The following is a 72089-nucleotide window of genomic DNA, read 5'->3' on the forward strand; positions in this document are numbered from 1 at the left end:
GGGGTAGGCAAAATTCATGAAGATGCTGCATGTGCCCCAGGAAGAGGTTCTGAAAGATGTTCTAGACATTGAAGATGATTATTTGACATGGATATGTTCTGTGCAAGATCCGATATCTTTCACTGGCAATCATTTATGTCAATGGAAGATTTAGGTTTTTCCTAGAGGTTAAAAGGTCGAATTCACTTCATTATTGATCACCTTGCATTTAGAGCGATTCCAGAGTGATCAAAGGCATTTTAGAGAAATCAAATTTCTTCTTGAGTGATTTCACTAGTGTTTGGAAGAATTTGTTGAAGGTTTTCACCTAGAGTGATCAAAAGGTATTTATCTTTAAACATGGAAGCAAGATCATCATCTATTCCTATTTTGTTGCAAACTCGACCATAGTAGAGGTCAAGGACCGCCCCAAGCCAATTTCCAAGTGGTATCCACATGTGGCTACCCTAGAAGACTCGGTTGGAGATTTTTCCTGTGTTTCGAAGGGAGTTGTCTATGTTGAAGATGTTAGGGCATACATACACTATCACATAGAGTACTCGGGAACATCAGAAATTAAGGGCATGTATATGAGTGAGCTGATGGGAGAATCTAGAAAGATAAAACCGCCATACAAACACATTGAAGACTTAGGGTTTACCGACATTCTAGACATTCCAGAATTCAACGATGAGATAATCATTGTTAGCATTTGTGCTGAGTATGTTGACATGATGATATTATGTTGTCATTGATGTCAATATGATTGAAGAGTGAACTGACAATATGCTGAAATGTGAATCGGTACAATGTGGTGAACTGTTATATGTGCAAAGAAGTGAACAGGTATATTGAAGCTAAGCAGTTGGCAAAGTGAACCAGTATAATGATATAAACCGGTATATTGAGCAAAAGGTGAAGTGGTATGTTTCTCCAAGAGAACCGGTATGATGAAATGTGAACTCGCATATGGAATGTTCTCTATGAGGACTGAACATGATATGACTACCAATTGGTAGTCTTAGCTTAAGGGTTTCCAGTTGAAGTGTTCCAAGCCTGTGTAACTCAACTAATGACATTGTGTGATGAGTTAGCATTGTAATGAAGATCCGATCATGTTACCATGTCAGCTTGAGCACATGAAGGATCTTGCATGAAGGAGATTGATCCTATCTACCTCGGGAATATGCAAAGTCTCTGTAAACGGTGGAGAACGTGTGATGAGTTACAAGCCGCCATGAAAGTGGTGAAGAATGAATGATGGAGAATGTCTTGAGATATGTTCAAGACTTTTGTATTCAAATGCAAAGTGTTCAATGGACAAGATTGAACCATTCGAATTAATTAACCTAAATGTTTTAGGGTTTAGGGTTTATGCTACCAACCTATCTATTTCCTATAAGGTCGATGTTGTGTTTCATGCTGAGGTTGTTGGCAAATGGTGTGTGTGTATCTAAGTAAAGAGATACGTGATTCTTGCCAGACTAGATGAGATAAGAGGAATGATTCCTGCATAGTGTGTGTGCAGAAGGAAGGTACTTAAGTAGATTTGCATTAGGCATTGAGTGATATTATCAGATCATTGTAATACCTATTGATCTTTAACCACTTCAACAGTTGGAAAATCCCTTAATCGGGTAGCTTTAATCAGCTTGCTGTAAATCCTTTAACCGCATGACTCAAACTCATTTAGTTCTTGAAATCCTCTAACAAGGCAACCTCTAACAAGGTTTAACCCTTAACCGGGTATTTAGCCATCCCTTAACCGGGTGATCCCTAACAGGATCGGTTCCTAGCAGAACCTGTTGTAATAGTCTTTAACCGGACTAGGCTCCTAACAGAGTGGACTTCTAAAGAGTTCAAAAGCAGCTTGTGGGTATTCATCCCCACTGTGGTTTTTCCCAGTTGGGTTTCCACGTGAAAAATCTATGTGTCATGTGTAGTATTTTTCATGTGATGATTTAAGTGATTTGTGTCTGAAGGTAAATCATGCTGAGCTAGCCGTTATTATATTTCTGATGATAGATTACCTATTCATGTATAAGAGTGAAATGGAAGTGTAGTATTAGGTTGAGTGGAAAGCTAAGTGATCAACTGGTTAATGCTTGTCATAGTTGTTCTTAGCTTTACCAGTGTTACTGTCTGTTAGACATTTGTAGTGTTTGCAGTCAAACTAGTTAGATTGTTACGATATTGTGACTGTATTGATTCACCCCCCCCTCTCAGTACCAGTTTGGTACTTATTGTTCATCATTGAGTTATCAATTGGTATTAGAGCATCCTCTAGGTCCTCTGTGTTGTAAGCTTAACTGCTTGAGGGAAAGATCCTATTGTAATGATGAAGAGAGAAGGTCCAAAGTTTAACAGAGATAACTTCAAAATTTGGAAGGACAGAATGAAGATTTACATCAGAAGCATGGGTGCTCAACTTTTGAGCTATGTTGAGAATGTTTTTGTTATTCCTACTGGTACTCTCACCGATGATCAAAAGAGAGAAATATAGGAGAATGGGAAAGTCATGGAAACCCTAATCAACAACTTATCTGACATTGAGTTTATTGATGTTCAGGATAAAGATAATCCCAAAGAAGTATGGGACACACTTATGAATATCTATGGCGGTGATGAGCATGTAAAACAAGCTAAGGAAGAAAGCCTTAGAGGGAAGTTTGAAGACATGCAAATGGTTGAAGGTGAGACCATTCAATAGTATGGAATAAGAATCAAAACTGTTGTTGGAGATATCAAGAGTGCAGGTGGTAAAATGGAAGATTTCACTGTGGTACACAAAGTTCTGAGATCCTTATTACCGGTCTATGAAATAAGGGTTGCTGCTATTCAGGAGTTGAGATAAATAGACAAGACTAAGGTATCCCTAGACTCCATCATTGCAAAATTGATAGCCTATGAACTAAATAGTTTTGATGACAGTGTTCAAAAGACTGAATCAACTTTTAAAGCTTCTGCTGTACCATCCAGAAAAGGAAAAGAAGTGTGCACCAGTGGTGAACCAAGATAGAGTAGAGAAATGGATGATGAGGAGACCTTGATGGAATTTGAAGCTCTTCTTACTAGGAAACTTCCTAAAGGAACTGGTAAATATAGAGGTAAGCTCCCTTTGAAATGATTTTCTTGTAATCGAATAGGACATATTGCTATAAACTATCCTAATGGTGACAGCAAGGACAAACCAGAGAGGTTCAAGAAATTCAAAGGAGGAAATTGGAGAAACTGTTTTGTTGCAGTTGATGAAGGTGTCAGAGATGAGGAATCAAAAGATGAAGAGAATGAAGATATTGTGTTTGTTGTAGTAAAGGAAGATGTGTCAGACAAGAAGGCTCTTGTCTCCCACTTTGATAATTCCAATGAGTGGATTATTGAGAGTGGCTGTTCTCACCATATGACTGGTGACCAGAGCAAATTTCTATCTTTGGAAGAATATGATGGTGGTGTGGTTCATTTTGGTAATGATGCACCATGTATGGCTAAAGGAAGAGGGTCCATCTCTCTGAATGGAAAGAGCAATGCTGACAATGTGTATTGGGTGGAAGGTCTCAGACATAATCTATCGAGCGTTGCCCAGCTGAATGATAGTGGACTTATTCTGGAATTCAAAAATGGAGTGTGCAAAATGAAAGGAAAGGCTAGTGAATTGATGGCCACTGGTATGCAGACCAAAGGTAACTTATTTCAGCTGAATGCAAATGTAAGTACATGTCTTATGGCTAAATTTGATGATAGTTGGATATTGCATAGGAGACTTTGCCATGTAAACTTTCATAACATTGTGAAGGCCAATAAGACCAAGGCAGTTAGAGGATTGCCGGTGCTGAGCAAACCGAAAAATCCTTTGTGCAGAGAATGTCAACTGGGGAAAATGTCTTCCTCAACTTTCAAAGGTAAATCCTTCACAGCAGACAATTTACTTGATCTTGTGCATACTGATTTATGTGGTCCTATGAAAACTAGGAGTTTGTAGGGAGATAGGTATTTCATGATTCTGACTGATGATTGCTCAAGAATGATGTGGGTCACATTCTTGGAAGATAAGTCTGAAGCTTTTGGAAAATTCAAAGCTTTCAGAGCACTGGTAGAAAAGGAAAGCGGTAGAAGAATCAAATGCCTTAGAACTGATCAAGGAGGAGAGTTCACCTTAGGTAAATTCAACAAATATTGTGAAGAGAACGACATCAAGAGGCAACTGTCTACCTCCTGGACTCCACAATAGAATGGCTTAGTAGAGAGAAACAACCAGACTGTGGTTGAAGTAGCTAGAACCATGTTGATCCAAGGAAAAGTTGCTCCCACCTTTTGGAGAGAAGCGATGAGCAGTGCAGTATACACAATGAACCGGGTACTCATCAAGAAAGGAAAGGATAAGACTCCTTATGAGTATTGGACTGGTAAGACACCAGTGGTAAGCTACTTTAGAATGTTTGGTAGCAAATGTTATATGAAGAGGAGTGAACATCAGAGCAAGTTCGATGCAAAATGTGATGAAGGAATATTCCTAGGATATTCCACCAAGAGCAAAGCTCTCAAATTTTTCAATGATAGGACTCAGAGAATTGTTGAAAGCATCAATGTTAGAGTTGATGAAAACTCTGGAAAACCTGAGGAAATCAACAGTAAGAAAGTAAGAGATGAACCAGTAGTAACCTTCTGGGAACCGGTTGCTAATTAGCCAAGTACCAGTAACAGTGTTCCACACTGGTAGATGCTGATGCTAATGAAGATGAGGATGAAGAAGAAAAGTAGGAGGAATCAGTCAAGAGCATTCCTCGATATGTCAAACTGAATCATGATCCAAAGTAGATCGTAGGAGATAAGGATGCAGGAATCCTTACAAGAAGAAAGGTCAAAGAAAATTCTTGTATGATCTCTGAATTTGAACCTAAATCATTCAAAGAGGCACATAAAGATGAAGACTGGATCAAGGCAATGGAGGAGGAACTTGACCAGATAGAGAAGAATAGTACATGGTCTTTGGTACCCAGACCAGAGCATAAAAATGTCATTGGTACCAAATGGGTTTTCAGAAACAAGTTGAATGAGGATGGCACAATGGTAAGGAACAAAGCCAGACTAGTATGTAAAGGATATGCTCAAGAAGAAGGAGAAGACTATGGAGAAACCTTTGCCCCAATAGCTAGATTGGAAGGAGTTCGAATGCTTCTTGCATATGTAGCTTTTAAAGGATTCAAGGTATACCAAATGAATATAAAATTTACATTCCTAAATGGAATACTCGAAGAGGAGGTGTATATAGAGCAACCAGATGGGTTTGCCCTATCAGAAGACAGTGACATGGTGTGTAGGCTACATAAAGCCTTGTATGGATTGAAGCAGACACTTAGAGCATGGTATGAACGCTTGCACTCCCATCTTGTGAAGATTGGATTTGTAAGAACAAGTGAAGATAACAATATCTACTTGAAATCAGAAGGAGATCAGATTCTGTTTTGTGAAGTATTTGTTGATGACATCATCTTTAGAGGAGATGACAAGATGAGTCATGAGTTTGCTGATGAGATGAAAAAGGAATTTGAAATGTCACTCATAGGGGAGATTAAGTTCTTCATTGGACTACAAATTCAACAAATGAAAGATGGAATCTTTATTACTCAGTCCAAGTATGTCAAAGAGGTGTTGAAAACCTTTGGCATGGAAGATAGTAAACTGGTTGGTACACCAATGGTGACCGGTTGTAAGTTATCAAAAGAAGATGACTCAGTGGTGGTAAATGAGAAGGATTACCGATCAATGATTGGTAAGTTGCATTATGTAGTGCATAGAAGACCAGACATTGCACATGTAGTGGGTATTACTGCTCGGTTTCAACAAAGCCCTAGAGAATCCCATTTGGTAGCAGTCAAGCGGATTCTTAGATATCTGAAGGGAACTATTAACTATGGGTTATGGTATCCATACAATAATGATTTCAACCTGCAAGTGTTCACAGATGCTGATTGGGATGGTAATGTAGATGATCAAAAGAGCACAACCGGTGGTGCATTCTTTCTTGGTGGTAGACTGGTCTCATGGATGAGTAAAAAGAAGAGTTGTATCTCTCAGTCTACAACAAAAGTGGAGTATGTAGCAGCCTTTATGAACTGTACCCAGACTATTTGGATGAAGCATGTATTGAATAGCTTCAAAGTTCCTGTATTTGAACCGATAAGCATATTTTGTGATAATACAGTGCAATCAACATTTCCAAGAATCTGGTTTTGCATGCTAGAACCAAGCACTTTGAGCTCAAGTATCATTTCTTGAGGGAAAAGGTTCATAAAAAGGAAGTTGTACTGAAACATGTTTCCAGTAAGGAGTAGTTAGCTGATATATTCACCAAGCCTCTACCAAAGGCTTCATTTACCTATTTTAGAGGTGAAATAGGGGTGCTTCCCCTTCAAGAGGTAAACTAAAAGTATGTACTCCACATCAGTCAGGTATTGCAGTGTCTAAATTTTTTCGGATTGATGTGTTGAAGGATGCTACTCCTCAGGGGGAGCAACATAGTGGAACATGAAAACTTGTGCCTCCACTTTGGCATTGTTGTCAAAGGGGGAGAAGATGTGAAGTAGAGAAGTAAGATGTGAAGCGGAGAAGATATCCGCAACAATGGGGAGAAGATGTGATGCAGAAAGCGAGATCTTTGTATATTGCCATCAATGCCAAAGGGGAAGATTGTTGGCATTTGTGCTGAGTATGTTGACATGATGATATCATGTTGTCATTGATGTCAATATGATTGAAGAGTGAACCGGCAATATGATGAAATGTGAACCGGTACAATGTGGTGAACTGGTATATGTGCAAAGAAGTGATCAGGTATATTGAAGCTAAACTGTTGGCAAAGTGAACCGATATAATGATATAAACCGATATATTGAGCAATAGGTGAAGTGGTATGTTTGTCCAAGAGAACCGGTATGATGAAATGTGAACTGACATATGTAATGTTCTCTATGAGGACTGAACATGATATGACTACCGGTTGGTAGTCTTAGCTTAAGGGTTTCTGGTTGAAGTGTTCCAAGCCTGTGTAACTCAACCAATGATATTGTGTGATGAGTTAGCATTGTAATGAAGATCTGATCGTGTTGCCACGTCAGCTTGAGTGCATGAAGGATCTTTCATGAAGGAGATTGATCCTATCTACCTCAAGAATATGCGAAGTCTCTGTAAATGGTGGAGAACGCGTGATGGGTTACAAGCCGCCATGAAAGCGGTGAAGAATGAACGATGGAGAATGTCTTGAGATATGTTCAAGACTTTTGTATTCAAATGCAAAGTGTTCAATGGCCAGGATTGAACCGTTTGAATTACTTAACCTAAATGTTTTAGGGTTTAGGGTTTATGCTATCGACCTATCTGTTTCCTATAAGGTCGATGTTGTGTTTCACGCTGAGGTTGTTGGTAAATGGTGTGTGTGTATCTAAGTAAAGATATACTTGATTCTTGCTAGACCAGATGAGATAAGAGGATTGATTCCTGCATAGTATGTGTGTATAAGGAAGGTACTAAAGTGGATCTATATTAGGCATTGAGTGCTATTATTAGATCATTGTAATACCTATTGATCTTTAACCACTTCAACAGTTGGAAAATCCCTTAACTAGGTAGCTTTAATCAGCTTGCTATAAATCCTTTAATCGGGTGACTCAAACTCATTGAGTTCTTGAAATCCTCTAACAAGGTAACCTCTAACAAGGTTTAACCCTTAACCAGGTATTTAGCCATCCCTTAACCAGGTGATCCCTAACATGATCAGTTCCTAGCAGAACCTGTTGTAACAATATTTAACCGGACTAGGCTCCTAACATAGCGGACTTCTAAAGAGTTCAAAAGCAGATTGTGGGTATTCATCCCCACCGTGGTTTTTCCTAGTTGGGTTTCCACGTGAAAAATTTGTGTGTCATATGTAGTATTTTTCATGTGATGATTTAAGTGATTTGTGTCTGAAGGTAAATCATGTTGAGCTAGCCGTTATTTTATTTCTGATGATAGATTACCTAATCATGCATAAGGGTGAAATGGAAGTGTAGTATTAAGTTGAGTGGAAAGCTAAGTGATCAATCGGTTAATGCTTGTCACAGTTGTTCTTAGCTTTACTGGTTACACTCTGTTTCAGACTGGTGTTACTGTCTATCAGACATTTGCAGTGTTTGCAGTCAAACCGGTTAGATTGTCAAGATATTGTGACCGTACTGATTCATCCCCCCCTCTCAGTATCGGTTTGGTACTTATTGTTCATCATTGAGTTATCATACACTGTCACATAGAGTAATTGGGAACATCAGAAATTAAGGGTATGTATATGAGTGAGCTAATGGGAGAATTTGGAAAGATAAAACTGACATACAAACACATTGAAGACTTAGGGTTTACTGACATTCTGGACATTCCAGATTCAAAGATGAGATAATCAGATATGTTTTGAGAAGAGTACATGGGGAGTTTATATGGTTAGACAAACCTTACAAGATCACTAAGGAATTCATCTAGGAAATCACTGGTTTACCATTGGTTGGGCAACATCCAGACAAGAAGGTTTTGAATGACTTCGTGAACAAAATCACCGATGTGACATCTGACAAAAGATCTATGAGAGTGAGCACTATTACCGATACGAACATCAGATTCAGTAGCATGATCATTAGGTATAAGGTAAATTAGTCAAACCGATTGAATTCTATTTCCAGTTCATGCATTTTAGTTGCATACAAAGTGATGAGAGAGGATGTGAAATTGGATGTATGTGGTTGGACATTAGATGAGTTGTTAATAAACCTAGGGAAGATTAAGGGAGAAAAGAAGGGAAAATTTTGGTATGACAACTTGATAGTTTGCTTGATGTTATTTTTCATGAATGATACACCCAGTTTTGGTAAAAGGCAATGGGCATTTGACATCCCAATAGGGAGACAATTGAAATGGTCAATTGCTGCTTTAGGAAGTCAAAGAGATGATAAGGTATGGGGATATTTCAAAGCATTCCAGAAATCTATGAGGTCTAGGGTAAGGGTACCTAAGCATATTGTAGAAAAATATTCAACCGACTTATGCTTCATGGTGAAGAAGGATGAAACACTTATGGACACAGTTAAGCCCCGAAAGATTTGGATTGAGGAAATGGGCTATGAGGTGGATGCACATATTCTTGATGCCTATGCAAAAATGCTGATTGATGCAACTATTGATGAGGTAGAGAAGCCCTATGCTACTATACAACAAAAAACACATGAGGTTGAAACATAGTTCAACTGAAAGAAGAGAGAGAAACATGAAGGAAAGGCTAGAAAATTTGTGGAGAAGGTCTCAAAGGATATCAAGGAATTAATTGATGCTATCCGAGAGAAAGACAGAAAGAGGAAGACTCCAGAAGTACACATTGAGCCTATTACATTAGATTCTGAATCTAAGGATTACACACTGTTGGCATTCAAGAGTATTGTAAGGAAGAAAATAGAGGAAACAAAGGTTGAAGCTAAAAAGAAATCGGTTAGGAAGGTTACATTCAAAATATCGGTACAGAAGAAAACACCAAAAGTAACCACTTCAGCTGCATCTGGTACTGCAAAGAGGAAGAAGAAGAATGACACTGATACAACTATTCAATCTGGTAATATGAATATCATTCCACCTAAAACTTGTGAAGAGTTAGTAGATGAAATAACTAAGGATGGCATGTTGAAGAATGTTAAGTTCTATTATGAAAAACTAGAGGATGATGAACAAAGAGAGGTAGAGGAAGCAATCTTATTATACTTGGATATTTATAAGAAAGCCTTAATAAAAATTGAAAATCAAATACCGACTGAGTTGTATAATATGTTAGGTGCTAGAAGACTGTCAGCTATGCAAGAAGATAAGAATATTAAAATTCAAGAGCTATTATCTATTTGTGTTACTATTGTTCAGATGAAATGGAAAAGACACTTGAGGTGGTAGATAGAAAAGTCTTTAATAGCAAACATAAAATAACTAGTCTGATGCTAGGAAGGGCAAATGAAATAATAAAAGAGACTCAAAAAGAATGGGTTAAGTTCCTTGGAGAGAACAAAGGATTATTTACTTCACCAGGAATCTAAGACAGACACTATTGACACTCCAGTTGAAGGAAAAGGAAAGGGGATTATGGGTACTTTACCCTCAGTTTTGAAAAATATTAAGATAGTGGAAAAAAAGCCCCCAGTTGATACAAATGTATAGACAAATATTGAGAAACCGGTTAACACAGAGAGTTAAAAAGTTAATGTTGTATAGGATACTAATATTGAGGATAATAGTCCTCCAGATACAAATGTATAGGTTGAGGTTATAGTTTCTACAGAGGAACTGACAGTTACACAGACTGCACCAAGTGGTGAAGCCACCAGTGCAAGTGAGGAGGTTGTAAGGGCTAAATCATTAGAGGAGAAGAAAGGGGAATCTGACAGGGAATCGATAGTTGGTCCATCATTGTCAATTGAAACCTCACAAGTAAAAAATAAAAACATAACAGAGATTACTCCTACTGAATTCATGATGATGGCAGCACACAAACTAATGAAGGAGGGATCTATAGATAAAGGGATTATTGATCAATCAATCACTATTTTACATAGACTTGTCCCGGAGTGCAAGATTGACAATGAAGCAAGCCCATCTGACAAGCTTAAGAAAATTACTGAGCATATTTCAAAGGATTTCCAATCATTACAACAAATTTCAAACTGACAAGCATTGGAGAGGTTAACTCAGGCTAAGAGAGCTGCATTTGATTAGGTGATTGAATCTGAGAAGAAAAAGGTTGATGAGAAACTAAAACTAATAAAAAAATATTTGAAGCAATGTATAAATATTTATAGGGTATGTTGTAACACTGATATACTTACAACTAATATGGATAAGAAGATAGAATAACTTCAAGAGAAAATTGCAAATATAGCTAATTCTTTTGACGAATTGATTTCATTGACTACATCCATTGATGGTCAAATTTTGATTTTGGAAAACCAAATTTCTGATCTTGAGAAGGAAAGAGACAAAATAATAAGAAGAGCCAGAAGTCTGAGAGGCTTGGTGAGTCCCCGATTGGATTCACTCAATGTACATAAGAAAGAGTGTATGGATATGGTGGGAAAGCCCACACCAACAGAGGTAAATGAGAAAGAGTCATTTGCACATATACTAAGTGGACTTGTATCTATTTCCAACACATTCAAAATAGGTTGGGATACCTATGTTGAGCTATTGGAGAAGGATTATCCGGAAATTTTGAAATTTATTAAGCTCCGGTAAGATATTTTTGGGATATTCATTGTACAGTTTTTTTTTTGATCTTTGACATTCTTTTTAGAATTTTTGATGGCATTGATGTCAAGGGGGAGTGATATATATGTGAAAAAGAATAGGATTTGTATAAATTAGGGGGATATATAAGAGTTATAGATATGGAGATGTGGAGTATTTTGCATTAATGAATATTCAGCTCAGGGGGAGCAGGCAGAATGAAACTGACAGATGAAACCTTGACCATTTTTCACATGAGTGTTGCCATGAATGCCAAAGGGGGAGATTGTTGGTAATTGACACTCAATTGGTTGGTTTCACTATGTTTTCATTTATGGCAACATGGTATTGTGTTCCAGCTTCATGTTTTGGTTCATTTGTGTACCGACAGTCACTTCACAGACACTACAACGACACCAGCACCGATAGGACATAAGGATTTCTTTGGTTACCAACAATGCAGGCCGACATGGTTTTGTAAAAGGTTATCGGTATTGGAGGCCGACATCTCTTGGATCTGGCATTGTCAATTGGTTTTAATATTTATGCATTTATGTTATCTGGCCAACATGTAATTTGATATTGTATATATCTTTGTAAGCCAACATAAGGCATGATAAATTGTATAGGGTATATAGGTTAGTTGGATTAGATCATTTTAAGATATTCATGAAATATGAGATTATGGATATGCGAATGTAATATGATGCAAAATATATCAGCGAGATTATGTATGTGAGGAAATTCATATAAGGGTTACTCCGGTAAAGGGTTTAGGGTTTCAGACCTGAATAGACAGAGCTTAAACCAGAACTATATTTTGGCATAGAAGATGTTGTTTTAGCAGTTCACACTTCTTCGGATTGTAGTCTGGATTTTTATGTAGTCAGTGAGGCTCCTTTTGTGATTGAGCAGTGTGCTCTAGGCTATAAGGATTTCTGCAAGTGCAGGCCCCTCATATTTTGTAATATCTCTTCATATAGCCAGTGGATTGATATTGTGGGTCACAAATCCCAATGTGGTTTTTCCTCTTTGAGGTTTTCCACGTATAATTCTATGTGTTATGATTCTCATTTATGTGATTGTCTTATTGGTTGCTTTACTTCTTTCAATTATGTATGTACTGGTATACTGGTTGGTATATGCATGTTTTAATAAGGTTAAAATTGATCATTCTGGTATAACACCGATTCACCCCCCCTCTCAGTGTTATTGGATTCCAACATGGTGAATCCCACCCACACAACCACTTCTTTAACCATTTTAGATACTTTTCTCTTTCTAGCAGGCACATTGAACTTCATGTGCAACTCCATATCTTTCTCCTTAAAGGTTCCAAATATTGGTTCATTGGGGTCCATCGGTTTTCTCAGAAGATGTTGAACATAAAATTCAATGGTTTGACCATCCACCTCATAACCCATTGGCAAGATCTTGACTATTCTAGGCTCTACAACTTCCATGTGACATTGGTCTTTGTCCACCATAAAGCAGATAGTGTTCTCATATTTCTCAATAATCTCTTTGGGAATCCTCTCTCTATCTTTCATCTGACCTTGGAAAGTATTAAAGAAATTCCACAAGGTTGCTACCTGATTTTCCCTATTTCCCAATCTTTGCAAACCTTGTTTGATCTAGGTGGATACCGGTAAATCAAAATCCCATTATACTCTACCTGTACCGGGAATTTGGTTCATGAAGTACAATGCCAAACAGACAATTAGAGAATTGAACTTAAATACATTCTTCTTATTTGATTTAATCTTCTTCAAATTGCTTAGGAGCTCATCAAGAAGAATTGAACAAAGATCATATTGAGTGTCTTCCTTCACCATTTGGTATGTTGTATAAATGGTTGTTCTAGAGACAGAATTGAGTCTCCTAGATTGATAGACTTTGTAGCCAATGATCATGGATACAAATATCACATCATGCTCTTGGCTATCATCAATTATCATAGATATGTTATCAAATTGCGCAACAGTTGCCTTTGTCATAGTCGTGTTACCTACCTTCCTTAGATTTAGTTTGTCACTGGTTTGACGAAGACATGTGACTACATGAATGGCCTTCTTGGTGATTTTGTATTGCTTGTCTAGCCAAACAAATTCATAATGCACATGGCTTAGGATGTACCTCACCCATTCATCCTCATCGAACATAAGAAAATGCACGAATTGTGTGAAACCCTTCCTCTGCAATTGTGCATATTTTGGTTTAAGATTTCCATCTCTGTCTTGAAGGTATTGATTATAAAGTGCTAGAATCGCTTCATTTCCAATCTCCTCAATGTTGCAGTGAATATAGGCTCTTACATCATCAACATGCAAAATACCATAGGGAATAGATGAGAAAGCACCATTTAGATCATCCCCGACTAAGTTAAATGGGTTCCTCTTAAATTGTGGCCTTGCTCTCTCCGAAACCTCAACTATCAAAGGAGTATTAATAGAAGATGATGCCATTTTTGAGAAAATTAAGGATTAAGAGTGTTCTTCTGTAAATACCTCTTGTTCCAGATGAATGCACAATAACTTCTATCAAATCACCTCAAAGCTTTTGATCTCCTTAGAAAACGGTTCGCCTAGCTCTTCTGCTTCTTCTCTTTGCTCATAATGTGAGAAATTATTCACATTCACCCTTTTTAACCTTGCAAACCCTAATTTCAAGTTGACATAAATGCACTAATATGGTTCAACAGGATGCCCTATCCAACATCAATCAACTCACTGGATGATATAAAGATCTGGATAATCATCCCCAAGCATCTGCAATCAACCTTGATCGATCACAAATCTCTCCAAGGGGGTTCTGCAAGATTTTGCATGAAGATGCCACCCCCTAAGGCCAAATACCTTAGTTACCAGATGAAGATCCCACACCGGATTTAGGTGCAGATCCACTAGCTTCTTTAAATTCATCCTTTCTGATTGACATCTTCTCATGCTTGTCTCTGATCTCCTCTACCTTTGCCTTGCCTTTATCATTAGTTTTGTTCTTGTTTACCAGAGCACTATTGTTAACATTTTTGCTTCTGCAATATTTTGCAATGTGACTAGTTTTATTGCATACACGACAAACAACATTCTGCATAGGTCTGAAGTTCATCTGATTTGGTCTCATCTTGCATTGGTTAGAGATATGTCCAAACATCCCACAAGCATAGCATCTCTTGTTTTAAAAATTATCCATTATTGCTCTGCACATATTTGATTTTTGACCAAAATTATTGCATATGAAACATTGATCGGTAAAGGTAGGACCATTATTCATCCTACTTTTGTATTGATTCACGATATGACCAAATTTATTGCAAGTAAAACATCTACCATTGAATTTATAGGCATTGGACTATCTTATCGGAGGATTCTTGCTCTTCTTATGATTATGTTTTGCATTGCCTTGTCCAGATCTAGAGGATTCACCTTTCTCAAATCTAAGTCCTTGCATGTCCTTTAATTGTCTCTAACTTTCCAGCATCTCATCAAGCCTTGTTGAGATAGCATTGAATTTTTATTTGTATTCATTTACAGTAGCAAGTTCATCTCTTAGGGCAATAATCTGTCTCTCAAGTTCTTGACCATTATTCCTTGATTGTGTCAACTGAAGCTTCAATTGATAATTATCATAGGTATGCTTGAAGCATTCATCTACTCTTTCCTTCAATTATTAATTCAAATTCTCTTCATTCTTCTTCCGATCTTCAATCTCTTTAGTGACACAGTTAAGGGAGGGAGATCCAATGAAGAACATCCCTGGTGCAAGAGCACCTAATTTTGAGTTAGTTTTGAGTCCAGTTTCTACATTTTGGTGTGTTTGTTCATAGTTTGGTTTGGAGTGGTGAATAAGAGTCTTCTCTTAGGTCTTAATATGTTTTTGTAGTGCTTTGGTATGTTGAATGTCCTTAGGACAATGGATTTTCTCAATTTTGGCTTGTAAGCCCTTGTAAGCCTGAAATGGCAAAATCTTGCATTTTGATGAAAAATACCTTGAATAGACTTTTTTGGCCTTAGGAAATGTCAATGTAATGGTTTTTAGTCATCTTAGATGGTTTGAAGGAGAGAACCAAGCATGAAAGGAAAAATGCACTTTTTGGCAAAAGTTGTCAAAGTTGCTTGACAACTTTTTGCATTTTTGGTGCAAAAGGTTGGTTAGGGAACCAATGGAGAGTTAGTTAGGCCAAAAATGTCATATAATAGCTTTGAGAATCAATGTAATGAGGTTGTTCAATGCCTGAATTAGATTGGAATACATTTTGAGAATAATTTTTAAGTTTTACATTGCATTTTGTCAAGAATTAGAGCAACAATCTGTACTTAATGGATTGACTGCATTGCTGTACCTTTCTTATTGTTTTGTTAATGTTATTTTAGTTCCCTAGAAGCAATTTGATTATTTTATTTGTAGGTTTTAATTGAGTTTCTCATTTTATAAGCTCTCGACTTGAGTAAGGGTTTGAGAGGCCTAGACATGGTTTCAGCTTGAAGTCCTTTGAGTTCCCCTCAATAACCCTTGGGAATCAAGCCATGGAACCTTTGTATAGTTTACATAGATTTTATTTTCTTTTGGAGGTCATTGAAATCCCAATGAGCATCATTTCCTAGGTGAGTTCAGTCATAGCCTAGTTAGGAAATGAATTAGATTATGCAAGTGTTTGCAGGAAAGAGAAGGGTTGGAGTTGCAGAGTATTTGGGATGAACAAGTAATGTGTGGCAAAACATATGTGTGAATTTGGAGGTGTGGCAGATCAAGGAAGACACCTAAACCTTGGAAAAAGACCAAAACAAGCCCAAAGCCATCTAAAACAAGCATTTCTTGAGTTCCATACCTGTACAGTCAGACTGAGATTCCTAAATTCAAAATTTGGAAATTACTTCCAAAAGGGTATCCTGATCAACAAAGAGTTTGTGTGGGTCTTTGAAGAATTTGGGAGGAAATCCACAAAAACTGGTTGGGTAGGTCTAATTGGGGCTCTAGGGCTACTAGGCCTAGAAAGTAGGAAAAGGAAGGAGCGATGGGGAAAAGAATGAACCCCTTACTCAAAACCAATTTATTCACTTAGGAAAACATCACAAACACTTGCTACAACCCTTGCAAGAACTTGTGAGGAGTTTTAGAGTAGAAGTTTGGATTTACCCTGGTGAATCTCAACCATGCTTGAGCAATCAAGGAGCACATCTGGATTGGGAGCACTCCTAGGGAGCTTAGGTGTCCAAATTGTTTTGAAGACAATATGAACAAAGAATTAAGCCCACTAGGACAACATCTAACTTCCCTTAAACAAGGTGTAAGCTCTCTTTGAGTAACCTCCCCATCAATCCCCGCCTTGCAACTCATAAAATAAAACACCATGCAAGATATAGACATAACACAAAATACTATGTAGGATACTAACAACCGGTAACAAAACATAAGGTCTAACTGGTAAACAGATAGAGAGAAACCTAACTGATAGAAACGACACATGATATAACTGGTAACCTAATAGATCAATCATTATAACCAGTTAGTGAATTACATAAGCCTTCAATGGCTACACATGTTGGACCACAACCTAAGATTACAAAACAATCCATACAACACAAATCTAAGATCCATAGATCTTCTGCTTGAGAAATAAGCCTTTGGTAATAATTTGTAGTGTTCTCCATTGATCTGGACTTCAGTCCCTCCAAAATTCAGTCCCCCCGGACCAAAATCTATCCAAAAAATAAATCTTTTCTTGGTCTCTACTATCTCCAATCTCTATCCTACCAAATGAATCTCTAAACTTTCCCTTTATACCATCCACAAGCACTAAAAACTTGATTAAGTTGGCCAAAGACCAATCAGTTCATGATGAAACGTGAAAACAATAACATGTATGCCCAAATCACCAAGAACATCTTCAAGTGCATAAACCTTCATGCGGTCCTCTAGGAACATTGAACAAGGCCCCAAACAACATCGCTCAATGATTCATAAGTTACGGAAACCACCTCCAACCTGATTCATCTTTGTTCCATACACTGCGAAACCAACCGGTAAGAACATACCAATTCTGGGCCAATACTAGGATCAAAGTCTCATCGGGATCAAAATCAAGGTGCCGGTTTGAACTACTCCGATGAACCTGCATCACTTAGTCAACTTCATCATAATGTATTGCATCTCATTTTTCAAGGCAACATTCTCTCTTGCAAGTTTGTCACATTGATTAGCTTTGTCCTGATTTTCCATGCTTTGATCTTCTTTCTCCTTCAGTTTGTCCATAAATTCCTTTCTCTTGTCTCTTGAAATGTTCACTGGATCCTTCAAGTTATCAATGAAGTCTTCAGCTTCATTCAGGTTTCTCTTTAAGGAACTAATCTCATTTCTTGTTGTATCAAGATCCTCAAGTGCCACACAAATATGTCTTTGCAAACTAGAATCCATCGATTCAATCTCTCGGACCTTCCTCAAGTGGTTAGGCTTCCTTAGGGGAACTAGGATATGATACCAATTGTTGGAATCAAGGAACATTGAGAGTGGGGGGGGGGGTGAATCAATGTTCTACTGGTTATTAAATTTTTTAACTTAACCTTAATCCACTAGAAGCATAAGCATGAAATGAAATGTAGAAACTCAAAACAATCAACCACAAAACCATAACACCAAGATTTTATGTGGAAACCCAAATGGGAAAAACCATGAGGGAATTTGAACCTATAATATCATTCCACTATGTCTAGTAGAAAAATAATATTACATGAAAGGGGAATGCACTAGAATTCAAGCACACTGCCTAAAGCTTACAACTCAATTACAATAAGGGCTACAACCTCAGAAGGCTCACTACCTTACAGATCATCTACAATGATAAATTAGAATGAATGAAATCCAAAATAGCATCTAACAATTCTTGGATGAGTTCCGGTTAAGTCCAAAACTCTGACTATATCTGCTCTACAACTCTGCTCTATTTTCTATCTCAGTCAGCTGCTGAATAAAAAATGCTCATGTGAAACTACACCAAAAGGGATTCTTGATCAGTACTCACTCATATTACTTCATACCATGCATCAAAAATATCTTCTGCACCTGTCTTATATATCCACAATCACAAAATAGACAATTATCAAGTTGCCCTGTAGTGTAATGTGTAGTCATGAGTCGAATTGACCAGATCACCAAAAACAAAAGTGGATAACCAAAAATATTATTAAATAATTTCTCTTTGTTGACCCTATCATCCCATGCATGATTCATAACACCACAATCACCGGAAAGCTTATGGACCAAAACAGCTCTGCTCAACCTGTAATACCAGTTAATTGGTTGTCGATTCACATCCACTTCCGGTTATCAAGATCTATAGCTATAAGATAGAATTACATGAAGAGTTTCCATAAATGACAACCCTTAAACCAATAATCAAGCATCAATATCCACCAGATGAGTTTCAATTGCTAATAGTTCCCATCATGTTTTTTCCCTTAACCAGGTTTTCCACGTCAAAATCTTGGTGTTGTGTGTTGTTCTATCTATTTGCTTATCTTTGTTGTTGCTGTAGTTTATCATTTTTTTCATTTGTGGTTAATTTTGTTAATCCAGTGAAAATTGATTCACCCCCCCTCTCAGTTTTCCTTCATTGTTATTGCCAACAACTTGTGCCCATTCAATGTGGAGTGGAGACTTTTTGTCTTGCAAGTGTATCATGCACAAAGATTTCCCCTTTTTATAGGGATTTTGTTTCTTCCTAGTAGAAGGATATTTTCAAAGATTTTATATGGGCCATCAGATAATTCTATCGATCTGATCTTCTTCTGATATTTTTTAGTCTAACCCTAGTTGGGTTAGGGTTTCTAAATATAGTTCAATCTAAGTTATGCCTGAACTACAAAGGCAATTTTGTAACCCTTTTCAGGGTCTTCTTCCTTTTCTTTTATAGAAACTTATGTATTTCTACAACTATAATTTTTTTTTTACCTTGCATTAATAGAAATAGCTTATTTTGCCTTCTTTCGGTTTAAACAACTTGTTTAATGTGTTTACCTTCTTGTTTGAATGGATTCTCTTTTGTTTCCTTAGTATTAAGTGACTGTGTTTATCCCTTTGTGGATGCTGCCTATGAATTAATTTAATTCCTTTCTTCATCCTATAGAATTCCAACCTTCACTCATACTTAAGGAGATACTTAGGATAGAAATTTGTGCATACTTGTGGTAGTTTTATTGATGTTTTGTGCACTTATAGGTAGGAAAGATCAATTTCAATCTAGGTGCATCACCTTTTTCCCTTTCAAGCATTCCTTCTTCCCCTTTTCCTCCTCAAATCATTATATTAGATTTTATATGTGTTGGGTTGGTCCAACATATGCACTTTGATTGATAAGGAAGTTGGCCTTCTCTAGAGACTCAACCTCACATTTAGCAAGGTCCCACACTTGGAGGCTATTTCCATGTTTCACGAGGTTGATGAGCACAAGTGTTCATCAAGGGTGCAAAATTTTGTGACAACAAAACTTTAGGAGATGAAGGAATGGGAGGAAAAGCGGAGGCCACTTGAGGGTCAACTTCGTGATGTACAAATGAGCCATTTCTAGATATGGGTTGGATTTTTTGTTGGTATTGCACAAGTGGAATTTTTGTCTCTTCTTCTAAAATGCGATTCAAGACTTGATTTGTTTGAACTTGTTGAGGGACACAATTTGCTTGCTCACATTACAAGGCTAGTTGTAGGTCTGCATTAGTTAGGAGAGATTTATGCTCAGGACTTGAGGCCATTGCTTTTATGATGCGTGGGAAGTATTTTAGAGGTACCCTTGAGATTATTCATTCCAAAAATTCCACAACCTCAGGAGTGTTCAATGCCTCATTAACTTCAGATTCTATGTCCGGTTGTTCATATGAATATGCGTCTTCTTGGAAATATAGTAATGATTGATTTTGAATATAACAAAAAGTTGGATGAAATATACATTGGCCATTTGACAAAGGTCCTTGTTGGAAGTGACCTTGACTTAATTGATTCGAATAAAAAATCAGTGACACATTTGTTGGTGGCATTGGTAAAACATTGCCACATCCTGGTTGCAAAATTGATTCAGAGTGTAGTGGTGGTCCTAATCGAATGATTCCATACTCTGGTAGTATGTTTGTAGGTGGACCAACATTTGGATTAAAATTTGGTTGTACGATATTTCCATGTTGCTGGGTTTGATAGAACTATGATTGCCTTAGATTAAAACCTGATTGTGTTTTATTATTCATTGGACCAAACCTGGGTTGATATGTCAAACTTTGTTGCATCATAGAAGCTTGAAATCTTGTTTCAACAAGCATGTCACTATGCTATGCAATATTTTTGGAATTTAGGATTTTTGGATGATTTATGCAACTAATGCAAACCCAAGAGAAAAATAATGCAACTTATGTTTTTGGAATTTTTAGACTTTGGGATGATAATGAGATGAAACTAAATGCAATTTTAGAGGATGATAATGCAATCTAGGACAAGAATGCAAACTAAGTTTTTGAAGTTTTGGGCAAACTTTTGAAATGCAAAGCTAAAGAACAACCTTGGGAAATTGAAATGAAATCAAGACCTTAATTGACAAAAGGACAAAGGACAATAAATGACAAATGACAATGTCTCACCTATATGCTTGGATACTAAGCTTGGTTTGACAAAATGATGATGACAAAATGATTTTTTTGGATAAGGTCAAGACTCCCTAACAACAACTTAGGGTTTAGGCTTAAGTTTTAATTTCTTAAGTTTGGAAAAATACAATTTTGGAGACTAAATGAAAATTGACAATGATAATGACAATGAATTATGATATAATATGATCTCAAGATATGATATGATATAGGGATATGATATGATATCAAGCTAAGAAAAGACTAAGGTTTATGACCATGTAATTGACTTAATGCAAGGGGAAATATATGGTGGACCAATGATTTGGAATATGCAAAATGCACCCTAAGAAAAGACCTATTTTTGGTAGGATAATGATAATGTAATGGAAATGAATGATGAAAACCCAGGGAAATGATTTTGAACCTACGTGCAAAATGGAATTATGACAATGCTATGGACTAAATATGAAAGGTAATGAGAATATCCTAAGACATAAGTTTGGAACCGTGAAAGGCCTAGCCTAAAGTGATATAGATTTTGAAACCAAGGCATCCAATTGTTTGACAAGCCATGTTTGTTGAGATCTTTTGAATGTTGGATGAAAACTTGGGATGTTTTGAGACAAGTTTTGAACTTTTGGAAACTTTTTTTGATCTTTTGATAGCCAAGGTTGTTTATCACTTTGTCTTTGATATGAATCTTTGTTTTGATGTGACCTTTGTTTTTGAATGATGTTCTTGATTTTTCAACAAACACAAAAGACAGATTGACTATATGAATTTTTACATAAAAAAAAACCACATTCAATTACAACCCTAAAGTTTGGTTGAGACAATACTTGTTGAATCCCCATACCCATAATACCACATTAAATTAGATAGATAGATGATTGGTAGAATTGGATCCCCTCCATGACATTCACTTCTCAGGCATACCAAGCTTCAAATTTCTAAAGACCATAAGATCTTGAGAAATTTTCTATCTCAAGTTGAAGGGTACATTAGGGGTTTCTTTAGCATGCACATATCACAACACTTGAGTCAAAAAGTAGAAGGTAAGGTTGCTAAAACAATTTGTCTCTTAGTGGGAGAACTTTAATGGAACTTGGTGTCTATCATGCGGTGGTGAGTCACTTAAGAGCCTATTCTAGTCCTCATAAGAGGATTTTTATGCATCTCACACAAGTGTGGATATTGAGGGAACATGTTGGATAGACCAAATTCACCAAGTAGTCATGAATTTCACTTGACTTATTAATTTTTATAGTGGGGTGAAGAAGTATCGCTTGGGTCGTTTCCTCTCACTGGCCAAAATGACACTCAAGAGACAGGCCCTCTTCTGAAAAAGAAAAAAAATGAGTGTCACTAACACTTTCTCTTGCACCCAGGACCATGAGAGCCTGGGGATAGGATAGTGTATGTTAGAAGTGGGTCTACTCACATCCAGAAGTGTGCCCAATCACAGAAAATAGATGTTCATTTTAAGCCCAAATATGTTGTTTAACTACTAAAATCAAAGACAATGTCTTTCAAATCTTACTCTTTGACAACATCTTATATCAAGTGCATTAGTAGTTTGATTTTAGTTCTTCTCCCAATGAGTATCAAGTTGTTGCACAGATTATCGGTAACACTAAAATCCTAACACTTAATAATGAACTAAATTTGACATGATTGCAAACTGAATTCCAAAGTTATACCTGATATTCTACCTCTGTAAGGGTGCAAAACAGAGAGACAAGGGCACAAAACAGAGGTACTAGAGTATAGAAAAAAGAGACAAGGGTTCAACTTGAACTTACATCTGTGCAACTTTGCAGTGTACCTATAAAATCAATGGTAAAAAGTCAAACAAAGACCAATTTTTGCCAAATTAAAGTCACTATGACCATATAAATCTGAAATTTGATGAAAATAACCCTTTTGACCTCAAAATTCATTATGATTGCAATGCATTACTCAAATTTCAAGCACCATATGATGAATCCATGCGTAAGACAGTTATTGCAAACCATAAGGAAAGAAATGTAAAGCTTATAAGTCCTTTCAAGTGAAATGTATGACTTCCTCTCCTAGAAACTCTATTTTCCCTAATGTGAATATTTGTTATTCATTCCCATATTATTTATGCTATTTGAGTTCATTCAATCACTAGGAACCCTAATTAAATTAATTGCATCCATATTGTAGCCTAATTTACAAGATTTGAATTCAATTTTAAAGCCCAAATTGAAATGCTTATTGTTCTTTTTAACCAATTTGCATGAAAATTAAAAGTGAAAGGTTGTTGTTCATTAAGAAATACCTAATTAGGAATATTTGAGTTCATTTTAAACTAATTTAAACATTTAAAAGTCCTATTATAACCCTGCAACCACAAAGGATTAGTTAATTTGTAAATTGAAGACAACTATCACAAGTGCACCAAATAGAGGCACAAGGGTGTAGGTCTGGGCCACAAACATGTAGAAGTAAGGGTAGAAGCACACAAAAGTAAGGGTACAAGCATGTGGAACTATGGGTACAAGAACATAGAAGTAGGGATACAAGTACACGAAAGTAGGGGTACAAGCATGCAAAAGTAAGGGTACAAGCGCATGAAAGTCCTGATAAAGGCCCGAGAGGCTTCTGTTGCTCCAATTTGCACTTGCAATCATTCAAAAACACTTCAAACAATAAATATTAGGTATGTTTCATGTCAAGTTTACTAGAAATGTGAGGTAGGAAATTAGGTAGAGCATCAAAGCAACTAATTAGGCAACCAAAACTCAAAATGCAATGAAATTAAATCCTAACGCATTCAATAAAGGAATGAAGACAAAACATTCAAAAAAACGCAAACCATATGTAGATGTTTCCTTCATTGACCTCGATTTATCTTCTTTCTCTTTTAAATAGTTGTGAATCTCACCTACAAGACAAGTGTGATTGTAAGCAAGCTAAATGACAAGATGAAATTGACAACATAAGGATACTAGAAGCGTGGTTGAAAATGATGAGAAAAGTGCTCAATTTATAGAGAAATCAATGAGGATATCAAATTGGCATGAATGATTCAAGAGGCAATTGATTTGAAATTAGCATGATTGGGGGGACAAGATATGACAAGTGTTATGTCAAAAATTATGTCAACTTCCTATGCAAAGGTATGAAAAATTGCTATGCAAATTTTATGACATACTAGCCTCAAAAGTAGCTCATAATTTATGAAAAAATTGAGCACAAAAAGAAGAGAAATTAAGGGAAAAAGTTAGGAGAGAAAAATATGGGAGAAATTAATAAATTACATTTATTAATTTCTCTCAAAAAAGGGACTTAATTAGCCAATTAAATAATTGCTTTAATTCTAACCATATGATACATGAATAAATTCATTTAACCTAAAAGGAGTGTTAGTGGGATTTAATGATTAAATCATAAAAACCCTAGGAGATAGAAAAGAGATGAATTAGGTCACAATTAGGGCATGATGTGATTAAAGCAATAAATAAATGATGATAGACCTGATCAAAGAGATAACTGACAAGGACTTGATAATCATGGCATATACCTTGTTATCTTTGTCATGTAGGTTCTGTAGGATTAACGGTTAGGATTCTCGCATAGTTGTGTGACTAAAGAAATATGCTTGCCCAGGCTAACTTCGCAACCTCGCCCATGGATGTGGCATGCGGGCCCCACGAAGGATGAATCATTGCATGTGGACCACACAAGCTATGAGATATCTTTTTCATGTCACATACTAGAATCGTTTGCCTTGCATGTCCACCATGTAGCCAAGATAATGTGCACCCACATATGGAGAGATCAACGATCGAGATTGAGTGTGCAATTGTGTAACTAAGGAGAGTTGATCGTAAAGCCTAACTCTGCAACTCTGAAGGTATTTAGAGTGATGACCATTTTACAAATAAAAAGGAAATTATGTGTCCATTTATCATTTGTCACTACATGAGAGAGGGAATTAGCTATTGAAACTGCAATGTTCAAATATGAAAATTAATGGCTACTTTGCACCAACTTCATACATGCATGTCTGTAGTAAATGATCCAATTTCACCATAAAAGCTTGGATTTTTGATCCTATTCATTTCTCTTTGATTTTTCTATTGTCTTGTATTGTTCCCTTGTGCTATGTGTATTTTCTGGAAAATGAATTTTTGAGTATTAGGGTTTTACCCTACGTCTTGTGTAGTGACAATCATACTTGTCTCATTTTGTGATCTTTGTGCATTATTTTGAGCTTTATCTCTTTGAATTATTTCATTTTCAAGGGATTATAAGGGTTAATTGTATACAATGTGTCAACTTTGAAACCCTAGAGGTCATTTGTGTCTATTTACCTAAAACCCTAATCACAGAAGATGGTTGAATCCTCTAGCTAGGGAAAGAGGGAATTCTTAGAGGAGATCATTGCATAGCTTCAAAGATCAAACAAAACCTAGAAGAGATCCAAGCCTATTGCTAGGATATATTAATTCTTCATTTATTAAACAAGTGTGTGTCGGGACCCCCTAATTGAGCCTTGGGGTTTTAGTCTCTAGAGAAGGTGCTACAATAAGAAGAAGGATAGGGTGCCTGTATGAAACATCTGTAGTTTAAATTTGGGAAGTTTTGTGGTCCCAAATATATTTGTGAATATTTATTTGGTTACTACTATTGATTGAAACTATAGGCCAGATGAGAGGGAAATTGTGGCCAAGGATGAAGGGAGACTAGTTACTATAACTAGGGAGGTGATTGAAGAGGTTTTCATGTTGAATGTCAACACTTATTTATTGGAATTAAGGAGAAATAAGAGGGAGGGGTGAATTAGTGTTCTATAAATTTTAACTTTGTTAAATTTCTCTTTCAACCATTTAATATATTTAACCAAAAGAAAGATGCAAGAAAACAAGGCAATCAACCACAACACCATAACACAAAGATTTTATACGTGGAAAACTTGGTCAAGGAAAAAACCATGGTGGGGATGGACCCACAAAATGAGTATACTCAAATATAATTTTTACAATAGAATGCACATGCATTCAGGCAGACTACCTAGAGCTCACTACCTACGAGCAAGAAAATACACAAAACCATGTAAAGTCAGGCACATTCACAACAAGTTCATCAAATAAAATAAAATAAACTAAAGAAAATAAAACCAATTTTATTTCATTCAATGAAGGCCTCACTTCTTCTTCTTTCTTCTCTAATTATGTTGGTATGTTGGCTCAATCCATTGTGCAACTCATATGAAGCAAGGGAAAAAGTGTGATAGGCGAGAATAATTGAAGATTTGAAAGTATATGAACTCAAGAGAATGATAGAATAAATGAAAAATCATAAGATATAAAAATGAGGAGCCAAAAGCCTTATTTATAAAATTTTGAAACCACATTAAACGGACAAGATCAACTCAATCTGACGGTTGAGATTTCGTGCAAGGATAAGTCAAAAGAGAAATTGCAAATGTTGGGATCCAAGAACACTGAGAGGGGGGGGGGGGGTGAATCAACGTTCTGCTAGTAAGATATGATTTTACCTTTTTATAACATACACATATAAACCGGTAAATGAAGAAACATATAACTTGAAGGAAATAAACCATCCACATAAATGAACACCATAACACATAGAATTTATATATGGAAAACCTCAAAGAGGAAAAACCACGGTGGGATTTGTGACCCACAATATCAGTTCACTGGTCATATGAAAGGATATTACATAAAATGGGGGCCTGCACATGCAGGAAGGCACACTGCCTAGAGCACACTGCTCACCAAAAAAAGAGTCTCACTGACTACAAAATTTTGCTGAAATGAAACAGTAATAATGAACTCACAAAATGCATCTGCTATGCCAAAAAGAGTTCCAGTTATAGTTCTACTTTGTACCAGTTCATAAACCCCGAACGCTTCTATCGATATCTCTTCTCCTCCAAGAATGATTTCCAAACTATCTACAGATCATCACATAATATAACATTTGCATACAAATGATCTACATACATATACTTCACATTATATAGTTATGCTATATTCTCCTATCTCACCATGTTCAAAATGACCTAGCAGACTGACCTATATACCCTTACAAACAATAAGCCTTATGTCCGCTTACAATGTATTACAAAAGATATACAATGTCGGCTTTATACAATAAAATTATTTTACAAATAAAACTTCCTTTGGGTCCAAGCCTGATGTCGACTTTACTGAAGTGCTGGATGCTGGTGCCGGTGTAACCCTGGATTCTCAATGCCGGTATTTGTCAGTGAATGCCTCCTAGTATCGGTGTATGTTGGTGTAAGCTTCCTTATGAATCTTGTTGCCAAGTAACCATGTTGCCATGTTGCCATCAATGACAACATATAAATCCAATGAGTGTCAATTGCCAACAATCTCCCCCTTTGGCATTAATGGCAACACTCATGTGAAAAATGGATTCCCTGTCGGTTCAACCTGAAGTATGCTTCCCCTGAGCAATACATTCCTTCCTGATATCCTTCCCATATTTTTTATGATATTTTTCACATTATATACACTCCCCCTTTGGCATCAATGCCAAAGACCGGTGAAAGAATTGAAAGAATTAATAAATACAGATTACTTTACCAGAGCTTGACCAATTTCAAAATTTTCGGGTAAGATTTGTCTAGCAACTACAAATATGTATCCCATCCGATTTTGAAGGTTTCAAATATGGATACAAGTCCACTCAGTAAGTGTGCAAATGTTTCCTTCTCCTTGGCTTCTACCAGTGTGGGCTTAGCAATCATATCCATACATTCCCTCTTATGTACACCAAGTGAATCCAATCTTGGACTCACCAATCCTCTAAGACTTCTCGCTCTTTGAATGATCTTGTCTCTTTCCTTTTCAAAAGAAAAAATTTGGTTCTCCAAGGACAATTTTTTTCCATCAATAGATGTTGTTAGTGAGGTTAATCCATCAAAAGAGTTTGCAATATTGACAACCTTATTATGTAAATCCTTTAATCTACTATCTACATTTGCTATAAGAGTTTCTATGTTACAACAGACCCTGCAGATATTTGTACACTGTTTTAAACAATTCTCAATAAGAATCATTTTTCCTTCATTTTTCTTCTTCTTTGTTTCAATAATTAGATCAAAAGCGGCTCTCTTAACCACAGTAAATCTCTCGAGTGCTTGCCAATTTGAAATTTTCTACAAAGATTGAAAGTTATTAGATATATGCTTAGTTAATGCCTTAAGCTTGTCGGAAGGGCTTGTTTCATTTTCAATCTTACAATCAGAAATTAGTCTATGCAAAACTGTGATTGAGTGATCTATTATTCCTTTATCTGTCAATCCCTCCTTTATTAGTTTCTGAGTAGCCATCATCATTAACTTAGTGGGACTCATCTCAGTGATTGATTTCTTCTCAACTTGAGAAGTGTCAATTGCCAAAACCTTTGCCAGGGAATAAATATTAACTGCCGGTATAGTCTTAGTTCCTTTTGCCTTATCCTCCTTAGCACTGGTGGCTTTGACACTTGGTGCAATATCTTTTATTGTCGGTGGAGTATTATCCACAATATTGTCAGTGACCTGTACAATGTCTTGTTTAAACACTGTTTCTACTGGTATTGATTGTACACTCTCCTTTACTGCCGGTGGTGTCTGTACACTTATAGTTACTGCCAGTTTATTCAAAATTGGAGCTGAACTATCCAAAATAATTTCCCTTTAGATCTATCCGGGATGGTGGAAGTTGTTGCTTTTACAAATTCTTCTTGGGAGGTGAGAAAATCAAGATTCTTTTGGAAGAATTTGGTCCAACCATCTTTGGTCTCATTTACTACCTCATTTACCTTGGCCATCATTAGGATTATTTGTTGGGGTTTGCTACTAAAAACTATTTTGTTAGCAACATCTATGCATCTTTTCATTTCCTCATTGTTTATTGATCCACACATACCCAAAAGTTCTACTTCCTTAATTTCTCTATCCCTCTTGACTGCATCAAGTCTTCTAGCATCTAATTTATTGTATAGTGATAGAGGAATTTCCTTCAAAATTTCTACTAAGGCTTTCTTATATATATCTATATGTAACAAAATTGCCTCTTCAATCTCATTCTGCTCATTATCCTCTAAATCTTCATAATAAATGGATACATTTTTCAAAATTCTGTCCTTGGTTATTTCATCAATCAATTAAGCACAGGTCATTGTAGCCTTACCAGATTTAGTATCATCATCATTCTTCTTCTTCTTGCTATGGTTTATCGGAGTGGATGTGACTGGTTTCCTTGCCGGAGGTGGGGGTGCAGTAGGTTTTGTTACTTTTCTCACAAGCTTCTTCCTTGGATCCACCTTCTTCTCCTCTATCGGAGTCTGGTCAACTTTCTTTCTTTGTACCCTTCTGAATGCTAGAGGTTCATTGTCCTCTGGATTAGAGTCAGAAGTGATAGAAGAAATGAAAGATTTAGGCCTCTTAGCCTCAGGAGCACTAACCATTGCAGGTTCCTTTGCCAGTTTGGATCCAGAACCTAGTTGAGTGTCTATCTTATGAATTACATCCTGTATATATGCAGACATCTTGTCTATTTTCTTCTCTCTTCTTTTCTTGTCAAAGCCAATTTTTACTTCAAGAGCCTTTTCTTCAACAGTACCAAAGTGTTTTATTTTATCATCCACTTCATATCCAAGCTTAGTGATCCATATGATCCTAGGTTCTACTGCCTCCATAAGAGTTTCATCAGTTTTCACCATAAAATAGATATCAGTGGAGTACTTATCCACAATGTGCTTTGATATTATTTCCCTTTGTCTCATGTTTTCTTGAAATGTTTTGAAATAGCCCCAAAACTTTTCATCCCTACTAGTACCAAGACTGGTGGTTGCTTCCTTGATTTGCATACCTATCGGTATGTCATGATCCCAATGCTTCTTTCCTAGATCGAGTAGCTCATTCATGAATTAAAGCATTAAACAAACAATGAGATTTCTGAACCTAAAAGTTCCTTTCTTAACACTCTTAATATTTCCAAGATTTATCATTAACTCACTTCTTAGCCATTCACATAAATCATACTTCTCATTATTCTTTAACATTTGATAAGCAACATGGATGGAAAAACTACCAGCAGAGTTCAATCAACTAGATTGAGGTACCTTATAGCCGATTATCATGCTGACAAATTTCACATCTAAGTCCTTGATGGTGCTGACCCTCATAGATCTTCCATCATGGGTTGCGTCGGTGCGCTTTTCAACTGTAGTGGTGGAAATATTCATGCTAGGTTCTTATCTGACTTTGGGTAAGCTGATGATTGCTTTAATTGCTTCCTTTGTGATCATGTGGGGCCTATCTAGTTAGATGAACTCATTGTGAACCTTTCTCAAAAAATATCTGATCACCTCATCTTTGAATTCTGGTATGTACAGAATACCGGTTAACCATAGATCCTCAATGATCTTATATTCCAGTTTGATTGTTTCAGAGTCCCCCAGTATCACATATTGATACACGCCCTTAATCTCTTATGTACCTAGATCCTCCAAGGTGCAGTGAATATATGTCCTTACATCTTCAACATACATCACGCCGTCGGAAACCCTAGAGAATGTGCCCATAGAGTCTTCTTTCTTAGCTATCTGGGGAACTTCCTTGAAAATGGGTCTCAGCCTATCCTTAACTTCAACAATGGTGGGATTTGCAATGAAATTAGGAGTAGATGATCCGGATGCCATTTTGAAGAAATACCTAAAAAATGATCATTGGTGTGAAGACTTGATTGCTTCTCTGATGATTGCTGGAAATCCTTTCAGAATGCCTTTGCTCATTCTTAATCACCTGAAATTTGCCTTTGCTTCGCTCTGGATTGCTTGAATGCTAGGTGAGTAAAAATGAATTCACTTTATCCTTTTATCAGCAACTAAACCCTAATCCTTCACTGTCATAAATGCTTTGCGATGTACCCTATTGTATGTCAGTTTCATAGTCTTATGCCGAGTAAACCTTCATCAATGATTAAGACATCTCTCCAGATCTCTTCCAATCTCTCTTAGATCTCCTTCAGGGAATATGCAAGTTTTGCAATAAATTTTCCAACCCCTAAGGAATATGCCTCAGTTACTGATGAAATTTCTTGCTGGTACAGGAATGCTCTATTCTACCAGTGGAGTTACCGGTGTAGATCCATCTCCACTTGGTTCTTTAGACTTTCTAACCCATCTCTTGGTGTGATCTTTTTGTATTTCATCTACCTTCTACTTTCATTTCTCATTTTCTTTATCATTGCTAACCGGTTGAGTCTTACTTCTGCAGTACTTAGGAATATGACCTATTTTGTTGCATGCATAACATGTAACATTGTTCTTTTGAATTTCTTTAACATATTAGGTGTCATTCCTTGACCTAAATTGACTGGCCAAATGGCCAAACTTTCCACATGCATGACATTCAACATTCATTCTGCAATCTTATGATCTATGACCATATTTCTTACAATTTGTACATTGATCGGGAACAAAATTGTAGTTTTGATTTGCTCTATTTCTACATTGTTTAGCCATATACCCAAATTTATTACAAATAAAGAATCTACCATTGAATTTATAAGCATTAGATTACCTTACCAGTTTCCTCTAGTCTAATGAGTTCTGCATACTGGTTGTCCGATCTTCATTTAAAATACCGGAGCTTTTACCTTGTACAATTCCAAGTCCTCTAGAATCAACATTTTGCCTTTGTCTTTTCAATAAGTCATCCAACTGTGAAACACTAATCCAAATTTTTTCTTTATACTCACTTGCAGTAGTCAGATCATCTCTCAGAGTAGTTATTTGTCTTTCAAGATCTTGTTCATTATTCCGGGAGTGTGCCAATTCAGTTCTCAATAGATTATTCTCATGAGTCAATTTGCCACATTCATCAAATTTTTTCTTTAGAGATATAACAAGATTATCTTCCTTCTTCTTTTTGTCCTCAATATCTTTGGATAACCTCATAGTTAGGTCTTGCATTTTATTCCTCATGAGCATGTTTGCTTGACTTAGTTTCTAACATTGTTCCTTAAGTGCATTTTTCTCCTCATCATCCAGGTTTTGCAAAAGTTCCTTTCTCTTGGCTTGAGATGATGATAACCTTTCTTGCAGGACAAGGATGAATTCATTAACAAAATTCAATTCATCTTGCAATTTTAAATTCTTCATCCTTTCAACATCATAATCCTCAAGAGCCATCTCAAGTTGCTTCTCCATAGCCATTTTCAATGATTCTGGTTTCAGGATCTTCCTCAATTTGTTAAAATTCTTTTGAGGAACTAGGGTCTGATACCAATTATTAGGATCCAAGAACACTTAGAGGGGGGGGGGTGAATCAGTGTTCTGCTGGTAAGATATGATTTTACCTTTTTATAACATACACATATAAAATGGTAAATGAAGAAACATATAACTTGAAGCAAATAAACCATCCACATAAATGAACACCATAACAAAAAGTTTATACGTGGAAAACATCAAAGAGGAAAAACCACAGTGGGATTTGTGACCCACAATATCAGTTCACTGGCCATATGAAAAGATATTACATAAAATGGGGGCCTACACATGCAGGAAGGCACACTCCCTAGAGCACATTGCTCACCACAAAAAAGAGTCTCACTGACTACAAGCTTCTACTAAAATGAAACAGTAATAATGAACTCACAAAATGCATCTGCTATGCCAAAAGGAGTTCCAGTTATAGTTCTGCTTTGTACCGGTTCATAAACCTTGAACCCTTCTATCAGTATCTCTTCTCCTCCAAGAATGATTTCCAAACCATCTACATATCATTGCATGATATAACATTCGCATACAAATGATCTACCTACATATACTTCACATTATACAGTTCTTCTATATTCTCCTATGTCACCATGTTCAAAATGACCTAGCAGAATGACCTATATACCCTTACAAACAATAAGCCTTATGTTGGCTTACAATGTATTACAAAAGATATACAGTGTCAGCTTTATACAATAAAATGATTTTACAAATAAAAATTCCTTCAGGTCCAAGCCTAATGTCGGCTTTACTGAAGTGCTGGATGTCAGTGCGAGTGTTGGTGTAACCCTAGATTTTCCAATGCTGGTATCTGCCAGTGAATGCCTCCTAGTCTCGGTGTATGCCAGTGTAAGATTCCTTATGAATCTTGTTACCAAGTAACCATGTTGCCACGTTTCCATCAATGACAACATATGAATCCAATGAGTGTCAATTACGAACATCAAATAGAAGTGAAGAGAAAAAGGAGTTAATAAAAAAAGAAAATGGAAGCTTTTATTTTCACTCTAGTCATGCTATTTAAACTCAAATTAGTGTCATAGAAGACTATGACATAAACTATGATGAGAGGAGAGAAAAGAGGAGAGGGAGAAATGAGGTGGAATTAATAATTAAAAATTATTAATTACACTCATAACTCAAATTAGCCAATTAGTATATAAAAATATTAATTGTGACATGGACAAAAAGGATGAATAAATTAATATAAATTTATTTATTTAAAAAGGGACATGTTAACAAAGGAGTTGATTAATTATTTAATTAATCAACCTAGGGAAATGATTTGAATAATCTAGGATACCAACCCTAATGACGAATTAGGTCCCAATAATGATGATTGATAGGTCCTAATAGTGATGATTGATTGACTAATAATTAATAAAAATTAATGACAATCAACTGAGGTTGACAACAAAATAGGAAAAAAGATTGAAAAAGACTTAAGGTTGATAATGATAAAGAATTGATAAAAGATTGATAAGATCAACTGGCAATGACTTGATAAAGAATTGATAAGATCAATTAATAAAGTGCCATGAAAGGCTAATAGAGTGTCACAGAGGACTAATTGAAATTGATTGATAAAGAGGTTGATAATTAATGACTGATTAATTATCAACAAAGAGGGAATTAAGTCTAATTGTCAAGATGAGGCCAATTTGAATGATTTGGAAATGATAAAATGTCAATCATAATGATTTAGGACCAAATGCAAATAAAGAAGACTGATTAGGGTTGGATTTAAAATAAACTGAAACCAAAGGAATAACACAATGCCAACATATGATGAAGATCAAATGCGACATAGAAGACATGTTCAAAATTAGGCTAGCAACGTAGGAGTGATGACCAATTTTGAGTGTCTACACCTAAAAATGAGTTACATAAGATTACTAAAGTATATTAATTAAATAATAGCATCTACAACTACCTGATTATAGTTCTGGTTAAGCACATTACACAAAATTTTCATACTCTACCTTATATTGCTCTGTTCCACTATTCTGCTCTAATCCAGAGCATAAATCTCTAATCTGTGCACGTGCAACTATGCACAATTGATCACCAACAAATTTCAAATTCACCAAACATACTAAAATGATCAAATACATCACTTATATATATATGCAACAAGATATTAAATTAACCACATGTTAGCTTCAAGAACACTTAGCATTTTATGAAATGTGTACATACTGTCGGATAAATCTAAAATCAATATACCAATGCAGACCAAAATGATTTTCCACATGTTGCCACAACCACTGAACTAAACACCCAAATCACAAAAATAATTACCAGAATTGATGCACATAATCTGCATACGGATTATCCACACAAATCGGCTGTACTGCACTGATAAACTAAAAACCAATACACCGAAGATTCTAACTCGGACACTAATCATCACCAAAGGTTAAAAATTTGGAATAAGGTTGTCTAGACATCCATAAAATCATAACCAGATCCACAACACAAGATGATAATCAGAAAGGATGTATCAACCAAAATGCACAACACTATCAGATGCTCTGTTCTAGCTTGGCAGACTTGAACCAATCTTGAATCTGACTTCTAGTAGGATCACATACAACAATGCGGATGGGTGCACTGAATTGGGTTGCCATCAATGACAACACCAGATATCTTGTGCAGTGTCTCTTTCCAACAATCTCCCCCATTGGCATTGATGGCAACACTTAGTGAAAAATGATTAAGTGTCAGATCAAATATGAACACACACTACAAAACAATCTTCCAAATTCCAAAACTCCCCCTGAGATGAATGTAGAAATTTTCACTTCCCTACACCCCCCCTTTAACATCAATGGAAAAGGCAGGGATCCACATGCCAAAATTCATACAAAATTCCTATGAATAGACTACATATATGTTGGCATTTCAATAGAAAGGAGATTATTGATATTCATTAAGGATATTGAGAAGGTTGTTGAAGATTATTGATATAACTGAAAAAGAATGATAACTATCTTTATAACATTATTTTATCATTGATGTCAAGAAATTGATTTTCTAATTCAGTATGATGTTGCCATATCTTGAGAAGATTGATTTGAAGAGAATTAAGATGTCGGTAAAAGACACAGAAAGAATGTGATGAATAAGGGGAGAAATAAGTTATTCAATGGGAAACTATCACCGAGTTAGACAATGATGAGATCATGGTGTTTAGATTGTTTTAATATCCTACATATGTTGATCGTAAGGTTAATACTATACTATGTCACCGAGCAAAGAACCTAGTTGGTAAACCCTAAGGAACCTAGTCGGTAAACCCTAAGGTTATTGATATTGGTTAATGAAGGCAGAATGTCTACCGAGTAAAGTTTAGTATTTACCGAGTTGCAACCGAGTTATGACAGATCGCATTGGATGGATAAAAGCATTATTTAATGAAGGACACTGATAAGCTGGAGATGTATAAATGATTGGTATGCCGCACATGAAGTTTGTTAAGGATCTATGACAATGGAAGATTGGCAGGAAGATCTACAACTCAGATTAAACCAGCAATAACCTTGTGCAAGTTCCAAGAAAGGAATGCAAGTCCCAAGGCAAGGTAAAACGTTTTTAGATTGAAAGATGCATTGAACCTAGTCAAGATTGAAGATCTGATGGCTAAGATTGATCATGGGAAATGTGATCAAGGAGATTCGGCAGTTAGCAAATTGTTTATAAATAAGAAATTATTGATGAACAATGTATGCGGGCAAGTGTAAGCACAAGGATGCTACATAGTGATTACCGAGCACATAAGCTTGAAGACCTGTTTGAATAACAGAGTAGGGAGCCTAGCAGAGGGACAAGATAAGTCCTATGACAAGATTGTTTTGAGCAAAATAGAATCCGCTTTAGCATTTTAGATGTAAAGTTGCAGATATATTTTATTACTATTATTTTGTAAGTGACAGAAAATCTCTTAACCGAGTGGACTTAATAGTCTTATTTGTAAACCCTGTAGCAAGGTAACATTCTAAATGAGTGTTTGAAATCCTTTGACAAGGTCACTTCTAACAAAGTGAAGATCCTAACAGATTTGAGGGAAATCCCTTAACCGGGTCACATCTAGCAATGTGTTTGTAATCTTTAACAAGATTTGCTTTTAACCGAGCATACTCTAGAAGAGTATATTTCTTAGTGGTTCCAAAATCCCACAATGGTTTTTCTCTATTTGGGTTTCCACGTTAAATCTGGTGTTATATGTGTTATAATGATTATGTGTTTATGAGTGTGCATGTTTAGCAGTTTTTGATTATATTGCTGAAGTATAAGTTATCGAGGTTGAATCTATTGATTTTATGGAAGATTAAGTTTGTATGATTCACCCCCCCCTCTCATCTTGTTAGCTATTGGCATCAAAAATTTAGAATTGGTATCAGAGCAACTTGGACTCTGGAAGAAAAGTTTAAAGGTACTTGAGGAAAAGATCCGAAGATGTATAAAAGGGATGCACCAAATTGAACAAGTCAAGTTTCTCCACATCACCGAAAAGGATGAAGCTGCATTTATCAGGAATTGGAGAATATGCAACATATTAGTTGGAGAATGATTACATATCACCAAGCACCAACCCGATGACCTTGGAAGAGATAAAGGCAAAACAAGAACATATTCAAGCTATGATTGAAATAACATCAACATTGACCGACTCAGAGTTTAATGATCTAGAAGGCTGCAATGATGCAAAAGCAATGTGGACTAAGCTCATATTTGTGTATGGTGGTGATGAACATGTCTAAAGAGAAAAAGTAGATAGTCTAAGAGGACAACTTGAATCCATGAGAATGAATGAAGGTGAGAACATAACCCAGTACAGTACAAGGTTAAAGAGGATTGTCAATCAAATTAAAGGAGCAGGAGGAACTATTGAAGAAAAGGATGTAACAAGTAAGTTGTTGAGAACCCTTCTACCTGCTTATGCCATTCGAGTCTCTGCAATCAATGAACTAAGGTCTATACCTAACATGCCAATTTCTTTGGATGCTACTATTGGTAAGCTACATGCATTTGAGTTAAGTAATTTTGATAACAGTGGGTCTTCGGTAAATAAAGTAGAATCTGCATTTAGTTCTTTTCATATTGGTGAATCTGATGATTACAATGATAGAATGAGTAAGTACTCTGAAGGAAATCATAGTGGAGCAAGTGAAAGATTTTGTAAGAACATGGAAAAAGTACACAAACTATATGAGGAAATCAAGAAGCAAGAAGTGTTTGAAGCATTATTAGCCAGAAGGTTACCGAGAGGAAAAGGTAAGTATAAAGGAAATCTAACTTTAAAATGTTTCAATTGTGATAAAATAGGACATATGGCTTCTAACTGCCCTGACAAAGAATCTAGTGAAAAGAAAGAATACCGAGATAACAGGTAGAAAGACAACCAATACAAAGGACACCGAGACTTCAGAAGGAGAGATAGAAAGACATGCTTAGTAGCTGATGAGGAATCCAACGATGATAAATCTGATGAAATTGATACTGAGGAAGTTGTTTACGTGGCTATTAAAGATGGATCAGATGAAGAAAGGTATGAAGAAAAGGCCCTAATATCTCACATAAATAATAATTATTCTTGGATCATAGACAGTGGATGCTCACATCACATGACAGGTGATAAACACGAGTTTGTTAAATTAGAAGACTATGATGGAGGCTATGTAAGATTTGGTAATGATGCACCATGTTCAGTGAAAGGTAAAGGATCTATAACACTTCTTGACAATGCTAAATGTGATGATGTATACTGGGTTGAAGGATTGAAATACAATTTGTTGAGTGTAGCACAACTAAACAATACATGATACCAAATAGAATTTCAGAATGGAATTGTCAAAGTTCATGACAAGCAGGGAAAGTTAGCTGCTACCAGGACACAAACAAAAGGTAATACATTTCATCTTGACTCAACTCGGAACAAGTGTCTTTATGCTAAGATAGATGATACCTGGTTATGGCATAAAAGGTTTTGTCATGTAAATTATGATAATCTGATCAAAATAAGCAAGAAGCACTGAGTAAGAGGTCTACCGAGTCTGGAAAAACCTGAGAATTCTATGTGTCAAGGATGCCAGATGGGTAAGATGACAAGATCAAGCTTTACAAGTAAGTCCTACACTTCTAAAGGAATTGTAGATCTAGTACACACTGATCTTTGTGGTCCCATGAAAGTTCAAAGTTATTATGGTGATAAGTATTTCATATTATTTGTGGATGATTACTCAAGGATGATGTCAGTTATGTTTTTAAAAGAAAAATCAGAAGCTTTTCAAATGTTTAAATGGTACAAGGCAAGAGTTGAAAATGAAACAGGAAGACAACTGAAATGTCTTAGATCTGACAGAGGAGGAGAGTTCAATTCTGATGAATTTAACTTATTCTACAATGATCATGGTATAAAAAGGCAAGTATCTGCACCGAGAACACCTCAGCAAAATGGGATAGCCAAGAGAAGAAACAGATCAATTGTAGATAGTGCCAGAACCCTGATGATAGAAAAGAGGGTACCTCAAACATTTTGGAGAGAAGCAATCAACACTGTAGTTTACACCCTAAACAGAGTTCAACTGAAGAAAGGAACTATGAAGACACCATATGAGATCTGGTATGACAAGAAAGATAATGTAAGTTATTTTAAAATCTTTGGAAGTAGATGGTATGTTCACAAAGATGACAGAAATAAAAAGTTTGATCAGAAAAGTGAAGAAGGAACATTTCTTGGTTATTCTTCTAGAAGTAAAGCATTTAAATGTCTGATCAAATCATCTAACAAAATAGTAGAAAGTGCAAATGTGAAAATTGATGAATTTGTAGAAAGAAACAATGAAGGAAATACCAAAGAACCAGAAAATTATGAAGAACTGGTTTATGTTCAACCGAGAAGTCCTACCGAGAAAGCTGCTGAAGAAAATGGAGATAATGTCCAGTTACCAAGTGATGAAGAAGATCATACAGAACCTACCGAGCCTATATTAGCCAAATATGTCAGAAGACATCATGCATCAAGTTAGATTATAGGAGATAAGGATGATTCAGTGATGACAAGGAACAAACTAAGATAGAACATATGTCTAATATCTTAATTTGAACCGAGAATAGTAAAAGAGGCTTTTAATAGTGAAGATTGGGTAAATGCTATGACAAAAGAGATTGATCAAATCAAGAAGAATGACACATGGACATTGATCCCAAGACCGAAAGACAGAAATGTAATCGGTACAAAGTGGATTTTCAGCAAAAAGCTAAATTAAAAAGGTGAGGTCATTCGAAACAAAGCAAGACTAGTTTGCAAAAGTTATGCTCAAGAAGAAGGAATAGATTATGGTGAGACTTTTGCACTTGTGGCTAGACTTGAGGGAGTAAGAACATTGTTGGCATATGCTACTTTCAAAAATTTCAAGGTATATCAAATGGATGTTAAATATGCATTTTTTAATGGTATACTAGAAGAAGAAGTTTACATTGAACAACTTGAAGGATTTGTTGAAGACAAGAGTAAAGATCAGGTATGCAAATTGAACAAAGCTTTATATGGTCTGAAACAAACACCTAGAGCATGGTATGAAAGACTGCACTCTTACTTGATCAAGATTGGTTTTATAAGGACAAGTAAAAACAACAATATGTACATGAAGAATGATGGGGACAATGAAATACTGATCTCAGCCATATTTGTTGATGATATTATATTTTGTGGAAATGACTCTCTATGCAAAAACTTTGGTAATGAAATGTGCAAAGAATTTGAGATGTCATTAATCGGTGAGATAAAGTATTTTATAGGTTTACAGATACTGCAAATGAAAGATGAGATTTTCATTACTCAATCCAAGTACATAAAGGAAATCTTGAAGAAATTTGGAATGGAGGATTCAAAACCTGTAAGTACTCCTGTATACACCTAAAAATGGTCTGAAGATAGTTAATTAAATACGCAGTTATTTGATTAATTCCCCTTCCCAATTAATTGAATTCACAAGTAATTTAATTAATTTCTCTATTCATCTACTAGTAAATAATTCTAAATGATTTATTTATATAGTTCATCTCACATCCCCCTTTGATTAATTAATTCTCAATTAATTAATGTCTCCCCATACTAATCAATTCTTCTAATCCCTAATTAAGATTAACAAACTCAAGTTTGTTGAGATTAATTACCATTTTTCTATATTTGAATTTCTAAATTCAAATGAGCACATGGCTCCTAACTTTAACCACCCAACCTAACCATCCCCTAACTTAACCCATTCAATCTAATCTTGGGTCTAACTAACCCTATCCTATCTTGCACATTCTAACCTCCTTATCCTAATGTAATGCCCCTACCCTAGTCGGACTTGTAAAACCCATTTGACCTTGGTTGACTTCCTATGTGGGATTCTTGAATGGTAGGTTAACCGTGATGCAATGTGTAGTTTAGATAATATAAATGATTGTGCATACTTATTATTGTGCTCTTGCATCAATTCTTGTGTAAATGTAATTGTTTCCTAACTCCTGTGATAAATCTTGAGCTAACGCCCTCATTGAATATGTATATGTATATGTATGCTTGTATGAATTCATGGGTGCAGGAGATTGCAGGTACAACATTGCTTAGGGCGAGGTTCATCTCCTTTGGGATTTTCAAGGTTGAGTATGCCTCCTTCATCCTTAGAATTCGGATTTGGTGGTCATAAAACTCTCGTCTTGCCTTAACCATGGTCAGGTGAGCATCATGTGTGGTTCGTGGGGCTTTCTTTTCATTGGGTTGCATGTCGTGTGATTTGGTGGACTTCCTCGATTTGCATGCCTTGTGTGGGGTAAGTGGAGTTTGTTATCCTAAGTATTTAATTCAATTTAATGAGTAGGTGTACGCATTTGTAATTTGGAAATTTAAAATAGGTAGTTTCTTTTATATGATTAATCGTTAAATTTAAAGAGATCGCTTTGATTATAATTGTAGCAAGCTTAAAACATTTAAATTGAAATAATGAGTTCATTTACGCATTAGTAGTTGAGACAATTAGAATAAATAGATTTCTTTCATTTATTAAAAAGGTCGCTTTATTATGTTGTAGCGAGTTAATTTAATAGTTAATTTAAAAATAATAATAATAGTAATAATAACGAATTTAATGAGCTATGCGTTTTAAAAAGGAAAGATTTAAAGTCATTTGGGAAATAGAAATAAATTAATCATTTTCGCATTTTGGAAGGGAAAGGGTAAATTTTATTATTTAAAAGAAATTATTTTCTTTTTACTTGTTAACTTGATATAGTATACAGGATTATTTTTGGAAATTTAAATTAATTTAAATACCTTACCCTTGTTAATAGTTCAAAATATAAAATGTTGGCTAAAGTAATATGGAGAAATTAAAATTAGAATTAAATAAGATATAGAGGCATTTTAATTTTAATAAGAAAAACGAATAAGAAGTATTGAATAATGGAAAGGAATGATTTCCATTTTTTTTCATTCTCTTTTATTTTAAAAAAAAAAAATGCCTAAATTTGAAATTGAAAATTAGGTCAAAAATAGGGTTTCTCATTTTAACCTAGTTTTGAAATGTTTTTGGGGGTTCTTTTCTTTTGGTCCTTTTTTTTTTTTTGGAAAAAAAAAATGGTTTTTGGAAGAGGGATTGGAGGTTTTGGAAAAGATGGAGTTTTAGAGCAGTAGATTTGGGAGCTCTTCTTCAAAAATATTCTTCCCGGAATGCGTTTTGAGGTAGGAATTTGATCATCAGCTTGATTAAAATGTTTACAAAAAAAAAGAGGGTTTTGTATTTTTCTTTCTTGCAACATTGGTTTTCAGATTTTCCATTGATGTTTGTGAGTAAGTTTCATTGTAGAGAATGGTTAAAGATTAGTTTTGTTGGATCTTTGTGTGAGAAGAGAGCTTCCTTGTGCCAAAGATTTGCTTGATGGGAGGGTTATTCAACAATTTCTACTATTATTTAGAAACCCTTGTCATTCAAAAAAAAAAGAAGAGAAATCGCTGTGACTGGGATTGTTTTCAAAAAATGGGGTTTGCTGGAAAATGTTATAAGTTTGTGTTTTCAGACTGTGTGTTTTGGTGAGTTATTCATCTTTTTTGTTAAACTTACTTATACTATTTTTTTTTAGAAAAAAAAATATATTTATATTCAATAAATTAAATTCTGACTGCACATTTTGGCAGATTTGTCTGGGTCTATTTTGTTATTTTAATAGAAATTTTTTTTAAAACAAAAATAAGAAAAAAAAATAAAATTTATTATCACTACCCCCAACCATGGTTGGGAGGAGCGGGCTACCATGGTAGCAACTGCTACCAGTTGGTAGCAACGCTACCACTGGTAGTGAACTGCTACCAAATGGTAGCAGCGCTACCAAAGGTAACGGCCTGCTACCATTTGGTAGCAGCGCTACCAATGGTAGCGTGGGCTACCAAGGGGGCCCACGTGGGGTCCACGTGGGTAACCCCAAAACTTGCATTTTTTTTTCTTTTTTTTAATATTTATTTTTATTTATTGTTTTTTTTTTAAAAACAAAAAAACAATAAACTGTCGATATAATAGTAAGTAAATAAAAAAAAATAAAAATAAATAAATAATAATTTTAAATGGAGTTTTTAATTATTTAAATTTAGTTTTTTTTCTTTATTCATTTAATATTATTTAATTTGTGTATTAAATAATATTTGGGGTTTAGATAATTGATATTTAGATAACTCATGTAGTAATATATGTTATTAATCATATATTGATTTTTTTGCTACATTCTGATTTATATAAATAGCATTATTAATTATTAATTATGGATAAATGTGGGTGTTATTTCTAATGGGTTAAATATAAATTGAGATTCACGTATACATGCTTCATATATATACGCAAGAAATTTATAAATCAATGGGGAGCGTTTCCTTTCATTTCAGAGTCTCTTATCAAAGTATATTTTCTTTTGAATAGGGTATAGTTGTGTTGCTAGAGAGGGGTACTAGTGTATAGTTCTAGACTAATATGTCAAAGATGTTTATCTAAGAATTAAGTAACATATCTGGACGAGTGATGCTTACATTTACGTGAACTTGGTTGGATGACTTGTAGAGATGTATTTATGGGCCAAGGTGTTCATTTGTATATTGGTTGTGTTCGCCTAAGTGGCAAAGATGTAAAAGACATGTGATTATGTAAATTCCTAACTATATTAAATGCCAGAGGGGTCTTGCAGTTGAGCAGACCCGGAGATGTAGCCCCTTAGGGGTGAACTCCGAGATCATATCTGTGTTATGCGATGTCTTAGCTTCTTTTATTTCATACCTTAAGTTATCATGTATGGTTGTATCTTGTATAAGTGTATGGTGGAAATTTAATGAATTTAAATCTAAGTGCATAAAATTATTCATCTTGGTAAATGTAGTAATTAGGTTCATAAAACATTGTAAATTATGATTATGGAAAAGTATTTGGTTTATGTTAAATAAAGAAGTAATAGGGAAATGAATCTCATTAGGATGCCTTTAATGTTTTAGCTTGATATAAGTTGGTAAATTGATCGAATGTGTATGGGTAACAAAGTTAGTATTAATGTTATAATTTCTAAGTTGAAATCTAAAGGATGAACATCTTATAGGTATTTACTTTATCTTCTTAAATGAGCATCGCCATGATAATTATAGTTCGCTTTATAAGATGAATTTACTTAGTTGTTTATGTTTTAATCTTAACAATAATCTTGTCAGATTTATGTTATAAATGGGTGAACTCAACTAGCCTTCCATAATTATAACCCAAATAAATGAATTTCTTTATGATTGCTAAATTTGAACTAAAAGGGGAAGGTTTCAATTAGTTGTTTATATCTCAATCTTAGTAAATGTATCTCTTCATATTAACTTCATTTAACTAAAAAGAGTGATACACAACAAAATGGTTATATTCTAACCCTAATGGAAGAACATCACTATGAACTTGTATTTTAATCCTATAATGTTGAATATCATCTTGCTAACTATATTTTAATTTAAGGGAATAACTCATGTGTTCCTAATACATTTCCACCTTAATGAATTTAGTCCATCTATTAGCATTATTAAAACTTCAATGAATGAACTCTATGGCCACTAGCACTCTATCCTCCATAAAATAACTATGACTCATTAGTTGGTTATGCTTGAATTCAAATGAAGGAACCTCACTCTATTAATGGAAGTTTAATCCTTAATGAACGAATCTCATCTTATTAGCCATAATTTTAATATTAAAGGAAGATATCAATTGTGAATGGATACCTTAAACCCAATGAATGAACCTTGTTATATTTATCACATTGAACCTTAAGGAAGGCCTCTTAAATTAATTAGATGTTAATATGTATTGAGTAAATAACCTCACGATGGCCTCCTAACCACCCAAAATAAATGAATGCTTCCTAAGATTATAAGATGTCAAATCATTGAACATATGTATAATCAAGTCTTATGCATTATCTGGTAATTAAGTTATCCAGCTTATTGGATCAATCGACACAAGTTAAGTTAGGTGTTAGGTTATGTAATCACGTTGGGAAACTCCTTAGGATCATTTAGCCTTCTGCTGTGTTATATAAGTTCTTAGTTAACTCCAAATTTTCTTAACGTTGAATCTAATCAGTAATACTATTAACTATTATTATAAAAAAAAACATTTACACTCTAATTGAGTGTTTCTAACTTAAACCCTTAGGGGTTTCCTGGCGGGGCATTACACCTAACCTCTCATGGTGTGGATATTCTCTCCTTGAGACACATGGCACTTTTGCCACATGTCTCCTCCCTTGGACACTTGCCCTCTCATGCGCAAGGCTCCTTGACACTTGTCACCACAGAGATGACAAGTGTCCCTTCCTCCAACCTCTTCTCCAACTTCCTCCATCTTGGCCCTTGATATCTTCAGATCAAATCCAGACTATTGATTCCTGCCACCTCAGCTTTGGCCTTAGAAATCCTATAAATACCCCTCATTTTGGAGCAATAAGGATCCCATCTCATATCAATTTAGGCATTGTTACTATAGGCATTTGCATTTTACTTATCTAGTAATTAGCTTTGGATTTATCATAGCATGTTCATCTAGGTTCTGAAATCATGCATTCCATATCATCTCCATAGTTAATCATGATCAATTAGCTACTCAACTCTTGAGTTGTCACTTTGGAGGTCATTGCTCCGCTGAGAGCCCATCAATCCAACACCTTCAAGGTCCTCAAGAATAGAGGAAAATGAGACATTTCAAAGAAGGCTTATGGTTTGCATCTTTGATTTAGTTTTCAATTAAGCTTTCAATTATGTTTTTATTGTCTCATTATATGTGTATGCCTCTTATACTAGCCACATTTTTAGCATCACATTAATTGGCGCCCACCGTGGGGCCTAGCCCCTTTGATCTTTAACAAGTTTGCTTGCAAGAAATTTCATTGACAGGTTGATTAGCTCTTTCAGAGTGTAGATTAGCTCTCTTGGGCTCTGGAATCATGTTCTTGGCATCTTTTGTGGCATTCGGGCACCTCAAATGACCTTTATGGGAGATTCCTCATCTCTGTTTTTAAGTTTTTCTGTACTTTAGTGCTTTCAGTCTGTACTTTAGCGTTTTTGGCAAATTTGTCAGCATTTTCAGTTTGTTTAACAGTGTTTCTGGTTTGTAGAACAATGTTTCTGGTTTGCAGAATAGCGTTTCTGGTGTGCAGAGCAGCATTTCTGGTGTGCAAAGCAGCGTTCTTGGCACATATGATAGCGTTCTTAGTCAATTTGATGACATTTTCAGTTTTTTCTTAATTTTGCAAATATTGTATGTTGCATTCCTCATTTCTGCTTCTAGACTATCATTTTCCTGAACCTAATTTGCAAATTGTTGGTTTTGCAGGTACTTATTTCGCTGTGAAAGACCAGAGTTATAAACTATTTCACCGCCAAAGAATGCAATATAAACTACTAACTTTGTTTGCAACCACGGGATTTTGCACTTATATTTGTTAAATTAGGCACATAGACTAATTACAATGGAAATGAACAAACATGTCTTACGTGTCTTGATGATAGGTGAGTATGCTCTCACCTTTCTTAGGTGATCAGAAAGCTAGACTCATCCTTTGCTTTCAATTGCATATTTTTAGAGGGCCTGTCACAGTGGGGAAAAGTAATCACCCTATGAGAACAACCCAAGTGAGTACAGCTGGACCTAAGCATTCCAACTCACTATAATAAATAGGTCTCTGATGATTAAAGTCTCAAAGAATGAGATTATTTGAGTTTTCTCTTTGAGATCTCTCATATCGGGCATTTTGTAGGGCCATGCGGTCTCAATCACATTTACGTGACTACAACTTGTTTCGGTACCTTGTTGGGCTATAGGCCTCAATCATGCTTGCATGACTTCAAGGGGTAATTTCAAATAGAATTCCTAACTAAGAACTTTAAAAATAGAAGCTACCCGATTCACCTCTAAAAGGGTGATAATCTTTGTGTAAGAGAGATAGTAACTCTCCCAAGACACTTGCCATATCGTGCCCCCATTAGCATTTGGAGTCGGATAATACGGTGTTGAGAATCCATTGCATGAGACTCAACGACCGTATTCTGATTAGCTATTGGGTGTGTACCTAAGTCAGCAAGCAAAGGTTTTCATTCTCAGCCAATCTCCTTAGGATAGACTGATTGATGTGTTTTTAACAATTAAAACCCTTTGAAACAAAAATATAATCTGATTTCTGTGTTTGTAAGTCAAGTCAAGATATCATCCATTAAAATACAACAAACATTGGAAACTCAAACTTCAAACTATCAAATTCACAAGTTTTGCAGCAGATTAGCTCTTTCAATCCAAACAGTCGCACCTACAGTCCAAACAGTCGCATCTACAGTCCAAATGGTCTCACATATGGTCCAAACAGTTGCATCTATAGTCCAAATGGTCTCACATACGGTCCAAACAATTGCATCTATAGTACAAACGGTCTCACATACGGTTCAAATAGTCACATCTACAGTCCAAACGGTCTCACATACAGTTCAAACAGTCGCATTTATAGTCCAAACATTAGCGTTTTCAGTCCAAATAGTCGCTCTTTCAGTCCAAACATTAGCATTTACAGTTCAAACATTAGCTCTTTCAGTCCAAACGGTCGCACCTTCGGTCCAAACAGTCGCATTTTCAATCCAAAGGTTAGCTCTCTTGGTGTTAATGTCAAATTTCTCATATTTCAACATTAACTCTCAAAGGTTGAGTATATTACAGAGTTGGGCCAAAATTGAAATCTCCTAAGTTCAAACACTCAATTTGCTAAACCTACATATCATTATTTGAACTTTAGAGTCACTGTATAGCAGAACATAATTCCTGGTTTGTCAGTCAGTGTTTCTGGTCTGTATGTCAACGTTGTTGGTCAGTATAGTAGCATTTTTGGTAAATCTGTCAGAGTTTTTGGTTCAAACAACAACGTTTCTGGTCTAAACAACAGAGTTTCCGATCTAAACAACAGCCTTTCTGGTCTAAACAGCAGAGTTCCTGGTCATTTTGTCAGCGTTTTTGGTAAAATACATCAAAATCAGAAAACAAAAATAACCCATTTCTCAAATAGTCAAACATAGAGAATAGGTCATCTTGTTGGGTCATTTAATCAAGTTATCTTTTGTCAAAAATAGATTCAAGAACAAGACACACAAAAAGTCTCAAGTATTCACCTCAAACAAGTTAAAGATCAAACACCTTAAAGTGCAACAACACATTGTCTTTGATAAACTGATTGTTCAAACATAGTTTCTCATCAGGATCTATCATCCTTTAATCATGAAACTACAATGCTTGATCAAAATAACCTCATTCTTTATCATAGGATATATCATTCCTATTTGAACTTGGTCATATCAAAAATCACAAAATTTGCACTCCAAAAACTAAGATTGAAAAACTTGTAAACAAGAAAATACTTGAAAAGATCATTTTGTGTCTATACATCTACAACTTTCACCTCAACAATTGATCACTTATAATGACACATTACTCAAGACTTAAACCTTGAAAAACATTTAAAACATGTGTATGCTCGTTCTAACCAGGGCTCAAAGACAGAAAATTGTGGAAACAGAAACATAAACATTTGAGATAACTACAAACTATATAACCATGGAACATGAAGATGAAATACAAGTTGAAGAGGAAATAACAGAACAAAATATCAGAGACATCAAGAAAGATCCTCAATTTGACAAATTTATGAAGAAATTACTGGAGGGAGAAAAAGAAAAATATTTCCTAATGTTAGCCAAATTTGGTGCTACACTCCCCCAAGATTTTGATGTAAACAAATTGAAACAAAAGAAAAGTGGTCCTCCTCCTAATGAAAAACAATATGAGGACATCTTTGGTCTCAAAATTAATAACACGTCAGTTCCTAGCAACACCAGAAATAATGAGGAAACTTACATTCCCACAAGGGAGGAAGTAGAAATTCTAAATAACACTCAATCCAACGAAGATACAAGAAGGGATAGAGATGATACAAGAAGAGATCAATATATTCCTAGAATGCAAAATCATGGTCATACAAGAACAAATCATGTTGATAATCCTATCATGGCTCTAACACAACAACTACAAACATTGCAAACACAAATCCAAGATATGCAAAGAGGAAATGTTAGGTGATACTCACTTCAAGAAATATGTCCTTATCCATTTGACATAAACCTCAACATGATACCTTTTCCTATAGGTTTTGAGACTCTGAGGTACGAAAAATATGATGGAAGCACTGACCCTCAAGATCACATAAGAGAATTTTGCACAATGAGCATGGAGTTTGCACATGAAGATACATACTTAATGAGACTATTTCCAAAGAGTTTAACTAGATTAGCCATGGAATGGTTCTCAAAACTTCCACTAGGAATCAGATCATTTTTAGAGTTGGTGGATAAGTTTGTATCCCAATACACTTATAACATTCAACACGGAATAACCATGCTAGACCCGTGTAACACAAAACAAAAAAGCGGAGAACCCTTCATGACATTCTTACAATGATGGAGGCGGTTGGCTTCGAGGTATCCTCATACAGTGCTGGAGTATGAAAAAATGGACATTTTCATAGACAACTTAAACGATCAAATAAGTTATTACTTGAAAATACAAGGAAATCAAAGTTTTGCAAAAATGATTGATAATGGAATCAGAATGGAAGAAGCCATGATAAAGAAAGGTGAGTTGAAAATATTCAAAGAAGGAGTTCACCCTCCTAACAACACTAACAACAATAATCACAATGATAATCCAAAATTTTGGAATAGAAATTGTAATGTCATCAATGATGGGATAGTGGATAACAACAATGTAAAACCAAAGCAACCAGTTTTCAATTTATCCAATCACTCAGCAACAACTCAACAAGACAACAATCACCAAAAAGCAACTATCAAAACTTTCTTTCGAAGACAATTTACAAACATTGGTGAACCCCTTGGGTCCGCATTAAAAACACTTATACCAAAACTATTGATTACATTACCAAAAGAAAGAAACTTTGAACCCAAGGTAAAACCTGCTTGGTGGAATGACAACCATTATTGTGATTTCCATCAAAACAAAGGACACAAAATAGATGCTTGTCAATGATTAAAACATGTCATCCAAGATTTGATTGATAATGGAATAATAACTGTGGATGAACATACAACAAATGAATCTCACATAGCTTTCAAAACTCTGCTTCCTAATTATGAGAAGGGTGAATCATCAACAGGGAAAAATGGTAAAGGTAAAGCAAAGGTAAACTATGCTCATACATATGACAATGTGGTAAATGTAATTGTCATTAAAGAACAACAACATCACAAACCTACTCATGTTATCACATGAAGTAAAGCCAAAGTTGTTTTGCCGGGTCCTACAACAAACACGTCATCCACTACCAAACAATACAATCTAGTGGATCAATTACAGAAAACACCCACACAAATATCCATCTTAGAACTTTTAAAACTGTCACCTACACATAAAGAGATTCTTGAATGAGCATTAGTAGATAACACAGTGTCCAAAGATCTTGATATTGATCAATTCCAAACCATGGTGGGACACCTCAAAACTCCTCACTGCTTATCATTTATCGAAGAAGATGACACATCCTTGCAACACCCCCACAACGCTCCTTTGCATATTGAAGTCCTCATTCACAAAACACGAGTTAAATGTGTTCTAATAGATGGTGGAGTTGGCCTAAATATTTGTTCATTGAGTCTTGTTCGTGCCTTAGGATATTCAGAAGATGCAGTTTATCCCCGTAAAAAGATCACCATAAAAGCCTATGACGAAGAAGAACGTTCCTCCAAGGGAATTGTGATCCTAACCATTAGAGTAGGACCTTTACAGAAAAAAATAGGATGCCAAGTTCTGGACTTGGACTTATCATATAATATACTCCTGGGGAGACCATGGATACATGACTTGCAAGCTATCCCATCAATCTATCATCAGTGTGTCAAATTTCCCTATGATGGACAAGAAATCACAATATCTGCAGATTCAAATCCATTCCAGTATTGCAGCAATCTAAAAATGGCTCAAGAAGTCATTGTTCCTCATAACAGGGAGGCATCATCTTCAAACACACAATCCAAAGAACAATCCTTTGCCTCTATTTTATCAAGTATGGAAAAACAAATGCAGTTAAGAGATCGAGGAAATGGAGAATACTCAATATCACAATTACCACTCTCTCCTAAATCCTTTGGAAAACCATCAAACTCTAAACAACAACCAATTGTGAAACATATTCCGATATTTGATGGAGCATTCATTAGTGCTAGAACCTTGTTAGAGGAGACAGAAGACAAAGATGTGCTACAATGGCTATACAAAGATGAAGAAATTCAACAAAAGGTCAATAATGTCAGAATACCTACAGAAAAATATGGAAAAGGATTCAACATTCTTCAAAAGATGGGATACACTGGAACAGGTCCTATAGGAAAAAGAAAAGAAGGTATCTCAGAACCTATCCAGCCTCATAATCAGCAAGCTACAGACAAAGCAGGCTTAGGGTATGGACAAGTTACTCTACCAAAAGACACGTCTTCTAACCAACAAAAAGAAGAATATGAAAACAGACAAGAACAACTTGCAATTGAAAGGGAAGAAGCATCTGGAAAGCAACGATCACAACCAAATATGAAATGGAAAAAGAAACAATCCTCAAATCAACAAGAGAAACAAACCAATAATACCTCCCAAGAAGCATTAACTCTCAATCAAAACAAGTATGAACCTAGTACTAATCAAGGAGAATTGATAGTAAAGTTGACATAACTCAATCTTAGTCCAGAAGAAGTTGAATATGAGAGAAGGAAAGATATAGCAAGACAAATAGAAGAAACACATCAAAAGCTATATGAACAAATTTGTAGATTGCAAGCTGCAAGTGAGATAGATTCTGACGAATGGGAATGGGATTCCTATCATTCTGAAGAATCAGCTGAAGAAAATTGCTTTAAAGAAGATGTAGGAGTCGATGTAGTTCACACGTATGCAGGACAAACGTTAGGAACTAGTTCACTTGAATTAGAATCACATTCGGCTGACTTGGAATTAATTGAGGATGATCAAGAACTTCCTGGGTGAGGTCATTCTGATGAGGGTATCATTCTGGACATTGACATACATATCGAAGACTTTGATAACTCAATCATGAACCTAAATACTCTCAAAACATCTCAACCAGATGATCCTTTACCTCTACTCCACCCCGAACTTATTGAATGGGAAAATGAAGGACATACTGCCATTGATACCTTTCCAAATGACTATGCCATATCCATATATCTTAATGCTATCGAACCCACAACAAATTCAACCAAGAATTTCAGCAATGCATCTTCTAGTCAAGTGGGTGCCAAATCTCCTAGTCGCAAAAGCAAAAATAAAGAAAACAATATCAGGTCCAATGTTGAAAACCATTTCTTGGCAACATTAGATCAGGAAAAAGTAAAAAGAAAGGACGTATCTAACGGCGAAAACCTCCTTGAGGCGCCGGAAGATGGGAGATTTGACACTTTACCTGAGTACTATCAAGAAAGGTCATCAATTTTGATTGAACCAACAGAAGCAGTTAACATTGGGACATCAGAGCAACCCAAAATCCTACATCTAGCAACTTCTCTGATAGAAAAGGAAAGGAAAGAATATATGGAATTCTTTACACGAAGACAAATCAATTTTTCCTGGTCATATGCAGACATGCTAGGGTTGGATCCAGAGCTTATTATGCATCACTTGAATGTCAATCCAGGAGCCAAACCAGTCAAACAAAAAATAAGAAAGATGCATCCACATATTGCTCTCTTGGTTAAAGCAGAACTAAAAAAATTACTGGATGTCGGATTCATCAGAGCTATAGCATATCCTCAATGGGTATCAAACATTGTTCCTGTTTCAAAGCCAGACAAAAGTATCAGAGTATGCACAGATTTCAGAGATCTTAATAATGCATGTCCAAAGGATGACTTTCCTTTGCCTAACATTGACATCATTGTAGATTTAATAGCTGGACACTCCATGTTTTCTCTAATGGATGGTTTCTCCAGATACAATCAGATTAAAATAACACCTAAGGACCAAGAAAAGACAAATTTCACATGTCCATGGGGTACTTTCTACTGGAACGTCATGCCTTTTGGATTAAAGAACGCAGGTGCCACATATCAGAGAGCTATGACAACAATATTCCATGACATGATGCATACATTCATGGAAGACTATGTGGATGACATCTTGGCAAAATCATACAACAGAGAAGAACATATTGAAATAATGGAAAAGATCTTTGATTGGTTAGAACAGTACAAGCTATGACTAAATCCTAAGAAATGTGCCTTTGGTGTCACTTCAGGAAAGCTATTGGGATACATTGTTTCAGCTAGAGGTATCGAATTAGATCCAGCTAAGGTCAAAGAAATCATGGAAATGGCATCTCCCAAGAACATAAGTCAACTCAGATCACTACAAATAAGATTGTAGTCAATCAGAAGATTTGTGGCTCAACTAGTAGATAAATGTCAACCATTCACCCATCTATTACATAAAAATGTTCATTTCAAATGGGACCATCAATGTGAAGAGGCATTCAACAAGATCAAGGTATATCTCATGCAACCACCCGTTCTAATGTCCCCAATTCCAGACAAGCCGTTATTGCTCTATGTCTTGACCACTGAAGTATCTTTAGGAGTTTTGCTGGCACAACAGGATAATGAAGGAAAAGAGCGAGCCATCTACTACATCAGCAGAACACTAGTGGGATACAAACTCAACTATTCCCCAACAGAAAAGGTATGCTTGGCAGTAGTTTTTGCTTCTCAAAAATTAAGACACTATCTACTGCCTCACTCCATCAAGTTGATAGCTAAAATTGATCCATTGAAATATTTGCTCAGCAAGGCAACATTGACAGGACGACTAGCAAAGTGGATCATGATCCTAAGTGAGTTTGACATTGAGTATGTAGATAGAAAAGCTATCAAGGGACAAGTCATCGTAGATCAACTAGCAGAGGCACCACTTCAAGATGATCATCCTCTACAGATTGAGTTTCCTAACGCTGATATCCTAACAGTCACCACAAAAGCATGACAACTATACTTTGATGGTTCATATACACAACATAGACCAGGAGCGGGAATTCTATTTATCACACCACAAGGTCACACCATCCCCAAAGCATACAAATTAAGCTTTCCATGCACCAATAACACTACTAAATATGAAGCTTTGGTTACAGGTATCAAAATGGCTGTGGAATGGTACATTACACAGCTTCATGTCTTTGGAGATTCTCAGCTCGTCATCAATCAAATCAATGATGACTATCAAACAAAAGATGACAAACTCATGCTTTACAAAAAGATGGTGGATGACTTCAAGAAATATTTTGTTGAAATCACTTTTGAACAAATTCCAAGAAATGATAACAAAATAGCAAATGCCATGGCCACACTTGCTTCTCTATTACAAACACAGGAAAATCAAGAGCGTTATGAATTCCTGGTTGAAGAGTTGTTTTACCCATCTCATAATTGTCCGGATTCCCAAACCATTTGTCAACTTATAGGACATGATTCCTCCCACTATGGCCAAACTTATACATACCTAAAAGATAACATCTTACCTTCTGACTTATCGAAAAATCAAAAGAGAAACTTTATTCACCAATCCTCCCATTATACTCTTGTTGCAGATACCCTGTTTAAACAAGGTCTAGACGGTACTCTTTTAAGATGTCTCGAACAAGAAGAATCTGAGAAGGCCTTAAAGGAAGTCCATAACGACATTTGTGGCACTCATTCAAGTGGTCTTACCCTTTCGAAAAAACTCATACGCTTGGGCTATTATTGGCCGATTATGGAACGAGAGTCTTTTTAGGTAGCCAGAACGTGCAAACAATGTCAGATCCATGGAAACTTGATCCATGCACCAGCACAAGAACTTCATGCTTTGGCAACATCTTGGCCTTTCTGTCAATGGGGTCTTGATCTAGTAGGAAAAATAAATCTTTCTTCATCAAATGGTCACAAATTCATCCTTGTAGCTATAGAATATTTTACAAAATGGATCGAGGTAGTACCTCTCACAAATATCACAGGAAAACAAATTGCTACATTCATCTTGAATTACATCATCTGTCGCTATGGAATACCAATGACCATTATCATTGATAATGGGCGACCATTCAAGAATCAGGATGTACAAGAGCTATGTGAGAAGTTTAAGATCCAACACAGATTCTCCACACCCTATTATCCACAAGGGAATGGGCAGGCAGAAGCATCTAACAAAACTATTTTGAAAATCCTCAAAAAGACAGTGAACGATGCTGGGAAAGATTGGCATATTCAACTAAACCTTGCTCTCTGGGCCTATCACACCAGTATCCGCACACCAATAGGTGCCACACCTTTCTCTCTTGTATATGGATCAGAAGCCATATTACCTATTGAAGTAGAGATTCCCTCTCTATGTGTATCACTAAAAGGTCTCATCCCAGATGAAGATCAAAGAGTGTCTAGACTACAAGAGTTAGAACTGATCCAGGAATGAAGACAAAATGCCTTTGACCATTTAAAGGTATATCAGCAAAGAATATGCCAAAGTTATAATCACAAGGTCAAACCACAAATCTTTCAAGTTGGAGAACTAGTACTAAAGGAAAATCCACGAAATTAGTCAGATCGAGAAAAGAAAGGAAAATTTGAACCCAACTAGTTAGGTCCATTTGTGGTCACAACAATATTTGGGTCAGGGGCATATCAACTATCAACACAAGATGAAGATCAGCTCGAGGAACCCATCAATAGCATGCATCTGAAGAATTTTTATGTCTGAAAAATCTAAAAATAGTGAAAAATCAGAAAAAATAATAAACAGTGAAAAATAAAAAAAAATCAAAAACAGTGAAAAATCAGAAAAAATAAAAAACAGTGAAAAATCAAAAAAATCCTAAAAAGTGAAAAAGCAGAAAATAAAAAATAAATCAAATATAAGAAAAAGTACAATAAAAATAGATGGTGAAAACCTGGCAAACAGGCGCTATCTATCGGCTAGCTCTGCCATCTATTGGTTCACGCTTTCTTCCGCTTGCATTCTTTTCCATCAGTGCTGTTCATACTCATCATAAAGCCTTTTGTACATATGTAGGCATCCCAGGTAATTCCTCATCATGGTTTGGATCATTGAATATATCATAATAAGACTTGTTTCTAGGCTGGGGGCAAAATCTTGAACCTGGCTGGGGGCAAAAAAAAGTTGCAATCATTTTGAGCTTAATCAAAGCAGGCAGAACAACAGTTAGACAACGTTTGTCAAGCGAAAAACTGAAACACATCCAATGTTGAACATAAGATCACATTGTCAACCATTAACTATCACATATCTGTCTAAACATGAAAAAACACATATCAATGGATGATATATCTTGACTCATGATCTTAACATTTTGGCATTAATGGTTCAACTATTTTTGGATTTTCGCTATCATGATTTCTGAGTAACTCCAGGATGTCTTTGACTAGAGGAACGAGGAAGGAACATGATATTTTTCTTGTCTACTATTTGTAAATTAATCATTAATATGTGCAAAGTTGTCTAAGGAAATGATCATCAGCATATCATGGAAGACATTTCAGACTTGCATATAGAAATGGTTAATACTGCCCATTTTACGTAAGAAACACTCTGGTCATCTTGGTTCAATTATACCTCGATGCTTGTGCTAACTTGCAATATCAAAACCGAGGAAAGTAGTGCTCAGGTCATCATGGTTCAATTATACCATTGATGTTTGTACTCACTTCCCACATTTTAGAGGCTCAATGATGAAACAAAGCAATGACTCCATGACCAGTCCAATCACCGCATTGCATGTCATTTTTGCATTGGTATTTTAAAGTAGGTTTGCATTTCATTCTGCATGGGATCACAATGCTCATATTTTCCAAGGCCAAAGCTAACATGGTGTTATCTCTCTTATTATGTGATTGAGTACATTGGAAAATAACAAAAATAATCAATTCATTCATCCTGCATGATAAGTTAGTTCATCTCAAGTAACCATTGCATACCAAGGCATCATTCATATAAAGCATCAAATCATTAATTCATTTAATAGGATCATTGCATGACATTCATCAAAATCTCAAATCATATAAAATAACACCATTGCATTGCGTTGCATCCATCTCATATTAACAGGTATGAGAAAATCATAAAAAAATATCATAAACATAGAAAGCATTGCAATCGCACAAACATCACATAGAAATTATAAGCATCACCATACATATTTGCATACATCATGTAAATACTGCATCATCATCATCTAGAATTCATAAGCATATAGAAATTAAAGCATACATCATGAAAGTAACTACACATCATAATCATATACCAAATAGAATGCATCCATCATCTCATAGGACATGTAGAACAAATAGGATCGACTACATATCATATCATCAAAACAAGACCAATGTCCAAGGTACAATGATATCACAAAATATATGAGATACATCACAAAATATACATCGCAAGAATCAACAATATCTCATCACAAAAAGGTGTGTACATAAATAGATCAATGTCCCATATCAGTGTGACCACTCAGACGTGGAGCAGAACTCTGTCCTGATGCGGCAGGTAGAGTAGCACCAGCTAATACCCCTGTACCTAAGTACCCACCTGGGGGAGCTCTTTGAAGTGTCCCTGTCACTCCTCGACTCTCAGTTTGGCTCTATCCCGATCTCCTGCTCAGCTGTGAAAATCCTGGAGCCCTCCGCTTAGGAGGAACAACAATAAAGTATAATGTCCTGTAATACTCAGCCTCTCGGATCCCCTGGGGCATCATCTTTAGGGCGTTCTTCCCTGAAGTAGACCCTCCTGACAACTGTACCTGTGTCTTAGCCTACTGACACCTATCCATAGCTGTGTCTCTCTCGACTAGGAGAGAAGCCATCTGAGTCTCTAGCTGGGCCATCTGAGAGTCCCTCTCTGCTAGTTGACTCTCTAGCTGCTGAACCTGAGCCTGTAAGTTTGTAATCTGAGCCTGCTGCTGATGCGACTACATCCTAATGAGGATCCGCCGAGGTGCCTCTGCCTGTGGCTACTCAGCCCATGATACTGTCATAGGTACCTGCTCAAGTGGGGGTCCCTCCTGCTCTGGAACCTGATGCTCCTGATCCCCTAGACCTGATCTCCCACGTCTGACTACTCGGGCCATCCAATCTGTATATACATCCCTAGCAGATCTAGAACTGCCAGCTCCTGGTGTGCCTGTTGCTGCCACTGCCACTGCTCGACCATCTCCCTCATCATCATCTCCCCCATCCCCCCTATCATCATCTCTACCATCATCATCCCCAACACCCTAATCTCCTGCATCTCCTCCATATCCATCTCCATCTCTGCTATCATCTATGTCTCTACCATCCCTCCATCATCTAGGAGCTCTGTGTCATGGCCTCTCATCATCCTCATCTAACACTGGCTTTGGCTCATCCGGACATGTCAGCCTCGGAAACCTATGTGCAATACAATACATGACATACTCATGTGTCATCCCACTATCCATCACACCTGGAAGATAATCCCAATCCATAGGCCCCAATGATCGATACTCTATGCAGGCATGGTCATATGAAATAGAAGGCCCCCAAGTAGCCACATCCATTCTCCGACGAGCATAATGAGCTGTACCCTATGGCATCCCCTGTATCCTGCCATACTGTTTCAACACCCTCATACAAGGAAATCGCTCGATGACGTAAGGTGTCGAGCCAATCAGATATCATGTCATGAATACATATGGCATCTCTAATGCATCCTCGGGCCAAATCTCGCAGTCCCTGTATGGCCTCCATATCACAATATCTAAGTCATCCAAGGTCTGTCTCCAACGCTCTAATTTGCCTAGCTTTCGCTGGACAATGACACCGGGATACTCCTCTGCATAAGGCCTCCCTACAGACCTATCTTTGTCAGCGAATGGTCATGTAATAGGTAAATGCTCCCAGGCCCATATCTGAAGCATAGTCACCCCTGCTGATAATGCAGCTGACCCCTGATAGACAACTCAGTGCAAGTCATGATATAAGTGTGCTAACATACATGACCCCCATGAAAATCGGGTCCCCTCTATCACCATCTGCTCAAGCAGACGACCCCATCCAATAGATAATCCCTTTGACCTGTGATCAGGACAAAGGAAGCTGCCAATAAATCCAGCGAGTACAGTCGGCAACGTGGCATACCCTAGCTCCAACATCTCCTGCCATGCAATATTGTACCCACCTATCTTGTCATCCTCAAACATGCGACAAAGTGCCTCTATCCCACCCCGCTCGCTCAGATCATAGTATACTAAATCGCCCATCACCGGGATATGTAAAATTCGGTAGACATCCTCAGGTGTCACTGTCATCTCTCCAGTCAGCAAGTGAAATGTGTTATGTTCACTATGCCAGCGCTCTGCTAAAGTTGTCAGTAATCCCTAGTTTATCAAAGGCCAGGGCATGTCAAGAAGAGAAGCTGAACCACACTTGCCAATGTGGTCTCGCTCTACCTGGCTAAGACGGGGTATCAACATCCATGTCTTCGGGAAACGTTCTCGAGACTGAAAAATGGAAAAGTGCTCCTGCAATCAAATCAACTCATCATATCAGTTTCTTGATTTATCTATCTATCAAATCAATCTATCTATCAGTCTATTTTACTCAATTGAGTTTTTTATCAAATCTTGTTGGACCCTTATCAATGACGCTCATCTATCATAAGGTCATTATCAATTTTCTCTCATCTTGCACGTGCATCGAGATAATTGGAACTGATCATCAAATTTATCAATCAGGAGTGCTTAATCAAAAATCAAATCTTACCCTATCAAAAAAAATAAAATTAGAAATCAAATCTTATCCTTTCAAAAATCGAAAAAAAATCAAATCCAATTGACAACAAATCTGACGAATCAAATCAATTTATGGAAAAATCAAATTAATTCATCAAAATCGCGAAAATAAATCATCACCTAATTGACAACATCGAAAAAATCAGAAAAAACGACAACATTGAAAAATCGTTTAAAAATAAAAAAATTCATTAAAACCGAAAAATCAAATCAATGCATCGAAATTGAAAAATCTAAAAATCAAAAAAATCGAAAAATCATCAGAAAACAAAAAAAATCGAAAAATCATCAAAAATCAAAAAATCGTCAAAAATTTTCCAAAATCAAATAAAAAATCGTCAAAATCAAAATCGAAAAAATCGAAAAATCATTAAAAAACTGAAAAAAAATCGAAAAATCACCAAAAAAAAAGAAAAACCAAAAAATCTAAAAACTAGGAAAAAAAAATAAAAAAAATTCTTACCCCTGCGGTGGCATAGGCGGTGCCGCCCGTGGTGCCCGCAGTGCTCGCGGTGCCGCCCGCGGAGCTGGTGGTGGCGTGGTGGCGACCGCCGTCGGGCCTCCACCGCCCCGCCTCTTCCCTTCCCGCCCAAAATTTTCAAAATTTTTTTTTTTTTTTTTTTTAAGGAATTTTTTAAAAATAAAAATGCATGTAAAAATATTTTTTTTGAGATGTGAATTGATTTAAAAAAAAAAAACCGAAAAACCCATCTCAAAAATGCAATTTTTTTCCCAACCCAGCTGGCGAAAATGCAAAAAAATGATTTTTTATGCTAACAACTAAACTTTTTTAAAAAATCAACAAAGCTAGATTTTTTCGAAGTACGTACCGGTGGACCATATGCTGGAGGACGCTCATATCGTTGAACTCGCTTGAACTTATGTTGGTGATATGGGATCGCCATTTCCTTCTTCTAGAGCAATTTTCTCCAACAACTGGAGTGCACAAATGAGGAGTGGAAAAAGAAATTTACCTTTTTAAACTCATAATGGAGCATTTAAGTGGGATTTTTATTTCACTTATTGTGGCACCCGCGGAGTCCGTGGTGGCAGCCACCGCCGGGCCTCCACCACCCCGCCTCTTCCCTTCCTGCCCAAAATTTTCAAAAAAAATAAATATTTTTTTAATGTATTTTTTAAAAATAAAAATGCATGTATAAATATTTTTTTTGAGATGCGAATCGATTGAAAAAAAAAAAAAACCAAAAAACCCATTTTACTAATCGAAAAACCCATCTCAAAAATGCAATTTTTTTTCCCAACCTAGTTGGCGAAAATGCAAAAAAATGATTTTTTATGCTAACAGCTAAATTTTAAAAAAAAATCAACAAAGCTGAATTTTCTCGAAGTACATATCGGTGGACCATATGCCAGAGGATGTTCATATCGCCAAACTCGCTCGAACCTATGCTGGTGATACGGGATCGCCATTTCCTTCCTCCAGAGCAATTTTCTCCAACAACTGCAGTGCACAAATGAGGAGTGGAAAAATGAATTTACCTTTTTAAACTCATAATGGGGCATTTAAGTGGGATTTTTATTTCACTTATTGTTAATCATCTAATCAACTAATCAGTCTGGCAGGATGACATTTTCAAATTTCTTATCGGGAAATGAATCGGATTGAATCTCCAAATCTCTAAACATCGAAAAAAAAAAAAAAAATCTAAAAATTTCAAAAATTTCAAAAAAATAAAAAAATCGCGAAAAATTCAAAAACATTCGAAAATTATCTGATTCATCTCGCAAGGGGGCATCCTCACATCAATTTTTATCAATTAGAGTCTGGGACACCATATCGAGATTTATCATCTCCAAAATCGAAACCGCATCATATCGAGATTTATCATCTCCAAAAATTGAATTAGTATCGTATCGAGATTTATCATCTCCAAAATCAAATCGACATCATATCGAGATTTATCATCTCCAAATCAAATCGGTATCACATCGAAACCAAATCCGCATCCAATCAAGATCGAATCTGTATCCTATCAAAATCAATATCAACAACATCATCAATTGAGTTTTCTTTGAACCAACGCGTCGTCACACATCGCTTCAAAGAGGGGCAAAATGTATACACCTAAAAATGGTCTGAAGATAGTTAATTAAATACGTAGTTATTTGATTAATTCCATTTCCCAATTAATTGAATTCACAAGCAATTTAATTAATTTCTCTATTCATCTACTAGTAAATAAATCTAAATGATTTATTTATATAGTTCATCTCACATCCCCCTTTGATTAATTAATTTTCAATTAATTAATGTCTCCCCATACTAATCAATTCTTCTAATCCCTAATTAAAATTAACAAACTCAAGTTTTTTGAGATTAATTACCATTTTTCTATTATTTGAATTTCTAAATTCAAATGAGCACATGGCTCCTAACTTTAACCACCCACCTAACCATCCCCTAACTTAACCCATTCAATCTAATCTTGGGTCTAACTAACCCTATCCTATCTTGCACATTCTAACCTCCTTATCCTAATCTCTCATGGTGTGGATATTCTCTCCTTGAGACACATGGCACTTTTGCCACATGTCTCCTCCCTTGGACACTTGCCCTCTCATGAGCAAGGCTCCTTAACACTTGTCACCACAGAGATGACAAGTGTCCCTTCCTCCAACCTCTTCTCCAACTTCCTCCATCTTGACCCTTGATATCTTCAGATCAAATCTGGACCATTGATTCCTGCCACCTCAGCTTTGGCCTTAGAAATCCTATAAATACCCCTCATTTTGGAGCAATAAGGATCCCATCTCATATCAATTTAGGCATTGTTACTATAGGCATTTGCATTTCACTTATCTAGTAATTAGCTTTGGATTTATCATATAGCATGTTCATCTAGGTTCTTAAATCATGCATTCCATATCATCTCCATAGTTAATCATGATCAATTAGCTACTCAACTCTTGAGTTGTCACTTTGGAGGTCATTGCTTCGCTGAGAGCCTATCAATCCAACACCTTCAAGGTCCTCAAGAATAGAGGAAAATGGGACATTTCAAAGAAGGCTTATGGTTTGCATCTTTGATTTAGTTTTCAATTAAGCTTTCAATTATGTTTTTATTGTCTCATTATATGTGTATGCCTCTTATACTAACCACATTTTTAGCATCACAACTCCTATGACTACTAACTATAAATTATCAAAGAATGATGAATCTGCATCTATTGATGAGACACTTTACCGATCTATGATTGGAAAGTTACAATATGTTGTGCACAGTAGACTGGATATAACACATGCAGTAGGCATTGTTGCAAGATTCTCTACAGATCCCAAGGAAACCCATATGATAGCAATCAAGAGAATTTTTAAATACCTGAGAGGCATTGAAGATTATGGCTTAGTATATGAAAAGAGGAATGATTTTGATTTAAAAGTTTATACTGATGCTGATTGGGCAGACAACATAGATGACATGAAAAGCACAAGTGGTGGAGCTTTCTTTTTGGGAGAAAGACTAGTAAGTTGACTTAGCAAGAAACAAGGATGTATTTCACAGTCAACAACATAAGCTGAATATGTTGCTGCAGCATTGAATTGCACCAATATAGCATGGATCAAACAACTGTTGGAAGGTATAAATGAGAAATTTACCAAGCTAGTAACTATATTCTATGATAATACGAGTGCCATCAACATTTCAAAGATTTTGGTAGTGCACTCTAAGACAAAGCATATCTCTATAAAGTATCATTATCTCAGAGAAGAAGTTCAAGAGAAGAAAGTTGTGCTGGAATATATCAGTTCAAAGGAGCAATTAGCAGACATCTTCACAAAGCCACTACCAAGGGACACTTTTGAGTATCTCAGAAACAAGTTAGGGGTCCTACCCCTATCTTCTACTCACTAACAGAGTTCGGTGAAAGCATCAATTCGATGAATCTACAGAATATTATGTGTGGATTGATGCTGATTTATGCACTTTAGAAGGTTTTCTAAAGGTGTGCAGGAAATAGTGAATAGAGACAAGGTTTCTCTGACCAAGACTGAGATAATATATAACAAGGCAAAGCACTTCACAACAGAAGAGTTCATGATTTAGTTCTTTTACCTTTTGGCATTGTTGTCAAAGGGGGAGAAGACTAAATGGTTGACTGAACGGTAAAGCCCTAAATGAAGAAGATAACAAAAGACTAATGACAGGGGGAGAAGACTACAAAAGGGAGAAGACTAAATGTAAGACAATAGCTCAAGGATAACATGAGAAGTCTAACAACAATCTAAATCCAAATCAATTTGAATATTTTCTTGGTATTACCATTTAAAAGTTGGTTTTGCCATCAATGCCAAAGGGGGAGATTGTTGGCATTTCAATAGAAAGGAGATTGTTGATATTCATTAAGGATATTGAGAAGGTTGTTGAAGATTATTGATATAACTAAAAAAGAATGATAACTATTTTTATAACATTATTTTGTCATTGATGTTAACAAATTGATTTTCTAATTTAGTATGATGTTGCCATATCTTGAGAAGATTGATTTGAAGAGAATTAAGATGTCAGTAAAAGACATAGAAAGAATGTGATGAATAAGGGGAGAAATAAGTTATTCAATGGGCAACTATTATTGAGTTAGACAATGATGAGATCATGGTGTTTAGATTGTTTTGATATCCTACATATGTTGATCGTAAGGTTAATACTATACTATGTCACCAAGCAAAGAACCTAGTTGATAAACCCTAAGGTTATCGATATCGGTTAATGAAGGCAGAACATCTACTGAGTAAAGTTTAATATTTATTGAGTTGCAACCGAGTTATGACAGATCGCATTGGATGGATAAAAGCATTATTTAATGAAGGATGCTGATAAGTTGGAGATGTATAAATGATTGGTATGCCGTGCATGAAGTTTGTTAAGGATCTATGGCAATGGAAGATTGACAGGAAGATCTACAGCTCAGATTAAACCGCAATAACCTTGTGCAAGTTCCAAGAAAGGAATGCAAGTCCCAAGGTGAGGTAAAACATTTTTAGATCGAAAGATGAATTGAACCTAGTCAAGATTGAAGATCTGATGGCTAAGATTGATCATGGGAAATGTGATCAAGGAGATTCAGCGGTTAGCAAATTGTTTATAAATAAGAAATTATTGATGAACAATGTATGTGGGCAAGTGTAAGCACAGGGATGCTACATTGTGATTACCGAGCACAGAAGCTTGAAGACCTGTTTGAATAACAGAGTAGGAAGCCCAACAGAGGGACAAGATAAGTCCTATGACAAGATTGTTTTGAGCAAAATAGAATCTGCTTTAGCATTTTAGATGTAAAGTTGCAGATATATTTTATTACTGTTATTTTGTAAGTGACAAAAAATCTCTTAATAGAGTGGACTTAACAGTCTTATTTGTAAACCCTCTAGCAAGGTAACATTCTAAATGAGTGTTTGAAATCCTTTGACAAGGTCACTTCTAACAAAGTGAAGATCCTAACAGATCTGAGGGAAATCCCTTAACCGGGTCACATCTAGCAATGTGTTTGTAATCTTTAATAGGATTTGCTTTTAACCGAGCATACTCTAGAAGAGTATATTTCTTAGTGGGTCTGAAATCCCACAGTGGTTTTTCCCTATTTGGGTTTCCACATTAAATCTTGTGTTATATGTGTTATGATGATTATGTGTTTATGAGTGTGCATGTTTAGCAGTTTTTGATTATATTTCTGAAGTATAAGTTACCGAGGTTGAATCTGTTGATTTTATGGAAGATTAAGTTTGTATGATTCACCCCCCCTCTCATCTTGTTAGCTATTGGCATCATAACTTTACAATATATACAAACAAACTCTCCTAGCTCACATATATTTAGATACATCTGTAAAAATGTTCTTCAATAAGACCAGATCACTATCCCAACCTTTCTTGAGACTCTCCAAAATTGAAATTTTCCCACTGAAAAGAAATTCCCGCATTTGTGCTATTTGAAGGTTTGAGGGTTCATTAGGTACCATGACATCTTGGGCTTCCTTAAAAGTACCGAATAAAGTTTCCAATTTGGGACCAATTAGGCTCTAAAGTTCATCGATTCTACCAACAATCCTATCCTTTTTATGCATTAGATTCTTGATCTTTTCAAGCAAGGAAATGACTTGACCTTCTTGATTGGCCACCGAAACAGTCAAGGGTTCAAAGGATTGGGATATACCTACCAATATCTTCTCATTATCTTTTATTTACTTCTCAATATCCTTAGTAAACAAAAAATAATAGACTAGACTTGTAGACACTGCCTCCTTTTGATAAAGCATTTTGAATAATCTTCATGCAGGTGTCTAACAAGATTCTATCATTTGCAATCATATTCTTCAATAAACTAAACCTCTTGGCATCAAATTCATTTCAGACCTTAACTTTAGGTGACTTCTCAAGTGATTCAAAGTGAGTACTTACAAAATTTATTAGGCTTTTTAGTTGACCAAATGGATGTCCTTGACATATGAAGGAATGATCTTCTCCAAGACACCAGATGCAAGATTACGTAGCTCACTATCCTCAATATGTGACTTCAAGATCTTCTCCCTTTCTTTGGCTCGAGAAGATGATGCTAGCTATAATTTCTGGATGGGAGAAAGAGTGACAAGATCGATAGGCCCTTGGATAAACTCAATATCATCTAGTTTTTGCTTGTTCTTCTCCAAAAATACCTTCACTACCTCTACAATATCTCTTTCTTTCGTGACTAGTTCATTCTTAACTTCCGCCACCTTCACTCCTTATTCACTAGATGGGACTTCATTCTTCATAGGTTTCTTAGCAAGATTCAGAGGATTCTGAATATCCTCAATTGTATCTTCTTTGAATGATTCTTCACCACTTTTGTTCAAGTCTCCTTCATCCAGAATAGAAAGAACATTCACCTCAACCTATTCATCTTTAGATTGCATTCCATGAGCTTTTTGAACAAATGACTTACCACCAATAGGAACCTCTTTTGAGATAACATAAAAATTGTTCCTTATTAGGATTGATTTCAAAATCTTCTCTGTTTCTCTAATTACTTTCTTAGTCTCCCCAATCATTAACTTATTTACCCTGGTCTTGCTTCTAAACTCACTCTTGGTTTCTTTGAGAATTCTATTCACCTCTTCTACTAAAATCATAGGAAATTTTTTTACCAAGGTACGCTCTCTAAGTCTGTTATCTTCTTCCTTAGCACTCAATCTTCTCATTTCTAATACATCGTATAGGCTTTTAGGAATCTCAGATATAATCCCAACAAGAGCCCTATTGAATATATTCAAGTACTCAATAGTGGCTTCTTCTAGATTTCTCTGACCGACTTCATCAAAATTTTCATAACATTCAGAGAGTAGCTTGAGATTACCTTGAATAGTGAGATATTTTTCAACATCTTCAATAGACATACCAGATGGATCTAGCTTCATCTTCTTGCTGGATTTCTCCTCACCAGAGGGCTTGTCCTTGGACACTTTTGAAGCTTTAGAGCCCTTTGTATTTATTTCCTTGATGCTTCATTAGACTCAGTCTCTTCATCATCATCCATAGCAACATATACTCTTGTGCCTTTATCCTTATTCCTCTTCCCTTCTCTGTTGGATGGATTGACTTGGGGTTTTGTTGTGATGGCTAGCTTTTGAGAACCAAAGGAAGGTGCAAAGCTCCTGGTTGGTCTAAATCTAGTAGAGGAAGCTGTCGGATTAACTGACTCAACCTTTAATCTCCTTCCTTGTTCAACTTTCTCTCTCTTCTTCCTTTCTTCCTTAACCACTTTGACAGTAATGCCAATTCTCTTTGCATATTGCTCTACCTTCTTTCTCACTTTCCTTACCATTTTCAACTTCTTTAATTGCCTATGCAATTGTAAGTCCTTTTTAGCAAAGGTGCCAAACCTTTTTTCAGAGAGATCAGTAGGCTTACTCAATAAATTTTGAGCATACATTTCTAAGATTTTCTCCTCTACTTCATACCCCATGGGCATGATCCATACCATCCTAGGTTCTACCGTTTCCATTAAGCATTGATCAATGTCTACCATGAAGCGTATGGTGTCCTTGTACTTCTACACTATAGATTTAGGGATTCTTTCCCTATCTTGCATCATGCTTTGAAAGTTCTTGAAGTACCCCCCAAAGTGCATCTTTTCAAGCCTTGCTATCTCTAATTTTATACAGTAAATTCCCGACTTGTACTGCCATTGGTTTATCACTTACCCAATTAACACTTCCAATACCAGAAATCTCATTCATTTAATAGAACAATAAGCATAACACCAAAGTGCAATACTTGAATGTATTCTTCTTATCCTTCTTTATGCTGGTCAGATTCTCTATAAGTTGGCTTTGAAGTAGATCATACAAATCATACTCCATGTTCTCCTTAATCATCTGATATGCAACATAGATAGCTATACCAAATACCGAGTTCTCCCATCTAGAGTGATAAACATTGCATCTAACAACCATAGAAGCAAACTTCACATCTGGCTCAACAATATCATTTATTGTCATAGTCCTTTCATTAAACCTGGAATTGATTGCAGCTATGACCATTTGATTCTTCATAGACTAGAGCACGAGAAAACCGCTGGATGAGCTTAAATTAGTTACAATTCAGATTACATCCTTAGTGATTTTGAATGGTTGGTTTAACCACATGAATTCATTATGATTTTGGCTTAGCACATACCAGATCCATTCATTATCATCAAACATGGGAAATCAGATAAATTGCACAAAGTTCTTCTCTTCCACAAAATTAAATTCTAGTTTGAGTATGAAATTCTCTCCCAAAAGATGGTTGGAGTATAAATTAAACAACAGGGAACCTCCTAATTCTTCAATATTCACATGTATGTATGTCCTAATGTCCTCTACATGAAGAACACCATATGGAACCGATGAAAATGCACCTAGATGATATTGATATCAACCAAGTATTATAGGTCACTGGTACACATTTTAGTGTTGACTTGTGTTGATGACAAGTATTGAAGACCGGTATGGTATGATGACTGGTAAAGTAATGTATTGGAATTGAGATGTTGCCAACTAGTAAGCATGTGTCTGGCAAGTTAGTAGGGTGAGCTAATGACAAAGTGCAAAACTAGTATGCAGGTGGATGTGAAAATGCAGGACTCCCACTAGAAGACTAGGTCATCCAAGGATGGTGACATGACCGACAAAGTTTGGACTGCTTCAAGTTAGTAAAGTAGACAAAGGGGATGTCTATCAGATTATGTGTAGGAGATGTAGATGATCACACAAGGAGGTCATATTAGTGCAACACTGGAATCTGAAGAGCACAATATGTTGATAACTGATCCTCTTTTGTCATTGACCCACAAAAGACAAGGATTCACTTCTACCATAAGTGGTAATTACTTGGCTTAAGTCTTAACATACAAGGAATGCATTATGACTCTCAAGGATAAGATAAAGGAAGAAAAGTTAGGTAATTGGATGCATAGACCGGATGAGTAATGCAGAAGCTAAGGAAGCCCCCTGAGGTTGAGATCAGAGATGTGCACCAAGTTAGCATGTGAAGACATGATATGCTACCGGGGTAGAGAAGGAAGAGTTAAGATGGCGAGTTTGCCTTCTTGGCAAACTGGTTGAGAAGAGAACCAGTCAAATGAAAATGAGGCTCTGTAGTTGCATGCATGGAGTTACCGGTATGCAGATGGAAAGTGGTGTTACCATAGATACATAATAGATGGAGATAGTTTGCATGAAGATATCATGCACACTATTGGTATGAAGGCAAAAACATGCAAATTGGTAAACAAGGAGAATACCGATATATAGCAAAGTGGACTGAGAGACAAAGGTGAAGTGCTCTCAGTTTGATGAAGATGCACATGATGTGTCCTCCAAGAGTGTTGCTGAAGACCGACATGATTGATGAATGGGCTGACAAGATCCACCGACACAAGGAAGGAGAAGGCAAGAAGGTTAACCGATAGGAAAAGAGGGACCAATAGTATGAAGCATACACCAGTTGTGTGATATTGTTTAGTGACCATGTTGGCTCATCATAGTGAGCTAAGGTGGATGTCAAAAAAGATGCTAAGAGAAGACATACCAGTAGGGTTAGATGTCAGGTAGGTGTGCACCAGTTGTGTGTTTGTTCGGTAATCCTATTTGAACCGACATAGAGGTCTAAGATGAGATGGATACCGATAGGGATGACATGTGGAGTTGAAGTGGCAAGCTTGTAGAGGTCGGTGAAGTGCTGTGATGGTGAGGTTGTTGTAGAGTTGGTCAACATTTAATGTTGACTGTGACTGTTATGGGTCGAGTTGTAGAGGGGTTGCGGCTCGAGGTAGGATGTATTAGATCAGATCCATGGAGTGGACTATTCGATGCAGGATGTCAGGATACAGATCGAAGTAGGTGAAGCAAACCATCAAACCATTTATGGTGATTGATCAAAAGATGAGATGATAGATTGAATGCAGATTGCTAAAAATGGAAGGCATGCACTTGAAGGCACGATATTGGTAGTGATGTATAGGCAATCATCTCTGAGACATGATTTGAGGAGATTTGATTGGATATGTTATGGCTCGTTGGTTAAAGAAAAAACCCTAATCATGCGAGTGTTTGAATTTGTGTTTTGGTGGGAAAACATGGATATATGTATGCACCAAAGACCAAGAGATGATGATTTTGCATGCTGAATGTTGAAGTGTGGAGTGTGAAAGAGCAGCAAAGAGTCAACCATTTAGTGACTTCATCAAAGATCATATATACTGTGTATTGGAGATGCAACCTGTGAGAGAGTATTAACCGGTAAGGTCAAGGCTACAAGTAAAAAAGTATTTCAGCATGAATGCCAGTTGAATGGTGAAGAAGAAAAGATAGTGAACCAGTAGTGAAAGATAGAAGTGGACAAGATAAAGGCAAACTGGCAGAGCAGAAACAAAGTAGGGGTAACTGATAGAGAAGAACTAGTAAGGAAACAATAGAAGAGTGTAGCATAGAATAGAAGACAAAGAGCTGTAGAGAGGCAAAGTGACAGGAAGAGGAAAGATCTGGTAAAGCAGAAAAGGAGTTATACCGGCAGGGTGAAGTGTATGTAGTGGTTGAAAGATTCACTTGTAACAAGTTATTACTTTTGTAATTGATGATACACATTGTAGATCACTGAGTTGTATCTCTATTCAGGGGTTGGTGCTCCTTGGGTTAGTGCCCTAAAAATTGTAACCGGATTTCACTATGAGGCTGGATTGAAGCAGTAGACTCGAATATTATTTCTCATCGAGGTTTTTCCCATCTTGGGTTTTCCTCGTATATATTGGTGTTATGTGATGAGGCTTTATATGATTTCATTGTGTTCCTTTACCTTATCCTACTGGTATGCTGTTTAGTACTTGAGTTACTAATCAACATCTTCTTCTGGGGTTGAAAAGGGCAAACGATTTAAAACCACCAATTCACCTCCCTCTTAGTGGTACATTGTGTCTAACAATTGGTATCAGAGCCTTAGGTTCCCGGTTGATAAGCTTTCTCTAGCTTAAGTAGATTCTGGCTTAAGGACACAATGGTTTGTTTAGTGTCAATCGCTGCTCCGGTTTTTGATGGTTCAAACTATTCCATTTGGAGTTGTAGAATGGAAGTCTACCTATCCTCTCTAGGGTTTGATGTATGGATGTCTATTGTAAATGGCTATCTTAGTAAAGTCAGTCCTCCCACTGATTCAGATGTAGAAAGAAGATCTAGGTGCAATGAAGAAACCACAAAGGCTATATTTACTGGACTGTCTGGTGTTGTTTCTTCATAGGTAGATATGTGTAGATCTGCAAAAAGCCTATGGGACAGATTGAAGGAACTGTATGGAAATTGACCTTACACTCCAGAACTGGTTTCTGGAAACAAGAAAAGGAATGAATCACGTGTCTGTAGATGATGAAAGTAAATCAATTAGTAGCAACAAAAATGATGAAGAGGAAACTCACCTCTTTATGGCTTAAGAATCTAAAGATGAGAGGCACACACAGTAGAGAGTAATCATGCAGATCACTCTTACTAGGAAGATGTGTTTGGGAGTGATGATGAAGATGAAGCTAAAGTTGACCTTGAATGTGAACTAGTAAGTGCACTAGAAGAGCTGCAAAATATTAGAAATGAATTTAAGAGGTACCAAGATTCAGTTCATGAAGAATGCAGTAGGTTGAGAATATGCCTTGAATAATTAAATAATAATATCTACATATTGACATCTCAACTAGAAGAGGCAAAAGGATTGACTGGTGAATTGAAATCAATCTTTGATGCTAAGGAGAGAAGATGTGAGGAAGTCCAACTAGAAGTGGAGACAGAGGACAAAGAATTTCAGGACCTAAAAGGAGAAATGGAGAACATCAAGAAAGACCTTGAGAAGTGTAAAAATGAGTTCAAGGTAAGGATTTGGTATGATGACAACACTGAGGCTTTGGACAACATGTTGAGTAAACAAAAACACACCAAAGATACCGG

The sequence above is a fragment of the Cryptomeria japonica genome, chromosome 9, assembly GCF_030272615.1.
Source record: "Cryptomeria japonica chromosome 9, Sugi_1.0, whole genome shotgun sequence".
NCBI lineage: Eukaryota > Viridiplantae > Streptophyta > Pinopsida > Cupressales > Cupressaceae > Cryptomeria > Cryptomeria japonica.